The sequence below is a fragment of the Saccoglossus kowalevskii genome, chromosome 12 (assembly GCF_978046115.1).
Source record: "Saccoglossus kowalevskii chromosome 12, keSacKowa6.1, whole genome shotgun sequence".
In the NCBI taxonomy this organism is placed as follows: Eukaryota; Metazoa; Hemichordata; class Enteropneusta; family Harrimaniidae; genus Saccoglossus; species Saccoglossus kowalevskii.
Genome location: NC_140652.1, coordinates 9,991,616 through 10,052,563, shown reverse-complemented (window position 1 = coordinate 10,052,563; position 60,948 = coordinate 9,991,616). Strand labels below are relative to the sequence as shown.

The 60,948-nt window shown below is 35.5% G+C and overlaps 5 protein-coding genes and 1 long non-coding RNA gene across 6 annotated transcripts in view; all 6 read right to left on the bottom strand.

Annotated features, from left to right (window-relative positions):
- Window positions 1-3,405: 3,405 nt before the first annotated feature.
- On the bottom strand, window positions 3,406-5,819 carry LOC146735505 (uncharacterized). Its single transcript, XR_014931092.1, has 3 exons — window positions 5,797-5,819; window positions 3,774-3,821; window positions 3,406-3,443 (listed from the first exon to the last, which is right to left on the bottom strand). It is a non-coding gene; the product is annotated as an uncharacterized LOC146735505 (long non-coding RNA).
- A 7,083-nt stretch (window positions 5,820-12,902) lies between these two features.
- LOC102806050 (perlucin-like protein) lies at window positions 12,903-16,452 on the bottom strand. The gene is made up of 5 exons (XM_085506120.1): window positions 16,415-16,452; window positions 15,769-15,867; window positions 14,377-14,746; window positions 13,828-13,907; window positions 12,903-13,424 (listed from the first exon to the last, which is right to left on the bottom strand). The coding sequence occupies exons 2-5, from the start codon at window positions 15,839-15,841 to the stop codon at window positions 13,393-13,395; spliced, it is 555 nt and encodes a 184-aa protein (XP_085362246.1). The 5' UTR covers window positions 15,842-15,867; window positions 16,415-16,452; the 3' UTR covers window positions 12,903-13,392.
- Window positions 16,453-20,446: 3,994 nt separating this feature from the next.
- Window positions 20,447-22,964, bottom strand: LOC100378920 (perlucin-like protein). Its single transcript, XM_006819804.3, has 5 exons — window positions 22,859-22,964; window positions 21,968-22,053; window positions 21,296-21,665; window positions 20,966-21,045; window positions 20,447-20,704 (listed from the first exon to the last, which is right to left on the bottom strand). The coding sequence occupies exons 2-5, from the start codon at window positions 22,038-22,040 to the stop codon at window positions 20,673-20,675; spliced, it is 555 nt and encodes a 184-aa protein (XP_006819867.3). The 5' UTR covers window positions 22,041-22,053; window positions 22,859-22,964; the 3' UTR covers window positions 20,447-20,672.
- A 12,641-nt stretch (window positions 22,965-35,605) lies between these two features.
- Window positions 35,606-37,845, bottom strand: LOC144356976 (C-type lectin lectoxin-Thr1-like). The gene is made up of 5 exons (XM_085506119.1): window positions 37,814-37,845; window positions 37,109-37,201; window positions 36,528-36,897; window positions 36,081-36,160; window positions 35,606-35,849 (listed from the first exon to the last, which is right to left on the bottom strand). Exons 2-5 carry the CDS (start codon window positions 37,179-37,181, stop codon window positions 35,818-35,820), a joined length of 555 nt encoding a protein of 184 aa, XP_085362245.1. The 5' UTR covers window positions 37,182-37,201; window positions 37,814-37,845; the 3' UTR covers window positions 35,606-35,817.
- A 13,944-nt stretch (window positions 37,846-51,789) lies between these two features.
- On the bottom strand, window positions 51,790-56,429 carry LOC102808762 (C-type lectin lectoxin-Thr1-like). Its single transcript, XM_006819803.3, has 5 exons — window positions 56,385-56,429; window positions 55,654-55,746; window positions 55,068-55,437; window positions 52,357-52,436; window positions 51,790-52,077 (listed from the first exon to the last, which is right to left on the bottom strand). Exons 2-5 carry the CDS (start codon window positions 55,724-55,726, stop codon window positions 52,046-52,048), a joined length of 555 nt encoding a protein of 184 aa, XP_006819866.2. The 5' UTR covers window positions 55,727-55,746; window positions 56,385-56,429; the 3' UTR covers window positions 51,790-52,045.
- Window positions 56,430-59,417: 2,988 nt separating this feature from the next.
- Window positions 59,418-60,948, bottom strand: part of LOC100366468 (perlucin-like protein) — a 2,308-nt gene continuing 777 nt past the window's right edge. Inside the window, exons 3-5 of the mRNA XM_002737436.4 lie at window positions 60,533-60,902; window positions 59,963-60,042; window positions 59,418-59,695 (exon numbers count right to left, since the gene is read on the bottom strand). Coding sequence (XP_002737482.2) covers window positions 59,664-59,695; window positions 59,963-60,042; window positions 60,533-60,902 — 482 coding nt within the window. The 3' untranslated portion in view covers window positions 59,418-59,663. The remainder of the gene's footprint in view (window positions 59,696-59,962; window positions 60,043-60,532; window positions 60,903-60,948) is intronic.

Genomic DNA, 60,948 nt, shown 5'->3' with positions numbered 1-60,948 from the left:
TCTGCGAAAACAGCGCCATCGCCGACGTAGTAGGGGACCGTCTTCTGTTCGCTGATGCAATAACGTAACGACTACCTGTAAAATTATGGAAAACATTAAAGAACAATATTATTTTTTATCGCACTACGTATACTTTTTAAACTGTATATGAACTGATTAAACTTTTTAACTGTAACGCTTCTCAAGTTTTCTGAGCATCGATATATATCGTTTTTAACATATTTAAATAATAACGAAATACTTGCACATGGATGTATACAACATATATTTTTAAGCAGTAACAAATGCAAACTCTGAAATGTACAAAATTCTTTAACACTTGAGTAATAAAAATCAGAAATGAATGTATGTAACGTACTGCACACGCTGAAACGAGCTCCTGTTTTACTAGAGTTTTTCACCCGTTGACGAGCTTGCTGACTTGGATTCTACCTATTGACTGTTTTCTCTGGTTGATTTATTTTTGACTGAAGGCATAAATCTGCCGTATTTTAGTTCATTTTGTATTTTTATTTGAGCCCGTGCCGCCAGGCTTATTTCCAAGATGGCGGCCGCCACGGTGAATCAGAAACGTGTCGGATTGACAAGACAGAATGGGATTCAATGTGAATCCATTGATGGCGTAAGTATTGCTACCAATGTAGAGGTGATTGCAACAATCGTTGAGCCTAAAAGCATCGTTGCAGCCTCTCGCGTTAATGGTGCAGCTATTATTTTTGTTGATTCATTGAAGGCTGTTGACACAGTCACTGCATTGGGGCAGATAAAGATTGGTGACATTCCTGTACACATGAGCTCACTGGTGAAACCTGCAACTAGAATTGTGCTATCATGTGTTCCACCCTTTGTGCCAAACGATTTACTACAATATGAATTGTCTCGTTATGGTCGAATTGCCGGCGAAATCAAAACAATATCACTTGGATGTAAAAACCCTGCACTGAGACATGTTAACTCGTTCAGACGGCAATTATATATGCATACTGAAGATAAACTTATTGACACTTTCAACATTGAATCAACAACTATACAAGATCTATGTTACTACCAATGATGTTACATGCTATAAATGTCATCGTATTGGGCATATTCAGCGCAACTGCCCGATCAAGAAAACTAGTGATAATTTACATAATAATGACTTGACGCGTGCCGAAGTACAGCAGCACACGCCACTCGAACCGTTTTCTAATCGTGAACCTGATGACATTCAATTAATAACAGAGGACGCTGGACATGAACCAGTTGAACACTCTATTCAATCAGATGTTAATGAGGTTAAACATAGTATTAAAGGACGAAGACGAAAAGACGAAAAAGTGGATCGATCTACTGTCTCTCACGATAATGAACTCGATAACAAACCGGAAAAGCGTGCCATGATAGATCAGGAATACGACCCTTGTAAGCCGGTTACTGAAAACAATGGCTCGATTAAAGTTCAAGCAACAGGTGACGAGATTTCAACCATGAAAACTACTGTATCGACAGCTCCTGCTGAACCCGAACCCGACGTCCCCATAATGGAAACCCATGATGATCATAGTGTCACTATTGATATGGATCTAACTGTGTCAGAGGAGTCCACACAAGAGATCCGACATGCTATCGCTAACGATTATTATGTGCTTAGTGATGAAGTAATCAAAGAGTTTTTAAAAACCGCTGTTAAATCAAGGAAACTGATAGATTTTGCACATCGATTTTGTCCGAATATGAAACTGCTTGTCACCTCTATTAATTGTTATGCAAATTATCTTCCATCTGGTGAAGAAAGGCATACTGTCAAGCGCATATCGCGCACGTTAGTACAAGGAATGAATAGAGAACCAGACAAACCAGACGCATGTGACGAGATTGAAGGATCTGCACGAAATGACTTGTTAATGAAAAAGCGTGGAATTCCATCTTAACCTCCTCGTAAAACTCGAAACGAACTGGTATGAAAGATAACTTTGACCTGATCATGACTGTTATTGAGCTTAAACAATATTTATGTATTTAATCGATTTACATTATAATGATATTATTTAATAAGATAATTGTTTTACTTTTTTTTATACAGTTAATATAACTAGCTTCTTTTATTTATTTATTTATTTATTTATTTATTTATTTATTTATTTATTTATTTATTTATTTATTTATTTATTTATTTATTTATTTATTTATTTATTCGATGCTTTATCTACAAGACACTCGATACAAGTTAATTATATAATCAATATATATTTTATACTGTTAATGTAATCAGATTTTTTATAATCGAGAATAAACAAAAACCATGTATGTATGTATGTATGTATGTATGCGCTCTACTCCAGACGTACGTACATCGAGCTCCTGGAAAATCGCTGAAAACACCGTTTTTACAAATTCAGTGAGTTTTTATTTTTATATATAGTTATTTGTAAATATTTTGTTGTTACTTTGGTTATCGTTTTGGGCGTTTTAGGCATAAATCTGCCTCACACTTTGCGTTTTTCTTTTTTTTTGGTGCTGGTGTCGTGGTCTGCCACGTCAAAAAGCAAGATGGCTGCCCGCAGGGTAAAACCGCTTTTGAGTTTGACACGAAATCATGATGTAAAATGCGAGTCGGTGAGCGGGGTTCCAATTGAAACCTACGTTGACTCAATTTCCAAAATAGTAGGGGCAGAAACAATTCTTGCTGCCTCGAGAGCTAATGGTAATGTTATTGTTTTTTTGGATTATGTTCAAACAGTGGAACAGGTGTGTACAGGTATGTTTCTTGTTGTTCATAATGAACGGACCTATAGAATTTACCTTTCTACTGATGAGCCGATATGCCATAAATGCCTCCGTAAAGGACATATTCAGCGGAGCTGTCCAAACAATATTGACCGCACCACTATGCAAGAAAATCCACCATCTGTAAATCAAAATACAATCTCTGTAACACAAAAACGTTCTACAACAGGAACGCATTTAATTAATGAGACTGAAACAAATAATGTTAATGAAAACGATATGGAAATACAGATCACGGAATACGATGTACAAAATAAAATCGGTACAATAATTGGAATGACCACGGAATTGGAATTGGAATGAAAACGGTTATATAAATTCCGATGACGTACAAAATGGAATCGGTGATTCTAATGAAATAACAACTACTATAAACAGTAATCAAAAATCCGTTGAAGCAGCTGAACAGGCAACAACAAACAAAGAAACCGAAAACAATGGAAAGGTGAATGTCACAGACACCTCCTTACCTAAAGACAATGGCGCTGCTATGGAAACGCATTCAGGTCAACGCACTAGTGTTGAGTGCTCAACTCCTTTACTAGAAACTCAACCCATGTCTACATGTATTACTGGTGAGAAGGTGGTACGACCCCGCCCCTCAACCTCTTTTCCTTTTTCTTTCACGGAGGCTGTCTCACTTGACGTTTTTAATAAGGGTCATGCCTCTACAACTGAAACACAGGACGATACAGACGAAGTCGGATCAGTCTCCTCTGAAATGTCTGATCTGTCACAGTTGTTTGAGGGTGACGAAGACAGATTATTAGAGGACGATAAGATCACGTTCTTTCTAAAAGATTCATATAACTCAAAACGACTGGTGGAGGATGCTACAAAGTTCTGTCCTGATCTGCGCCTTCTAGTGCGCTCACTCAATCATTTCCGTAAAAACAAAGATATCCCTTCGAGGGAGAAAATACCTGTACAGCGAATTACGGCCAGGCTGTGGAAACATATTAAGGATGGTAACAAAAATTGTGAAAATAATGAAATTGACTCACCTGAAAGTGGAAGGACTAACGTAATAAATACGAAACGAGGTCTTTCCACTGCACGAGTTAAACACAATTAAACTATATATCATTGTCTCACTAATAAAATACATTGTAAATATATAATGGGTAGTATCTATGTGTGCATTATCCTACTATCTTTAATGGCTAATATCAAAGCAACTACCTGGAATATAAGAGGTTGTCGTGATGCGTACAAACGCTATCAAGTCTTTAACTTTCTTAAATTAAACCATCTAAGCAATGTCTACTTTCTACAGGAGACGCATACATTACCTTCCGATGACGGTAGGTGGTCTTCTGGTGTCGTAATCTTGATTAATCCAAGGTCAAAAGTCAATGTCTTCTCTGTGAATAATTTATTGGCTGGTCATTTGTTGCATGTTCATGCGGAGCTGGATGGTAATTCTGTTCACTTAATAAATATGTACGCACCAACTAGTGGGACTGAAAGGTTGGAATGTTTCCGGTTGCTCAAAACTGTATTAAATGGTTTGAACACGGACACTGTCATCATGGCAGGTGATTTTAACTGTACTGTGGATCCCACTATGGACAGGTGTAATAATCCAGAGCCACACCGACCTTTTTCAGAATTTCTCTGCAATGTTATAAAAATATTTAAACTGACTGATGCATGGAGGCACGCCAATACAGGTTCAAAACAATATACATGGAGCCGTAATGACACGCACTCCAGACTAGATATGTTTTTCGTGTCGAAATCAGTGGCGTCTAGAATAAGCCAAGCAACAATTCAGTCATATTACTAGTTTTCTGATCACTGTCCTCTGACTCTCACACTATCACTCAAAAACATATCAAACCGAAACCCAGTGTGGTCCTTCAATGTTAGTCTTCTGGACGATAAAGAATATTGTGATATACTCCAACAATACTGGCTGTCATGGCGTAAGCAAAAGTCTCGATTCCAGTCAATTCAGTTATGGTGGGATACAGGCAAACGTAACATTCAGCTACTTACAAAACAATACACTTCAAACCTTAGTTGTAATCACCGTACAGTTAAACATAACTTACTCAATGAAATTGCAGATCTGGAAAGAAACGCAAATAATAACCATGTACTTGAAAAGGCGTTAACAGAAAAGAAAGAATGGAAAATATGGTCCGTTATGAAACAAAAGAGGCGGCGATCAGAGCGCGCCATCAAGTGTTAAACGAAAATGACACTCCGTCGTCTTTTTTCTTTGACCTTGAAAAACATAAAGGCGGCAAAAAGATCATTTCCCAACTCCAAAGTCAAGATGGCACTGTCACTGATGAACCCCCAAAAAATGTGCAAAATTGCCAAACAATTCTATACAGATCTATTTTCACCAGACCCTGTTTCCACTCACTGTCAAAATATTATGTTAGAGGGGCTTCCGCAACTTTCCACTGAAAACAAAGACAAATGTGACTCACTACTAACCTATGATGAACTTACTAAAGGTGTAAAACTCCTGGCAAATGGTAAAACCCCGGGCATCGATGGCCTGCCAGGGGAGTTTTACAAACATTTCTAGCAAGTGTTAGGGCCTGACTTGTTTGAAGTTTTTAGTACCTCACTTGAAGAAGGCGTTCTTCCAACATCTTGTCGCAAAGCACAGATCACACTACTACCCAAAACTGGTAACAATAATTTGTTAAGCAACTGGAGGCCAGTCAGCCTTCTTTGTGCTGACTACAAGATACTTACAAAATCGTTATCTATTAGGCTCCGCTCTGTTCTCAGTGACATAATCCACGTGGACCAGTCCTATTGTGTTCCGGGAAGGCAAATACACGATAATATTAATTTGATACGCGATATCATTGATTATACAAAATTCAATAACATTCCGCTGGCGTTGGTTTCATTGGACCAGCGGAAGGCTTTTGACCGAGTCCACCACGACTATCTATTCAGGACCCTGGACGCTTTTGGCTTCGGTGAAACTTTTATTAATTACATCCGCCTCATATACTCAGGCACACAGAGCCTAATTCGAATAAACGCATCACTTACCAATCCAGTCGGCTTCTTACGTGATATACGACAGAGCTGTTGCCTCAGTGGGCAATTATATACCATTGTGATTGAAATTCTTTTGCATAAAATAAGAACACAGAGTGGGATACAAGGTATTAAAATATGTGAAAGGCAAGTTAACCTTTCAGCTTATGCAGATAATGTCAGCTTGTTTCTGACGGACAACCACGACTTTGACAAACTAGAATATTGGTTAAATATATACGAAAACGCAAGTAATGCATGTATTAATTTTACAAAATCACAAGGTCCGTGGCTTGGGAAATGGAGGTTCCGTGACGATAAGCCACTCAACATAAAATGGAACAGCGATGGCTTAAAGATCCTTGGTATATACTTTGGCAATACATCCGACTTTGAAAACAACAACTGGATAGGAATAACTGAAAAGGTGGAAGCCAAGCTTGAAAGGTACAATAAATACGCGCCATATATGTCTTATAGGGGGCGCACTTTAGTTGTTAATAATATAATCATGCCAAAGCTGTTATAAAAATTCGTATCATTGTGTCCGCCCAAATCATTGATACAAAAGCTACAAAACCTTTTTTTAAACTTTTTGTGGCAAGGTCGCCACTGGACAAAGAAAGAAACACTTTACTTACCTGCGAATGAAGGCGGGCAAGGACTGATAGACTTGTTAACACGTGTTTCCACTTTCCGGCTTCAATACATACAACGGTACCTGTATTCCAACTCTGATCATCCATCTTTTATTTTCACTGATTACTTCCTGCAGAAAATTCAAAAATTAAATTACAGTAAACAAATATTTGTAACAACATACCCACAAATCAACCGTAACACGCCTGTCTATTACCGAGAACTTCTCAACTATGGTTCTCACTTCCATGTAAGAGAAAGACAGGTCCGTCTAGTTATTGTGATATTCTTCAGGAACCTTTGTTTTTCAACCCACTTTTACAGCATTATCTGCGAAAACAACCATTAAACTTGCGCCACTTTATAGAGGCTGGCATAACTAAAGTTGGCCAACTGCTCAATAATGGTGTATGGCTAGACACTGATATCCTTCACAATAAAATATCTATTTACTCAAAGCGGGTGCTCAATTTATATGTAATAATGAAAGCCATTCCCACACAGTGGAAAAAAATAATTAAAAACAGTCAAGACCTGAGTACACCTGCCAGTACTGGTGACCCCGGGTATTCGTTCGACATTGTACATGAAGATAAGAAAACGACGTCCTCCTGAATTATCCTATGTACAAAATCGAAAACGGAACACTTTACAAATGTTTAGTTTTTTTTACAATATATCAAGCATCCAAATATACAGGTAACCACTGAGTGGCATGATGTCTTGTCCTTCCCGTCTGATACGAAATCCAACTTTGGAAACAGCTATTTGTCACCCACACTAAAGAAGGATGGGGATTTGCAGTGGCGGATAACGCGTGGTTGCTATCCTACTGGTGTATTTTTGCTACGGTCAGATATAAGGGACTCAAACAAGTGTCCATTCTGTGGCGAGGTCGATGACCTCTCCCATATATTTCTAGAATGCGACAGATTAGCTCCTCTACACGGTACCCTTAAGAATATCATAAACATATTACAAGACCACCAAAACGGTATACCTTATACGTGGTATTTATTTGGCCCGCCCACACCAAGACGAATAACCAACGAGCACAGATTGTTATGCTACCTATTTACAACGGCCAATGTTGCCATACACGTTACGCGCTATAACAAGCTTAAAGATCTTGACCAAACTGATGCACTACTGTGCTTTAAAACTAGGATTAGAAATCAGTTGAAAAATGAGTTTAACTACTATCTGCTCAGCAATTCCATTCAATTATTCACCGATCTATACTGCATCAACAATGCCATCGCCATAGTAACTGACTAACAGCTGGAAATAGCAGACGGAATCACCTGAAGATGGAACCCGTATACAGTGCTACAACTTACCGAGATGACCACACGCCAACCATATTACCATGGAAAAGACTACCTGAAATCGATAAAGAAGACCGTTATTATTTTCATATGAACTTTAGTTAACTCAATTATTAAACTCTATTATTACTATTTGTTAATTATTCATTTATACAACTCGTTATTTTGTCTACTCGTATTATGTTAATCCGTTACTAGTTGTGTTAATTTCAACTATTACTGTATAATCGTTACCTACCTTACCTTTTAATTCGTAATCGTTCGCTTATCTTCTTTATCGATTTTAGCTAATTTTCCACTCGCATTTTAGCGAGTTTTAATTTGTAATTTTTTTTTAATTTTTATTGAGGAGTAAAAATCAGAAATGTATGTATGTATGTATGTATGTATGTCATTTTTTTGTTCCACCGTTATCTCAAGAACCACTAATAACATTTTGGTGAAACTTGGTACATATATGCTCTGGGATAATGCGCAGAGTTGATTAGGTTTTGGTAAAAATCCATGAATATTAATTACCTAATTTGCATGATAATTAGCTGATTTTTAGCTGTTCCATGACTGTTCCACTGATATCTAAAGAACCACTCATTGGATTTTGATGAAACTTGGCACATGGATGCTCTAAACTAGTGTGTAGATTAATGAATGAATATTAATTACCTAATTTGCATGATAATTAACTGATTTTAAGCTGTTCCACTGATATTAGGAGAACCACCCATTGGATTTTGATGAAACATGGCATATGGATGCTCTAAACTAATGCGCAGCATTGATAAGTTTTGGGTAAAAATTTATGAATAATAATTACCTAATTTGCATGATAAATCAATATACACCATATTAGTTTTTGGTAAATATTTATGCTTCTTAATCACCTAATTAACATAACTAATTAATTAATACTGATATCTCAAGTATTGATCATCACATTTGAATAAAACTTGGTACATAAATGCTCATCTTCGACATGCGTTCGCAATTGTCTGTATCTGGGCATTTATTTTCCTATATTGTTACATCGATATGATCACATGCCCGAGAGCAAACGAATCGAACACAGGATGTTGTAGAACTATATAATTTTTGTGATACAACAAATATGCTAATAATTTATTATATGATGCAGTAGTTTGCCATTTCTGAAAAAATGGTGAAAGGCAATTAGCTCTGAAAACACTAGCACCTGCACCAAATTGCCATATTTCAGTATTGTTTAACTAGACATCAGTTGTTGTGAATTTCCGATAACTATTGGGTTATAAACATGTAATTGTACGGCAACATCTGTACTCATCAACTCTCGACTGTCGCTGGGCAACAATATTTCGATAGGCAAAGCAAACAAAAATACACGTAGAAAAGATGTGAACACATCAAGGAAGTTTATTTAACTGAAAACACTACTATAAAACCTAGGAGCCCTGGTACACAAAAAACTTTCTAAACTGGGATATACTGGACCCAAGTACCTCTATCAAATTGGAATTGCGCAGACTGGAAGCAGCAAGCAATATACAATCTGTCAATCAATCCATAAAACCCACAGCGAAATGTAAATAATTGGTGATATCAAGTTATATATTTAAAACTTACAGATAGGAATGCTTCCGCGAAAAGTTCAATAAACTCACATAAGGATGCGTCTTCAAATAGTGATATAAGCTCACGCAGTAATGAGTGTACGTATAGCGGAATGCGCTTACACAAGTAAATAGGAAAATGAACTCAAATGGAAATGCGTTCGCGAAATGCGAAATGAGCTCACATAGGGATGCTTCTACGAATAGTAAAAAGCGTTCACATAGTAATACATTTACAAATAGTGAAATGAGCTTACTTAAGAATACGTGTATGAATAGTTAACTTTACTCTCATAGGAATGCGTCTACAAATATTGAAATGAGCTCACGTGCATTTATGAAAAGAGATAGTAACTAACTTAGGAATGTGTCGACATACAGTGAAATATGCCCACACGGGATTGCGTTTACAAATACTGGAATGAGCTCACATAGAAATGTATGTGTGAATAGTGAAATGAGCTCACATAAAATGTATGTGTGAATAGTAGAATAAGCTCACATAGGAATGTATGTGTGAATAGTTAAATGAGCTCACATAGGAATCTATGTGTGAATATTGGAATGAGCTCACATAGGAATGTGTGTGTGAATAGTGAAATGAGCTCACAAAAGAGTGTATGTGCGAATAGTGAACTGAGCTCACAAAGGTATTCGTCTACAAATATTGAAATGAGCTCACATAGGAATGTGGGTACTAATAGTGAAATGAACTCACATAGGAATGTATGTGTGAATAGTGAAATGAGCTCACAAAGGAATGCGTCTACAAATATTGAAATGAGCTCACATAGGAATGTGTGTACTAATAGTGAAATGAGCTCACATAGGAATGTATGTGTGAATAGTGAAATGAGCTCACAAAGCAATGCGTCTACAAATATTGAAATGAGCTCACATAGGAATGTGTGTACTAATAGTGAAATGAGCTCACATAGGAATGTATGTGTGAATAGTGAAATGAGCTCACAAAGCAATGCGTCTACAAATATTGAAATGAGCTCATATAGGAATGTATGTGTGAATAGTGAAATGAGCTCACATAGGAATGTATGTACAAATAGTGAAATGCGCTCACATAGGAATGTATGTACAAATAGTGAAATGAGCTCACATAGAAATGTGTGTACTAATAGTGAAATGAGCTCACATAGGAATGTATGTGTGAATAGTGAAATGAGCTCACAAAGGAATGCGTCTACAAATATTGAAATGAGCTCACATAGAAATGTGTGTACTAATAGTGAAATGAGCTCACATAGGAATGTATGTACAAATAATGAAATGCGCTCACATAGGAATGTATGTACAAATAGTGAAATGAGCTCACATAGAAATGTGTGTACTAATAGTGAAATGAGCTCACAAAGGAATGTATATGTGAATAGTGAAATGAGCTCACAAAGGAATGCGTCTACAAATATTGAAATGAGCTCACATAGAAATGTGTGTACTAATAGTGAAATGAGCTCACATAGGAATGTATGTGTGAAAAGTGAAATGAGCTCACAAAGGAATGCGTCTACAAATATTGAAATGAGCTCACATAGGAATGTATATGTGAATAGTGAAATGAGCTCACATAGGAATGAGTGTACAAATAGTGAAATGAGCTCCCGTGGGAATGTATGTACAAATATTGAAATGAGCTCACATAGAAATGTGTGTACTAATAGTGAAATGAGCTCACATAGGAATGTATGTACAAATAGTGAAATGCGCTCACATAGGAATGTATGTACAAATAGTGAAATGAGCTCACATAGAAATGTGTGTACTAATAGTGAAATGAGCTCACATAGGAATGTATATGTGAATAGTGAAATGAGCTCACAAAGGAATGCGTCTACAAATATTGAAATGAGCTCACATAGAAATGTGTGTACTAATAGTGAAATGAGCTCACATAGGAATGTATGTGTGAAAAGTGAAATGAGCTCACAAAGGAATGCGTCTACAAATATTGAAATGAGCTTACATAGGAATGAGTGTACAAATAGTGAAATTATCTCGCATAGGAATGTGTGTACTAATAGTGAAATGCACTTATATAGGAATGCGTCTACAATGCGACACGCCAATTCAAGTTTACCCACAATAAATTGCAGCTAGTGATAACCGGAGCTACTAAAACAAGTTAAAATAATAAAATAAGTTTGCAGTGTATTGACCTCACCGAGTTTGGCGTACGGTTAAGGGTTGCGTAAAATGATGCCTCATGAATGTAGCTAGGTAAGTTGTAGCAGTACGCTGGCAATACATGTTTGCTTTAATCTACATAATATTTACCATACCGTACATTCGGTTTTATTTGGTTGCTTTAATTTTTAATATTTATACCAGTTTATTTATTGGTTTTCTCTCTTTATATTTATGTATATATAATGTACACAATGATTCTGTTTGTTTTGATCGAAATGATCACGTTTTGCATAAGAACATGAGAACATGAGAACATCTGAAGCAAAAATAGAAAGTCCTTGAACTATGTGTTTCGTGATCCAGCAAATATGTTAATACTTTATCGACGTCAACTGACATGACTCTTGACTTTGCATTTCTGGAAAAGTGAAACATGATTAATCAACAATCACTTGCACCTGCACCAAATTGCTATAATTTATAATGTTTAATTATTATATACGAACTCCGATAGAGGGTTATAACAATTTGATTGTATGGCGACATCTGTACTCCCAAGTTAATTAACGGTTTTGAATGAGAAGGAGAACGGTATAATTTTAAAGCATTAATGAAAAAAAAAACTGTTATTGTCGGCTACCGCACTCAGACTGTTGGGGGGGGGGGGGGCAAATGCAGAAACGTTTGCAGTACATACTTACATTCCTTACCGAACTACATGTACGTACTTTCCCTGGCGTGTTTGTTATAGACTAGCGGTAACAGCGAGGCCTAAGTAGAGTTTCATATTATAACGTATACGACTTTGAAGAGAACGTTTGTAAAATTGTCTGACTGTGCCTAATTAATATCATGATAGGGTACTGTATTGCCATTTGACAAGGCTACATAGTGACGTAGTTCCAAACATGATTTGTATGATATGAGCTAACATTCATATATAAACATTACGAGTGCGATGATAATGAATATATATTCATAACATTGCGTGATTGAGGTGTTTATTTACTGTAAAGATCTGTGTAATAAGAGGTAACTGGACCGTATTATGATGACGTTATATTTGATGAAGATTACAAAATGAGAACGGTAACGAGCTGCATGTTTTTCTGTTTTCTGATGTGAATAGTTGTTGATTTATTGAATCATTAGTACCATACTGGAAATTAGTGACGAAATTTGCATATTAATGTTCATAATTCCAAATAAACTAATTCCAAGAATCGATGAACATATCATATTTGTTTACTCAATAAAATGGCGTGTCAAGTGTAAATGATTATAAAGCAGTCTCTAACAAAAATAAATGTCTTGTTTGAATATCTAAGCACTATGATATTGTGCCCACACAAATGCAATAATTCTCGAATTGATGCGAGCAACACTGAAAGAAATATATATATAAATATCTAAGACATGAATATTCAAAGTCTAATTGTTTTTTCTATTTTATTCAAACCAACTCAAAATATATACAACAATATCATACATGTCAAAATAATCGTTGTAGTAATACAATTATGTTTGCACTATTCGCGTTTTTATACCTCAGTTTTACTGAGTTTACTTGCAGTCCGTCGAATTAGAATACATACATACCTATGTGAGCTCATATATATATATATATATATATATATATATATATATATATATATATATATATATATATATATATATATATATATATATATATATATATATATATGAGTACTACACAACACACATCGTCATAACATTGAATGAAACACGGTTTTCGCCTCATGCATCCGTATCCTCGTAATCATGTATCGTATCTTGGGCAAATGCTGTTTTATTTACCCCGTACTATTGGCATAGCCGTAACAGGTTAATGGGTTTGAGTTGGTCTGATTAAAAGCACGTCTATCGCAAGATTATTTTCCGCCGACCACGTCTTACTCCAAACCTTGATTGATACAAGGGCATACTGAAACACAAAAACGTTGCAGCGATTAACACGACTTTATCACAAGGATTCACAAGGTTTCTAGCATAATCTGATTCTTTGCTGAATGATATTTTTAACGAAAACATTCTGACTTACAGTTGGTTTACTGCCATTCGTATTTCTCGAACAAACAGTAACTGTGAAACCTCTGAATTAATGCACTTAAATAGAGCGTTATCACATTATCGCGTTATTTCGTTAAAATATAATGATATCCTCGTTGTCCGGAACGTTTATCTTAGATATGGTAAGACATGATAACCTAAACAAACGTGGCATCAATTATTTCAATGGGAAACGCCACGTTGCCAGTTTGTTTGGGTTGGTTGTCCGAGGTTACAATGCGTATAATTCAAGTCCAGTGGGACTTTATTTTGCTTACCTTCTTCAAACTGACAGACGTATCCTTTAGGTTCTCCACAGTATTCATCATCGAAGTTACCTTTTTTCGATGGTCTGTACCTGGTAAACGAAATATAATTGTTGATTTAGCGGAAATTTCAATTAATGTATATTTCGTGTTCAGTTTCGTAGATAGAATATGTTTCTTGTTTTTTAGAGCACATGCAACTGAAGCCGAAATACGTAACAGCGTACGAAATAGCAGTTAAAGTAAATTGTCTTCATATGTATTTCTTTCTGACATAACACACTGAAATTTAGTGTTAATTAATCGAATAACGCTCTAGACATATGTATAAAGACGCAATTTACAACTTCGAAATACACGTTTTAGAAAATGGTTTAAAATATACAGAATCGACACATTTCGGAAGTGCTGAAAATTTACGACAATTTACCGTTTGTTACAATGATTCCGTTATAACGACCAAAATGGCGGATATTTTCAAAATATGACTCAATATATTGCTTACCGTAAACTAGTGTATTCTCTATTAACTACCTATACTTCAATGGACGCTGTACTTACCACAACTGAACGCAATTCTGACCATTACTGTCCTGTTTATCGTTGTCATTGGGTTGATTTGTTTCCCAGACCTGGAAATCGTGGCACTGTTCGTGCACCCACGAAAACTTGTCAGGTTGGCCCTTATGTCTGGATGTTTTTGGATTACTAGCATCATGTAGACCAATCCAAAATCCGTAGTTATTGCAAACCTTATTGTCGGCTTGCGCACGGATTAGTTTTCGTATTTCTTGGTGAGTCTTTTTCTTGTCAACTGTCGCTAACCAACCACCCATGCTTTCACACTCATCCTTAGCCCACTGCCAGTCTGAATCCTCAGTTCTGCAGAATACTTCATATCTCCAACAGTAACAACTTGTATAGTCAAATACTGTAGAAATAATACAAGACTACATAATGAAGCGTGGTGTATTGGAATGTGATAAGATAATAATAAAATGAAGTATTATACACCTGTAACCGTAACGTCAGTAGTTACAACGTGGGGGTAATATTGTTGTATTGTACCGGGTATTTATGGAACGATTACGCGCGTAAGCGTCCTTTAATAATGAAAACAAACTTGGCGGCCCAAGGGTTTCGGACCAGGTCCACGCAAAGAAGTTCGCTAAATCTATTCTAAACTTTTTGGATTTCGGCATTTCCATGATGGATTATTGGGAGAAAAAGATATACAATAATAAGGTTATTGTGAGACTACCGCAAAGTATGCACCCAGACAGTGCGCTGTCGCATCGACCTGCATATTATTTTTCGGTATCCTCGTTATATGATTGAATTGGTTGAGTATTCCCAATCTACTAATGCCAATGTAATAATCAGAATGGTTTAAATAATAAATCATAAAAATAAAAATTCTTAATACACACACAAGCAAAGGGAAAATAAAAAAAAGCTATGCTGATTTAAAATTAGTTTTATTACCAGCAAAATTGAGTTGTGTGATTGACATGCGATCACGCAAAGTGCATACCTATTATAACCTCATCATAACATCTCGCATTTACGTCAATTTACGAAACAGACAACGTCCCCGACGAGTGGCAACGATGGATTCGTCGGGAACGTCACGTCTTCTGTTCGAACGTTAAGCTGCAATGAAATTGCAAGTTCCTTACAGAAAGGACTCTCACTAAATGCGCATTATAATGACTTTTTGGAAATAATAGTTGGTGTTAGTACTTATACCAGGTTTCCCTGTTTTGGTCAGTTGGTCAGTGTGGTCTCGATTCAGTCAGATATTTAAGCCAACTTAATATTCAACAGACAGACGGCATTACACGTCTTCTAGTGTCAGATAATAATACATTGCTTCAGCCAATCAAAGGGCTAGATTCAGCCTAACCATGTTATTAAATAAAATAACAATAAGAAAAATGTGGCAAGTCTCACGTTTGGGATTTCCGGAGGGATGTTCAGCATATGTGGCGCCGGCAAAGACGAGAAAAGTAACAAATAGCAGCATACTGTTGTGCTGGTTGATTTTGATTTCTGAAAGAAGATAAAATATGTGAATAATTAATACGACAAAGTTGTATAATTTGTTTTTGTTGTTGTTTTGGTGCCTATGAAATAATCATATCACGTACATAGAACGATGGAATGTGCAATTTCATAATTTAGTTAGTAAGTATATCAGCAACAATTTGATGAATTACAATGTGATTCACGACTGACTACAGTCTGTACACAGTTGCCGAGAAATGTATATACGTTTGAGATTAATCTGACGCCATTCGATGTATAAACACAAGTCTTCTGTTCATTTTGGCTGAAGTAAACTTTTATTTTAATCCAACGTGCCGGCGCTGTAACGGATTAAAGTTGAGTGATGTTAGTCTCAAATCTCAAGGCAGTTGGAATGTGATATCCCAGTAAATGTATTTATTGGCAAAAAACAACAACAAATAAATAAATAAAATAAAAAAAAAAAACATAACGAAATCCACTCGGTGTTCACTTCGAAAACTTACTATTGCACGTTACCGCAGGAGTAGGTACTCACGTGTAACATAGACACATAAAGTATAGAACTTACCGAATTGAACTACAGCTGAGAGGTTTTACCAGTGATATGAGTATTTCGGCTCTCTGATGGCCTTTCTTTTAATAAAACAGATATGCAACACCAATACAATACTGCGAATGTTTGGGCGTTGCTTATTCACCTCCTCATCAATCATTAGTCAATTTCAAGGCCATATTCACCAATGTCGTCATTTCCGGGATTCAGAATATTATTTTCAATGTATTGTTCTCTCTTAAAGAGGAATTTAAAGAGATTTTAATTACTAAGTAGTAGTGCAGTACAGTAGTTGCCACATTCAAAAACATATTTTTCACGACCACTGTCAAGTAACCATTCGTTTCATTTGCTTTACAAGATTGTAGTTGTATAAAAACAATCTTGTAGTGAACAATAACGCTTTCTAACTTTGATCGTCGCATTCGTTTCAACAGTACTCTTGCAGTATCTATTAATGAATTCATATAAATTGTGGGTAGTATGGACATCATTTTTCATTGGCAACAGGTTTGGGGGAAAATAAGCATTATTTTGTAAATGGTGACAAGATTTGATTATGACATTTAAATTCATAACAAAATGAAATGTATCGACAAAAAGAATTATCGCACAAATTAATCAATTAACTTTCGTATTCCTATTCGTAACTTGAGAACAAATACTCGAATACATTACATCTCATTATTATACATCTGTCACCGTGACACCATAAGTTTCAGCGTGCCGTAATTTTGTGGTATTTTACAGGGTAATTGGAAATGCGAATTCCAAATATAGAATGATTACGCGTGTAATAAAAACAAACATGGTTTGACCAGACTCCACACAAAGGAGTTCGCTGATTCTGTTCTAAACCCTTTGGATTTCGGCATTCCCATGATGTATTATTGGAAGGAAAATATGTATAATAATAAGATAATTACGAGAATATCGCAAAATATGCACTCAGACAGTATGCCGTCGCATCGACCTCCGCTGCGCATCGGTCGATACTCCCGCTGTACTGTGTTCGTGCATACTTTACGACATCCTCGTAATAACCTCCTATTCTACATACCTAACTTCAACATTTAATATTGTGAGTTTATTTGCTATTAATTTTTAGAAACTCATCACAATCATTTTGCTTCGCCTAAAAAAAATAGTCTAGTTTTTATTGAGGAGCATGCAGTACAAATATTTCTCCGAAATACGCAGATACTGTGTGAATACCATTGGCTTGGAAGGTACCATGTTCTCTTCGGAGCTCGTCGACTTCACTATTTGGCTTTCAATGAGGTCACCCGGGAACGACCTGTTTTCTGTTACAATACGAACAGATTCAACTAAAATTAATAGAAATTCGTTCAAAGCACATGGGACCGAGATTTGTATTTAGTGTCAGTATATCCAAGTCAACAAAATCGTTTTAATTATATTCACGGAGTTTGATCTCGATGGTTTGACGGAAAATTACTCAGGAAACTGTGTACCACAGATCCAAAGTTGCATAGTCTCGAAGTTATGAATAACGGCGTTATTTAATTCCATTGTTACTATAATTATAACTGTTAATATTTGTAAAATACTGACGTAATGGTATTTTTCATTGGAAACTGTGTACTGCCGATCCATCGTTTTATTAAAGTATCATAGTCACAGTGTTATGAATTACGGCGTATGAGTTTTTATTTCAATGCCATACGCTAAAGTTCGTTTTTATTGGTAAATAATTGTTTTTATTCAAATCAGAGAAAGATATTATAACGCGAGTAATCCGATGTTTTACGTCAACAATGCAATGATGATGTGACACAGCAAATATTTACGGCCCGTAAGTTTGTGAAATTTACGCATGGAGACAGTATTGTTGCGTGACTTGGGGGAAAGCGGCTGACACGTATTTGAAATTCAGGTTCAGAATTTGCAGGGACGCATAGTTCCGTTTTGTCGGCGAAGTACGAGTTTTATTTCAGTGCAATTCTCTTTATTATTAGGAAAACATTGTTTTTATAGTATAGTGCTAGCAACGTGACACTGCAAATATATACGACCAGTAATTGTGTTAAATCGTCTATTTACTCGAGAAATAAGTCAGCAAAAACCTTGCTAAAATGAACAAAAATATATAAACATTTAAATGTATTTACGTTTAAGTTATTTTATTTTTATACTGCAATTGATGTATTTTGAAGTTAAACCGATTTCTAAATTTTGTTTCCAGTCTGCTGGCGAAAACGAGGAGCCACATCGAAATTTCAGCATATAAATATCCTTGCTTAAATTTGTATAACACGCAGAGCTCCTCTGAAATGCGGGGAGCACCCCGGAGGACAATGAAGCTTCTTGGAGATCCTCGAAGCTGCGCGGATACTGCCAAAGTAACGTATTTGATAAACCGTAGTCCGTTTTGGTCTACAGTATTGAGTATCGAATAATAATACTGAAAACATATGTTCCCGTCAATAATGCATCCTTAATTATCATAAACACATGTTCGTCCAATAACAGTGAGCATTGCCCTGTTGTGATCGTTGGGGGGGGGCAGTGTTTCAATAATAGAAGCGCATTTTAACTTCAAACAACTTGTGTAAGTAAAATACATAACATTCCTGTGTACATTGTTTCAACACGGTTATTCGGGTAACAATACAAGTGAGTTTACCACCACCATGAGCTGCGCGGCATGTTCAGTTACGTATATAGCATATATTCGTACTGCTTAAGGGAGGTGATCAATAATATACTCCCCGGTGGCTCATAATGAACTAAAGCACACTTTGTACGACATATGGAGTGCAAAGTGTGCTTGAGTTATTATTTTGTTGCATTGGCAATACCAGTCAATTTTCAGACGTTAAAAGTAAGATAATTCGGAAGAAACGACCAAAAACATTCAACACAATCGCGTCTACATTATAAGGTCTTCTAATCTCTATACTATATATATCGTCAACGCGATTACGCAACGATTCCCATTCACATACACAGTGTGCAGCGGCCGGGCAGCGGTCATTTCAACATAACACGTATACAAAAAAAATAGACAAATTGGAACTACCCGTCCTACATTATGTTAATTGTGCGATGATCGGGAGGGGGGGGGGTGATGTGTAGATGGATTGAAACTCGTAATCCAGACAGCGACGGCTTGCTGTACTACACCCCATCTTGCTTGAAGCGTAAAATACCCGCAGCAAGAAGGCGAGCTCAACGACAGGAAGGTCTTCAAAATTGCTGGCGTAACACTTAATCCCCATTTAGTCAGCTTTGAAGTATTTTTTTTTAATTTCTTGCATTTTCGAGTCCATTTAACTGTGATTCGTCGTCATCGATAAAGCGGGTCATTGTTTTTGCCTTTGGTGAGCTACGTTTATTTACGCGTTGGACATCGGTACCACAGGCGCTTGTAACGTTTCTTAATCAGTTATCTGTATGTTTAAAAACGAGATTATATGATAATATAATCATATAATAATATATATAGACTATATTCATTATATGCGTGTACGTATATAATCTCAACTGATTAAGAAACGTGACAAGCGCCACCCTGTGGTCGGTACCGGGTGTTTCTCGCGAAGTTGGGATTGGCCTGACGACGATTTGTGTTTGTCACTATGGCGTGAATGACATTTTTCATGTAAACTAGGAACACATAATTATTTTTTATATAGCTCAGAGTTATTTTAATTGTTTATACCCCATAATATCTCTTATTAATGATTGCCCGTCTATTTATTTGTTTTCCGAGCTCAGCATTCTATTCCTGTGCATGGTATGGGGGATTGATTCTCAATAATGCAATACATTATCGCGAATAATCTGTGGCAATGACGTCATAAAATGCGCTGGTATTGACAATGCTATAATATAATGATATTTTAGGTGTCAATCAATATACCAGCCTTCATCTCAGAATTATATGTGTGCCATTTAATTATCTCATCTATATAATATTTGACGCATATACACACACCCCATATTTCTGTCAGCTTTCGAGTTGATGGAAGCAAAAATGAAAGAAGTATAAATATATGTATACAGAACTAAGTTACCAATATCCACGGTCTAATCTGTTTTATTCTTATTCAAAGCAACCCAAAATATTTGTAACATTACATTGATGTTGTGATACAGAATCGTACTTTCATTTCTAAGATATAAACTTATAATTATGCATCATATATTGGCAAGACGCCATATTTCATTTTTTTCTAACATTCTCACTATTGGCTTGGTGAATACAGCGAATGTGTTTGGCTTGTTCCGACTTATCACCAATTACGTCTTACTCCACGGCTTGATTAATACATGGACATTCTGCAATACAAAAAAAGTCGCGGTGATGTCAGTGTAGTACAAATCATTTCAAGGCTGCTACCAGCATTTGCCTATGTTCAACACAATATTATTGACGCAAAGTGTATGCCTTTCCATTAGGTAGTACCACCAGTACATCTCAAATAATTACTGCGAGATCTCGAAAGAACGATTGTTATTGAATGTAACTGCAAAATGCAATGAAATGACAAAGTGTAATGCGTTTGACTTCTTAGGCTATGAGTATCATTGCTTGCTTACCTTCTTCAAACTGACAGACGTATCCCTTCGGTTCACCACAGTATTCATCATCAAAGTTACCTTTTTTCGATGGTCTGTACCTAATACACGAAAAACAATTTTTTAAATACGAGTTAACAATTATCATTGAATGTACATAATCTTACGACCAATTGAGTGGATAGAATGGGTTGCTTGATTTAAATATAATACACCGTTGGAGTTGAGATACGTAATAGTGTAGGAAACAATTGAGCAGTTAAAGCAATTTTTTTATGATGTAAATTTCCTGACATTATTTTTTGACTTCCATAATTGTATGTATAGCAATTGTTCAACGGCTGTACTTACCACAACTGAACGCAATTCTGTCCATTACTGTCCTGTTTATTATTATCATTGGGTTCATTCTTTTCCCAGGCTTGGAAATCGTGGCACTGTTCGTGCACCCACGAAAACTTTTCAGGTTGCATTTTATGTCTGGATGTTTTTGGATCACTAGCATCATGTAGACCAATCCAGAATCCGTAGTTACTACAAGCTTTATTGTCGGCTTGCACACGGATTAGTTTTCGTATTTCTTGGTGAGTTTTCTTCTTGTCGATAGTCGCTAACCAACCACCCATGCTTTCACACTCGTCCTTAGCCCACTGCCAGTCTGAATCCTCAGTTCTGCAGAATACTTCATATCTCCAACAGTAACAACTTGTATAGTCAAATACTGTAGACAGGAAAAAAACATGACAATCACATCGTGAACATCACAGCGTGTTTTCTTGTTTTGTAATTCCAATACAAAAGCCAAAATGGCTGCATAACATGGTGCAAATAAATAAATAAATAAATAAATAAATAAATAAATAAATAAATAAATAAATAAATAAATAAATAAATAAATAAATAAATAAATAACGCGATGCTGTTTTTTAATTTGTTTAGTTTGCGGTGAAGATTATTTTAATATCTTTGCATGACATGTGACCATACACAGTAAATAATTAAAATACATATGACATTTCTCACCTTTGGGATTTCCGGAGGGATGTTGAGCATATGTTGCGCCGGCAAAAGCGAGCAAAGTAATAAATAACAGCATATTGTTGTGATTTCTGAAGGAAAATAACATATGTGAATGATAAGTGTGCCAATGTTGTAATATTTGTTTTTATCTTATTCCTTATAGAATAATCACATCACGTATATAGGAGGATGAATTCAGCAACAAGTTAATGAATTACAATGTGATTTACGACTGACTACTGTTAATCAAATAAAATATGTCTACTTTTTGCACACTATTGGAAAATAAAACAGCTAATAAAAAAAGCATGTACGTTTGAGATTAATCTGAACATCAATATATAAACACTTATTTGAGCGCAAATTTTTGCAAAACTTCTGTTCATGATGGCTGCAGAGAAAATTTATTTTGAACAAACAAGACGGGCTGTGGTGATAACCAGAATGGTTTGCATAATAAAACATGCAAAAATCTTTATTTTTGCTAAAATATTCAATAACTTGAAAATAATATACATGTTAAAAGATTAACATTTGATAAATAATTTGCTTGAATACATTTAGTATAAGTTGATTTGTTTCTTAATTCGGCGTAGTGCACTGTATGCAAAGATGCAAAATAAACTGACGCGAGCGATGAAAATTTACGAAGTGAAAGAGTTTTCATATATGACAATTTTCTGTATGATCGTGTATCGCTAATATCGTACATATGAATAAAGAAAAAAAAACTGAACTACGCTAGTCAAAGTGCAAAGGAAATATTGAGAGATGTTAGTCTCAAATTTAAATTAGTTGGACATCCCAGTAAACATTGACGCACGCGTTAGCGGCTTTGCAATATACATTATTGTATGTTACAAATAACAAAAATATGTAAAGCACAATACTTACCGATATGAACAGCAACCGAGAGCTTTTTCCAAAGGTATGAGAAGTTACACTCTCTGATGCCCTTTTTATACAGGAATCATCGATATACACAACAACAATTCAATGTAATGCATCGTATGTTTGGGGCGTTACTTATTCATTTTCACATTAATTATCGTCATACCAGTGCCATATTGACCAATATCATCATTTCCCAGAATCAAGGTTAATGTTGTCATTGTATTGGATTGTAGTTGTTTATTGTAGTTTTAGTGGACAATATGCTTTAACAACCTTGAACGCCATATGTTGTTCAACATATTGTACTTTTTGACGAATTCGTTCAAAATATTATGTGGCATGAACATCTTTTTCCATTAACTACAGGTCTTAGTCAACATTTCTGAAATTTAATATGACAAAATTCCGTGAAGATATTTCCTATATGATGAAAACATTTGACCATGGCGCCCAAATGCGCAGGAAATCAAATGTCGTTGAAATACGCAAAAGAGCATTTATTTTGCGGATATTGGTTTAAACATAAAGTTTGCGATAATGCCATATTGAATTGAAAATAAGATGATGTAGTAGAAAACTCACATGTCATAACTGTGTGGTTTAATGAGAAATACACATAACTCTCATGTGGTGACTTACACATATCTGCCCATAATTGATTTTAATGATTAAAAGAGTATTGCACTACCACCACCCTTACCCCATAGTATAGGCGACTATTTCTATTGTTTACATACCATTTATATAACACTCTCAACGCAGGCGCATGACGCAATATTTTACAATAGTCATGACTACAATTTGAAAGTACAAGTATTAGCTAGCAAAAGGAGAAAACGATAAAAAAGAACAATATTTTAAAAAATGAGAATATTAAACAGCATTACATATTTACAGCAGTTTATTTTGATTTGTCCCGGAAATCAAAATCGGTATTTCCACACCACATATGCAAATGAGGTCTGGGAGAATACAAAGTAGTCCCTTCTGAAGTATCATTTTTCAAAACATAGCAAAAATAAACAATATTTAGAAGTACGATATTTTCTCTTGGGGTACATCAATATACTTGCCGAGTGGAATGAAATCTGAATAACAGTAATGGTATTTTAGGCAGTCAATTATTTTGACAAACTAATTTGCATATCACCCATGTAATAATGTTTTCGGTATTTTCACGGTCGATATGCAAATGAAAATGGTATTTCCATTGGCAACCGAACTATTTTTATTTTGTAAAAAATATTGTCTGCTATTTTAATCCGGTTCAAATCGTTCAGCGAGATTGTTGGCATGTCAGGTGTACATCACTTAGAATGCTAAGATTGGGAAAACTAAAAGTTTGTTGACCTCCTGGAAACTGAGTTTTATAACCCTGAAGGGCACTCGGAAGATTCACCCGCAGTAAAATCAGCGATTGCTATGGAGCCGCAACCATCAACAACGAGGGTCCAGGAGATTTGTGCTGGCAATGTTGCAACGTTACTCAGTTCCAGATCGGGATTACCAATGCCAAATGAACAACATTTTAACCGGAAACCAAGACTCATTCAATCCAAGACCAGCACGCAACATCACAAACGCAGTTGTAGCGTGCAACTCAAAGACGACCGATATCGACGAAAGTCACCCAGTCAGTGGAGTACCGTTATGGTAGTTGCACGGCATGTTTACAAATGCACAATTCTGTGGAGGAACTTCTAACTTCAACATAAACTGTGTATCACAGTCGTCCAGTTCAAGATCTGGTTCTGGTTTTGTCGTGGCACCAACTCAACGTTCACGAGTTATTTATTCGGACAGTTCACACACGTTCTACACTGACGTGCGTTGCTTGGGCGTAACACTATTTTGGAACATATTAATGGGCAATGGGGTTCCTCGACCTAAATTATATCCAGGTTTTTGCACGTTCTTTCTTCAAACCGCGGGTTCGTATATATAAAAGGAAAGTTGGCCGTCACTTTTCATTATGCAAATAACACTCAAGCATAAAACATCGCTCCGAGGTGCTCCGCAAAATCGCTCATTTTGGCAATCCTAACGCCTGTGGTGCTTTATTTTCTTGTCGTACACAAATATGAATATATCTGCAATACAATTTCAATGTCAATTTACAAATTCGGAACGATGTCAGTGTGATTTCCGCGTAAAAGCTACGGGAAAACGTTTGTTTTGACTGCTCAAAATGACTGCCGGTTATGGGTTGATGCAAATGCAAAGTGTTAATCCCAATTTTTTTGTTTAATATCTAGGTATGTTTACATAAATACGGAGTTGATGATGTAAGTGATATCATGGCGCTAATAAGGAATCATATGCTGTGAGCTGTTTGTCCGGTCACTTTAGGGACGTCGTCGGCGCTCCACGAAGTGGTCCAGCCCGAGCGAGTGCGGATGGCACGAGCTGAGATGTGAACGAAAGGGAGGGACTGTGCGTAAACATTCCAATAACCTCCTTTGAGTATGTGCGCAAAAAAAGACGTTCGCGGTTACAGAACTTGTAAACTTGCTCGACTCTTATTTTGTCAAATACAAATGTGTCTCAAAATAAATAAATTGAAAGGTCCCGCAAAAAATGTTGCGTTCCTTGAACTATATATGAATATTGGCCGACAACCATGCATAACAAAAAGGTATATATTCGTGTATATTTGGCGTCGGGCAACTGGATATGCCCGTGCCACACAGCCGTATCACGAAGTTTTTTTTTTTTTTTTAATTTGTTGGAGTCTTTTTCCACATTGCATAGCGTCATTATTGCCTAGCCGACAAGATACGTTATGGCACACGTTGTACTGTGCGATACTATACAATGTGTATGTCATTCAAACAAACCACAATTTTCGTTGCAAGTACGGAACTAAATAAGGAGCTCTATGATGCAATCATGGCGGTAAATGACAGATGCAAGTAAGACAAATGCTTTAAAAAGAGTGCGAGGGTCCCATGAGCGTTGAACGAAATTGAATAAGTCCTTTCAAATCGGATATTAGCGTAATGCATGATGCTTAATGAATTAACACTTTTGGTTCAAATGATAACAGCTGTGTGTCAATCAACAACTGAGTGGCCATGCAAAGTACATACGCCATGACGCACAGGTACAATCCCTGGGATTGCGGAGCCGCGCTTTAACATGAATTAATGAAATATGGAACTTATGTAATAATAACTGAACCCCACACCCTTCCCGTGGCATTCGTTGCGTATGGAAGTTATTTTCACGAGTGCTGCGGTGTATCCTGCGGCCGTACTTTCACGAGCGAAGCGATCATACTATATTTACTGTGTGTGATGCAAATGCAAATTATGCAAATTTCGGTTTATTTCCATAAACCAATGCCAACTATTGACAAAAAAATGTACATGTGCATATCAGGTTGCGTGTCCTATTGAAAACAACGGAATAATTTGCATACTGATTTGTTGGCCGCCCAGCTTTATTATATTCTATGTATTAATATGACCATTGTGCGATCGCATTCGAAGCACAAATGAACATTTGCACTGCAGTATCTAGCTTGTATGTCTTATTTAAATTGGCGTGGTTCATTACTGAAATGTTTTTCTGTTATTATCAGTGTGTGTTCATTTCCCTCAGACTACGGGTATTGCGGGAATGTCCGTAATATAATCCCCCTGAACAAATATTAACACGAACAATACAAGAATGTATTTCCTTTATTGCAGCTTTCAGTATATAAAAAGGGTAAAATAATTTCTAATAAGAATTAAACTATTACTCGTTTCCCCCTCTCACAACGTTAAAAGAGCCACGAGGCTTCAACTTAATCAAAGGCGTTGCCTCCAGTAACATAACATAACATCAAAGTCCGCAATGCAGCAATCGGTCAAAAATGGCTTTGCGAGAACAACAAATGGACCTTCTTTCGAATATATAATACGCTCAGACGGAGATGTTCGTTTAACCCTATCATTTAATGCACAAAACCCCATAATTGGCCATTTCTCACAGAATGGTGAACAGTACGTCATTCTTTAAGTCTTAAAGTTGTGATAAAAATGAACGAGCACATTTTACTATTGTTACTACAAATGTAGTGCTGCTTGCCAAAGCAATGTATTTGATAAACCATAGTCCGTTTTGGTCTACCGTATTGAGTATCGAACAATAATACTGAAAACATGTTTCCGTCAATATTCCTTCTTAATTAGCTTATACATATACTCGTTCAATAACAGTGAGCATTGCCATGTTGTGATCGTTGGGGCGCAGTGTTTCAATAATGGGAAGCCCATGGTATTTTAACTTCGAACAACTTGTGTAAGTAAAATACATAACATTCTTGTGCACATTGTTTCAACACAGTTATTCGGGTAACAATACAAGAGAGTTTTCCACCACCATGAGCTGCGCTCAATGTTCAATTACGTATAGCATATAGTCGTACTGCTTAAGAGAGGTGATCAAAATCAAACCAGTGGTTTCCGGCCCAGTATCCAAGTAATGATTATGCAAATTAATCATTCTCGAAACATGTGTTGTGTAGTAAGTTTGAGAATTGCAAACTTTAAGTTGAGTTACTTCTAGGCGGTTGAATTGTTTTCTGTAAAATTTCGCACTATTTTTCTGTCATGTTTATCTGCAAATAAGAGTATGTATTTTGCGATTTCTTGTAGCAATGTGTCTCAAGTACGTAACATTTCTGTCATTATTGCTTTAGAAAAAATATGCAAAATTTACTTGCATTGTCACCTTAAATATTATTTTGTAAGGAGCAAGGAGAATACGAAAGCAAAACTTTCGACATGAGTTATCACATTAAGATAATAGAATTGTGTTATATTTTGGTGATGTTAACATATTGTGTTTAATATTTCCAAAAAACAATATAAAATAGACATATTGCACTTGCTCACACGGTATAATTAAACAATAATGTACTCCCCGGCGGCTCATAATGAACGAAAGCACACTTTGTACGACATGATGTGTGAGGCGTTACATTGGCAATGCCAGTGAATTTTCACACATTCAAAGTAAGATAAAGTAAGAAACGACGTCTACAATACATGGGCTTGTAATCTGTATACTGTATATAACGTCAAGGCGTCCACGCAACGATTCCCATTCACACACACACACACACACACACACACACACACACACACACACACACACACACACACACACACACACACACACACACACACACACAACCACAATACAGTGTGTAGCGATCACTTCAATATAACACGTATACAAAAAAATAGACAAACTTGGAACTGCCTATCCTACATGATGTTAATTTTGCGATGATCGGGAGGGGGCAGTGATGTGTAGTTGGATTGAAACTCGTAATCCAGACAGCGACGACTTGCTGTACTACACCCCATCTTGCTTGAAGCGTCAAATACCCGCAGCAAGAAGGCGAGCTCAAAGACAGGAAGGTCTTCAAAAGTGATTCCGGAACACGTACTCCCCATTTAGTCAGCTGTGAAGTATTTTTTTTTAATTTCTTGCATTTTTGAGTTCATTTAACTGGGATTCGTCGTCATCGATAAAACGGGCCATTGTGTTAGTCTTTGGTGAGCTACGTTTATTTACGCGTTAGTCATCGGTACCACGTGCGCTTGTCACGTTTCTTAATCAGTTGTCTGTATGTGTAAGAACGAGATTATACACGTACACGCATATAATAATATATATAGACTATATTCATTATTTGCGTGTAAGTATATAATCTTGTTCTTAGACATACAGACAATTGATTAATAAACGTGACAAGCGCCCGCCCTGTGGTCGGGACGATTTGTGTTTGTCGTTATGGCGGGAATAACATTTCTCATGTAAAGTAAGAACAAATAATTATTTTTCCTATAGCTCAGAGTTATTCATTTTCAGTTTTGACTTTAGTTTTCACTCCATAATTTCCGTTACAAATGCCCGTCTCTTTATTTATTCCGAACTCAACTTTCTATTATTATACATAGTATATAGTATACGCGAATAATCTGTGGCAATGACGTCATAAAATTCGCTGATATTGACAATGCTATAATATAATGATATTTTATGTGCCAATCAATATACCAGCTTTCATCTCAGTTTGCAGTATCAGAAATATGTGTGTTATTAGATTGTTTCATCTATATAATATTTGACGCATATACGCACACCTCATATTTCTGTCAGCTTTCGAGTTGATGTGAGCAACACTGAAAGAAGCATAAGTATATGTAGAGAGAACTCAGTTACCAACATTCACGGTCTAATCTCTTTTATTGTTACTCAAAGCAAACCATCATATTTATTACATTGTAATATGTCAATCGGCTCTATATTGTTATACAGAATATAATTATCTTTTCAAAGATATAATAATAATAATCATGCATCATATATTGGTCGGAGGCCATTTTCTTTTTTGAGGACGATTGGCATGGTGAATACAGCGAAAGTGTATGTGTTGCTCTCGATTTATTAACGCGTCATCCGTCATTTCTACCAATAATGTCTTACTCCACGTCTTGATTGATACATGGACATTCTGCAACACACAAAAGTAGCGTAGATGTGAGTGTAGCACAAATCTTTTCAATGTTACTACCAGCATTTGACTATGTGCAACAAAATATTATTGACGAAAGTGTATGACTTCCAATTATTATTACCACCAGTATATACCAAATAATTACTGCGAGATCTCGAAAGAACGATTGTTATTGAATGTAACTGCAAAATGCAATGAAATGACAAAGTGTTGCTTACCGTCTTCAAACTGACAGACGTATCCCTTCGGTTCACCACAATATTCATCATCAAAGTTACCTTTTTTCGATGGTCTGTACCTAATACACGAAAAACAATTTTTTGAAATACGAGTTAGCAATTATCATTTAATGTACATAATCTTACGACCAATTGAGTGGACAGAATAAGTTGCTTGATTTAAATAAAATACACCGTTGGAGTTGAAATACGTAATAGTGTAGGAAACAATTGAGCAGTTAAAGCAAATTTTTTTATGATGTAAATTTCCTGACATTATTTTTTGACTTCCATAATTTTATGTATATCAATTGTTCAACGGCTGTACTTACCACAACTGAACGCAACTCTGTCCATTGCTGTCCTGTTTATTATTATCAATGGGTTCATTTTTTTCCCAGGCTTGGAAATCGTGGCACTGTTCGTGCACCCACGACAAATTTCAGGTTGTATTTTATGTCTGGATGTTTTGGGATCACTAGCATCATGTAGACCAATCCAGAATCCGTTGTTATTACAAACGCTATCGTCGGCTTGCGCACGGATCAATTTTCGTATTTCTTAGTGAGTTTTCTTCTTGTCAAGGTTATTGTTGTCAATATATTGGATTATATTTGTTTATTGTAGTTGTAGTTGACAATAAGGTTTTAAAAACCTTGAACGCCATATTTTTACAACATATTGTACTTTTTGATGATTTCGTTTTAATTTTTGGCTCGCATGAAAATAATTTTCCATTAGCTGCTGGTCCACAATTCTGAAATTTAATATTGGAAAATTCCGTGAAGTTATTTTCTATATGGTGAAAAAAAATCTTCTATGCCGTCCACATGCATAGGAAATCAAATGTATCATAAAAAACATATTTCGTATTTCTATTCGTAACTTAAAATCGAATACATAATACCTCGTTCTACAAACCTAAATTAAACTTTTTCAGTGTACTTGTAAATCATTTTCAGACTAAACAATATAACAGAAAGCCATTTGTTCCTTACTTTTGTAGGAACAAGTAATACACATATTTCGTTGAATTACGCAGATAGTATTGGCTTAAACAGAAAGTTGTTCATGCCATACAGAATTGAAAATAGCTAGCTGAAGAGTAGTTTTCATGTAATAATGTTCACCGCAAAAATATGTATGTTACCCGCACATCCGAAATATATTTAAGATAGCTAAGGATGCAATGTTAACGGAATAATACATATTTTCAGCATTATTGTTCGATACTGTATTTTCCACGCGCTTTTAATTATTGCGCCCTCAATAATGATAACCAGGCATTGATCGATGTTATTAAAGGAACATATGTTTAAGACAGTTAAGGATGCATTATGAACGAAAACATACGTGTTTTAAACATTATTCTTCGGTCATCCGTACTGTAGACCAGCACGGACTATGACAATATCAAAACTAATACTTTTCTATTTGCATGCGGCACATTAGTATTTGTTACATGGAAAATCTAGTGTGTGTACCAAAATAACAATGGTATTAGAGAATTGTTATTGATTCAAACTCAGATATGTACTAGAACAGCGTTTTTTAGTCAGAATAAATCAGTACAATGTTTTTATCAATATGCTGTATCAAATAATACTAACATGACATGTACTCCTACATGAATTCAGACCATCTCACCGAATAATCTATAATCTTTCGTCTATCAATTTGTAGCAAATAAAAAACAATGAATTAAATACATAATGTCTCGTTTGATAAACCTAACATCAACAATCAATTTTATGAGTTTACTTTTTTTAGTAGTCAAAACACTATAAAGGAACTCGTCAGAATCATTGTATTACTTTATAAATTTACTTGACAGGTGTGTTTTTTTGCAAGTAAAACTAGTGTTTACAGAAGTGCTTGTAGTATTCAACAACTAGTCTCTCTCAGAAATTGCGTGGTCGCCTGTGACGCAAGGGTGCAGTGTAATGCAAGACTCCATTCCTAGCTAGTCAAAACATTTTAATCTGTTCTTGGTATAGGATTGCAACAATAAAAATGTGGCTTCTCCGACCAACGCATCCACACGGCCTGGTCCTGTAGTTAAAGCTTGGGGGTTGTCACCTGCGCACGCTCGGGAGTCCCAAGCGATGATAATAACACACTTTAAAAACGCAAAGGCTCATGGTTAGACTATTGTTTGTAAACAATGACACGCTATGGCCATCTGATGCATGCCCAGGTGACGACTCCTCCGCTTTAACAGTTGAAATAGAACGAAGGTTTTGTGGAAACCGTTCCACGTATTTAGAACAACAATGTGATAGTAGTACAGATGGTACAGCGGAAGTATCGACCGACGCGCAGCCATGTTTGTTTTTATTATAAGAGGATGCTTACTCGCGTAATCATTCTATATTTGGAATTCGCATTTCCTAATATGGTAGGTGAATATACCCTGTAAAATACCGCTTAATTACGGCGCGCACTGAAACTAATGGCGTTACGGTGACATATGTATATTAATATAATTCATGCGTGTTCTGCTTTTTTCACCTACGTTACGTTTACTTAATTAGAATATGCATTATATCTAAGCAATACATATATATTTTTAGTCACGCGTGACTCCGAGAAAAAAATTAATCGTTTGATTTAGATTTTATAAACAGGTGGAATTATAGCGATTGGAACTTTGACACTTTTCATAAACCGTTAATATGTTTGTTTACGTGAGCGTTATAATTTCGGTCAAATATAGTAGTCGGAATGTAATTATGATGTTACAGCCGGTAAATATAATTTTAATGTCGTAAAATCGGTTCGAAAGTAGACCAGGTACATATATACAACCTGATGTCAGTTGGAAAATATATGGTTAAATACCTACATAAAACACAATTATGTCATATGCATAGATCACGACATTGAAGAAAAAACACGAATTTTGGCAACTATCAATGTGTTCTTAGTCATACGATTAACACGATCAGGTTCGAGACTACATTAAACAAATGACTGCCAAATTTTCATTCTTCACTCTGATGTGGAAATAACTATTTACAAAATCTTATTGATATTTATACAATTTCAACTCATTTAACTTTACCTTAAGTGTTAACACGAAGTAAAAGAAAGGAAAAATATATATGTATGTGTCGCCATAGGTTTATTACAACACAACTTCATTTTATTTAAAAGCTTGTTATCAGACGGGCAGGTATTACCTCTCGCAGCCGTTTGAGATTCGGCAGTACATGAAGGGCATTGGTTCAAATCAAACGCCATTTGTCTCATTGCATTCTGGGAAGAATGATAAAACACGAGAAGTGTAGATGTTGTCGGGTGTGACAGTCGTGGATGTTTTTGTCACACAGTCGAGAAATTCCATACTGAACATTTGTGAACGCAACTGCACACATATTTTATGCTAATATGGGATGCGTCGGAGCGTGTTGAGTGTGTGGTGGGTTAACTCATACCATTTATCCAGGTTAAGTGTGACTGTCAACCCTAAGCAACAAGTAAACACATGAGGTCGACTGACGTGTGTGTATATCAATATGAAAAAGTAAGAATGCACATTGATACAAAAGATACTACACACATCGTTGTTTGTTAACTAATATAATAAATCTATTTGACTAATGTACTGATTTACAATGGCAGCTTACAAGTTATGTACCTTCATATAGCATAGTCAGTTCACAAAGTTATGTACTGTTACTATAGCGATTACATTCTGCATATGAATAAAATCATAACAATTTACACTCTGCATAATTACAAACATACATATGTTGATTAAATTTACTGATTTAATAAGCGTATACTTAAGCAATAACCTCCCGCCGAAGGCTGGTATACCACGAGATATTGCACAATTCACGACATATATTCACGAGCTGAACGCGAGTGCATATATGGTGTCAATTGTACAATATCAAGTATATTGAAAATTCCAGTATATTGACAATTCGATAAATCCAGTAAAAAACATGAATTTACTTGCATCTACTATAAGATCATGATTATGGCCCTTGAACATGAATATTTATAAGAATAGTATGTATTTTCACACTTAATGCATACAAACATTACATACACAACAGAGTTAAAATTGAATACAAACTAATTTTTATTCTGAAACGTATCAACAGTGAAAAGAGCAGTGCAAACACAAAATAGCATAACAAAAGATGGCCTTTCTGACCTTTTATTGACTGCGTCAACGCTATTTGAACTACAGGGTCGAGTACAGTTCATTAAACAACGCATTTTCCACGTTTTAATTTCGGTTTTTGTGACTCATCATACTAACTATGGATATTTGACGTTCAGCGGTACTTGGCTCGACGGAAATTTGAGACGAGGCGGTAAGCGGTCTGGTGGTGTATCTTGTCCCGACTTTGTTATAACCAAAGTTTTGTGACAGTATGACTGACAAGTTTTGTCGTTGTTCTGGGGTAAGTTTGTTGGTGTAAGATCGGATTCTCGCATCATCGTTTTTGTGACATGTACATGATATGCCATTTCTCAACCCACGCCGAGAGAAAGACTGTCGTTGGCGTCGCTCTAATACAGTGGTTGGTGTACCCTCGGCACAAATCTGTATCTTTCGAAATTACCTTTATCATCTCCTGTAATTTATTTACCCATAGTGGAGAATCACAATATCATATATCGTCGTCGAATTCTGCATTGTCCCGTGTTCTTTGAAACTGATGGCAATAATTCTGGTGCAATTTCACTGCAATTTTGTCAGCTAGAATTCGAACGCCGCTACGTGACACCGGTTGTTATTGGTGGCATACATTTTTGCCTGTGACTCGTAGTATTTTTGAATTTGTCTGTGTCCTTCAATCCCTCAATCTCATCTAGTTGGTCACCAGTTAAACTTAAAAATCATGTTTTCATTGTTGGAGGTTTGCAATCATTTCAAATTCACAACACGGAGAACACGCGTTCTGGCGATCGTCTAGGTACCTCACGATGTTGAGGGACAGTGGTTTAGTTTTGTGTGGCGAACGACAATCACCCAACGACCAACGCTCACAACTTGGATCCCGCCATTAACAAAAGAAATATTATGGTTATATATTTTTTCAAATGTTTTTAATTCGGTGTTTTTCAATATTTTTTTTCAAAATTCAATCACTATATTTCCCTAAAAATCAAATAATACCGGTTTTATGTATTTCCGTATTAAACCTGTAGTCAATTCATGTTCCAGGGCCACTTGGTTCAGCCGTGCATTATCAGCCAGTATACCAATAATTGCATATGCAAATATTGTTTTTAGAGCAATCAAATCAATAGATTAACACCATTAATATAATTTGTAATAGTACAAATTTGGCCATTTGTACGTGATTTGACTATTTGACTATGGAAGGTGATTATAGCATCTAGATTTAATTTACATCCACCAATATGCGAGTTGTATACATTTTATTATGGGTAGTTATAAAATGACCACTGAATAAAGATTATGCAAATAAGTCATTCTTAGAACTTGTGTATTGTACTTAGTCTGGGGAGTTTAAATTATATAGCTTCTAGAGATGTTAAGTTTTCAGTGCAACGTTATTTCTTTGGGTGTATGGTCTTGCTGATAGTGTAGTTTGTTTTCTTGTAACAATGCGTCAAACACAATGTTCGCCTACTCAACTATATTACACTCTCGAAATGATTGCCTGAGAACAGACCGCAATATACAAAAAAAAATGATCGTTCGTGCGGAATATCCTTACAACAACACAATGTACACTCAGCATACCTACAATATATTATCACGTTTTTTATCATACGCGAAACCAGTACCAGTAAGAGCGATTTTTGACGGTTATTCAGATGTTTTTCACTCGGCTGCCACTTATCAAATACAGGCTGATTGTAATTTTCTTATTTTCTAAAAAGTTCCGTGGTGCGGCTGTCGTTTAACATCACTCGTGATATTAACTAGGCGAGTTCGTAGCATCTTTTTAAATTCTACCCACAAGCCCCAGGTATAATTGTGTTACACCGTATTTGAAGAATCTATATACATTTCAAACATCAATTTTCACATTATATTCTTTATTCTCATTCAAAGCAAACCAAAACATGTATAACTATATAATATACAACGAATCGTATAGGTATACAGATTGAAGATTCCATTTGCAAAAACGTCGAACGTCGTGTCGCTTACTTTGGGGAATCCATCTAAAGAGTTTGAGTTGGTTGACACGTTTATTGCGATATTTCCATCCGCATTTTTTCATGTCTTACTCCACGGCTTGATTGATACAAGGACATTCTGCAATACAAAACATCGCAGTGATTAACAAGACTTTAGCACAAAGCTTGGCAAGATCGATGCGATTGCCTATGATAAAAGCTATGGATGACACAAACTGTCATATTTTTATTTGATTCAAACAAACAGTTGCTGGGAGACTTTTGAATTAATGCATTTATTGGATGTATTTGAACAAATGGCCTCTTGGTCGAATACGGAATGTGATGTCTGTGACATAATTTTGCCTACCTTCTTTAAACTGACAGACGTATCCCTTAGGCTCTCCACAATATTCATCGTCATAGTTACCTTTTTTCGTTGGTCTGTACCTAGAATACAAAACAACGTACATGCAAATATAAGAATGATTTCCTGAATAGAAATAGATTAATGTTTTATACAATGTTACGATTATGACTAAGGGTAATAATGAAGTAGTTAAAGTAAATTGTCTTCTAATGTATTTCTATTTGACATAACATGAAATGAAATGAAGAGCAAAGATACATAGATATTTAGAAACATTTTTTGACTTGAAAACTCGCTCAAAATGATAAACACATATCGATACGCGTAATATTAAGTTGAACATTACTTTCTGAGCCTCAGTGGTGTAATGTATATTAAACATTATTCCACTAGAGTGTGTAGAGAGAGTGTATTATCTATTGACTACATATACTTCAATGTACTTACCACAACTGAACGCAATTCTCTCCATGACTGTCCTGTGAAATGTTATCATTAGGTTGATTCTTCTCCCACACCTGAAAATCGTGGCACTGTTCGTGCACCCACGAAAACTTTTCAGGTTGCATTTTATGTCTGGATGTTTTTGGATCCCTAGCATCATGTAGACCAATCCAAAATCCGTAGTTACTGCAAGTCACATTGTCAGCGTGCGCACGGATTAGTTTTCGTATTTCTTGGTGAGTCTTCTTCTTGTCGATTGTCGCCAACCAACCACCCATGCTTTCACACTCATCCTTAGCCCACTGCCAGTCTGAATCCTTAGTTCTGCAGAATACTTCATATCTCCAACAGTAACAACTTGTATAGTCAAATACTGTAGAAATGAAAATGACACATGACTACCTGGTGGTATATGGACGATAACTATGTTATAATAATTTAATAAATTATATAAGGTTGTTGATTTATCTAGTATTGTCAATTTCATTGGTTTAAATAATAAAAGATTATTATTTCCAACACTATTGTGTTGCTTAATTGACATGCGACCATGCGTAGTATGGGAACTAGATGAAAATTCTCACCTTCTGAATTTCCGGACGGGTGTTGAGCATATGTAGCACCGGCAAAGGCGAGAAACGTAACAAATAACAGCATATTGTCGTGCTGGGTGGTTTCTGAAGGAAGATATAATAGACGTGAATGAAAAGTATCATACAGTGGTATGGTATCTCATGTCATGTACATAGAACGATGAAAACTTATAAGGTTGAGTAAGAATTTGAATATCAGCAACAAGTTGACGAACTACAATATGGTTCATGGCTGACTTTAGTTACACACGTAATATGTAATATCGAGTGAAACAGTTGTTAAGAAATGTATGTACTTATGTATTTATAACATCAATATATAAAAACTTCTCTTTTCAGTAATAAGTAAAAAATGGTAAAGCGATGCGAATATTTTATTGTAATAACAGTATTCAATACCACAATAAGAATATACAAGTTCAACTTATAATTAATATAAATAAACGCTTTGTGTATATTTATTAAAGCTTTATTTATGTCCTAATGCAGGCACTTTATTGGTACACATATATGCAAAACAAACTGATGCGGGCGATGAAAAAAAGCGATTTTTTTCCCTAAGTGAATTTGCAGATTTTAGATATTGTAGTTTTATGGATTAATACTACACATTTTTGTATAATACTGTATGTAAATAAATTAACGGGCAGGCGTAGCTACATACAAAGTTTTACAAACACAAATTATAGTTCTTACCGGAGTGAACTGCAGCTGAGCTGTGTTGCCAATGGTATGAGTATTTCCACACTCTGATGGCCTTTTTATACAGAAATAACCGTGCTACGCAACATCGATACAATACAATACAGCGAATATTCGGGGCGTTGCTTATCCACTTTCTCATCACATGAGAGTGCCATATTGACCAGTGTTTCCGGGATTCATGGTTATTGTTTCAAGTGTATTTTGTTCTCTCGTACTCAAACATCCGACAGCGGTCGTCACATTTCACTTTGAAACCATATTGCATTTGACTTCACGGTCGTCTACTTTCACAAAACCAATCGTTTCATTTGTTTCAGATTTCTCCTTTTAGATTTTATTTGTTTAACAACTTTCATGTAGTAGACAACATCACTTCAAAACCTTGAACACCATATTTCCCACAGTTTGCACATATTGATTTTTAAAGAATACGTTCAACTCTTTGCGTCGCGTAAAAATAATTTCCTATCAGCTACAGGTCTGCATCAACATTCTTGAATAGCTAATATGGGAACAATTACTGTCACAATTATAAATGAAAGTGATGAGTCGGGTGTGTATTGTTCGCTGTGTGGTCAGGATAGCGGGAGTAGGATTCTTCAAGTCGGGGAAACTCACTTAGCAGCGGAGGTACAGTGATAGTTGATGTAAACCCATTCAATTACATTTATGTGCAGAGACAGGAAACACACCAAGATTTAAAGGTTGCTTGAAGGTTTTTTTTTAGTATATAATCTCACCAAGCTAGTTTGTCCCTACTAAAATTACTACGAGGAATCACAAAACTTGGGGTGTAGGCTCTCGGCAATCAGGCAGGTGATTCTCTCGCAAGCAGACAGGAGTCTTCCTTTCGTAGCAACCGGGTGTCGCCTTATATCAGCAGACAGACACCTCCTCACAAAAAGGGCCGTTGACACTTTCCCAGTTTTTCCATGGAGTGCGAATACAGGTCACAGCTTGGGTAATAAAGTCACAGCTTGTCCGGTAATAACATTTCAAGAATTTATGAAACATCTGCAAACTAGTGTAATTCTAATTCTAAGTCAAATTGAAATACGTATATATTTTATCATTTGTGTGTTAACAGCAACCCATAAATGATTTGGAATGTATTTTAGCTATGTGACCATACGTGAAAATATTTTGTAAATGGTGAAAAATTCGGATATGGCGTACAAATGGCTAAGAAATCTTATGTATTTGCAAAACAAACAAAAACTTTTGGAACTTAAAATACAAAGCATCGAATACATAGTATCTCCTTCTACAATCTTGCTATTAACATTTGATTTCGAGGAAATTGAATATATATATAATCATCAGAATCATATCGTCCTTCATACAAAAATACTGTACAAACAAAATTTAACAATGATTTGTTAAGGAATAAACCTAGTTTTATTGAGGTGCATCTAATTTCAAATATATGAATTACGCATATATACGCATTGTGTTCGAATATTGTTTCGCTTGAGTATGAATTATGCAGTTCATGGTAGTATAAAAATTCACTTTATGTCTATCGTAAGAATCGTGTTGCAGGAATTGCACGAAAATGTTATGTATTTTATAACAACTGTTTTTAATACCACTTCTTTCGATTATAGAAACAGTGCGCCATCATCAATGATACCCGGAGATGCTCATATGAACAAATATATCTGTGCTCTATTATCACGTATCCTTAAATATAGTCATTACAATTTATTAGTTTATGCGGTACAACGTCGTCTGCCTGCTTTAAAATTGTAGCTTGAATCGTATATTGTATGGTCACTTGTGTGGCAACGGGAAGGAGACATATGTGTAAGCCAGCCGCACACTTCCCGTCTAGACACGCCCGAGATCCGTAGCACTGTGCATGGTTCTACGACTAGGGAACAGTTTTTATTGGAGAGTTCTTCAGATTAAAGTAAAAACAGATCAAAACATTTTTAAAACGTTCGTCTTTCATAGGATTGTAGCGCTAAAGCATCCTTTAAGAAAACAAGTTCATCGATTTGTTCGCGTCTTTCAACTACGGTTGTTTACATAATACCCAGACAAAACTGACATCTAAGCAATAAATTTATATTCTTGATCACGGGTACGTGTACTTGTACTGCAGAAAACGCCAGAACATGGTTTTTGAAACACAAGAACATGATCAGGTTCAAAACTACAGGAACACCAATGGGTGCCCCACCTTCACCTTCCACTCTGATGCGGGCAAAAACGAATAACACAATTATATCGATTCTTATACCATTTCAAATGATTTAAAGGGGGAACCGCTCAATCCCATAGATTGCACCAAGTGTTCACAGGTAATTAACTCCGCCTCTGTCCACTAAGTAAATGAATGCTTATCTTTCTCCCTGTCCGCTAATACCACAAACTGATATAAACATCCTTTGAACGGATTACGATTACTTGTTTAAATATAACATAACAATTGAATTTCAAACCAAGTACATATTAGGCAGTTCGGTCATTTGCGACAAACACAGAGCTATATGCCATGATTTGAAACATCGCGCGCTCCGTAATATATACATCGACGGGCAAATATGCTGCGGAACTAACCAAATTCAAGTTGATGACGGCCCATAAGTAAAGACAGCAGTCAACCGGATATTGAACACAAAACCAGATTGTTGCTAAACGGCCACGAAAAAAATCGGCCGACTTGTCTGTTTCCGTTGCGTCAGTCTATTGACAGTATTGATCTCGTATACAGTGAAACTGAGAACAAACATTCCTATGCACATTCCGTATACGTATACTCCTCCGGCCTGCTAATATAACAAGTTGGTAAATAGCTCTGGTCAAGGACTTCGGTTCTCATAATTCAGTCGCAAATCGATAAACAAAACGTGAATTTACTATTGCCCTCAAATTTCCATAAATTTCCATAAAATCCACAAATTGGTATAGGAGTTACTACATGGAATTTCCGAGTGGTGAAATAACAAAAGCATAAGTAACAAGCCATGCATGGCACAGTCCCCGTTAGTTATCGAATTTAAGATACATAGTTTTGTTTATAGTAATATAGCTGGAATATAACCATGTCAGGAATATGATTATTTAGATTTTTTTAACATTAAAGTGATTGTATCTGATCGTCAAACAATTACTTGTCCATATTGAGAGATATTGCTCTGGAACAGCATTCAAAGTCAGCCATTTATATAAATATAATTATATATATATATATATATATATATATATATATATATATATATATATATATATATATATATATATATATATAATTTAAACATAATCAGTCAAAGCATGTCAGAGATATGGCTCTAGAAGCCCGATCATTAAAATAAAATGGCCACCCGTCAGTCATTTTGAATCCGATCTGAAAAATAAAATGATGTGCATCAGGAACTCGTAATGTCTAATATATGTACCAAGTCGAACGAAATCCATTCATAAATGCCATAAATGCTTGATATTTGATGATTTTTAGCACAAAAATGGCCACCATTCGCCCATTTTGAATAGGATCGTCACACCAATATATCTGTATATCTATGACATGATGTATAATGAATATTTAAAATTTGAACATAATCAGTGAAAGCAAGTCAGAGATATGGCACGAGAACCACATTCATTAAAACAAAATGGCCACCAGTCGGCGATTTTGAATCTTATCTGTTAATCAAAATTATTTGCATCAAGGTCTATAATGTCTAATGTATATACCAAGTTTGAACGAGAAATGCTTGATTTTGATGATAGTTTAGCACAAAAATGACCGCCATTCGGCCATCTTTAAGCAAATCGTAAACAAATTGATGTGCATATGTATAATGTCATGTATGATGTATGTGTAAAGTTTGATTATGATTGGCCCAGGCATTTCTAAGATACAGGTCCGGACGGAAGCACGGACGCGCAAGGGTCAGAATATAAGTCCCCGTTTTTGGACTGCGTCCGAACGGGGACTAATAAAAAGGCGCCGCTACATCACGGGCTCATCTTGTCTGTGTCTGGAAAATCAAAATGTACAGCCTTTTCTTCCGTGAAGGCTAGCACGTATGTGCAAGGCTGGTACGGGCTTGTATCTCGTGTAAGATTTGAGTTCTTGTGGTCTAGCGGGTGAACGTGGGGTTGACTTTATAGTCAAAATCAAATGAGCGGCGAGAAAGAGAAGAGCGTTCTCTCAAAACTATTTTACCGTAGACTCAAATTTAACGCCCAATCTACTGCGTTGTAATTATAACAAAATCGACGTTGTTTCAATATATGGCGCGACTACGTCTACTGGTCATGCTAGGCAAAACAAATGGACACTTCTTGTTGAGTCGTTTACAAACTTTTATCGATTGTGCACATAAGTTGAACCCCCTTCGCCAACTTTATTTACAGGCCAGTACTGATTTCTATGAATTTCATGCTGGCTTACGAAACACGGGGCCTATTGTTTGCTGGCAAGTAAAAACAACTAAAATGAAAGTGAATTAAAAAAATCATTTTCTTTCGGGCTCTCGATTTTGTTGTTTATTATCATTGCACGTTATGTTACTTATTATATTAAAAGAAACGATATTACATCTTTGTGTAACTTATTCAAATGAATAGTAATTTTAGGTAGCATATAGTTAGTTGAGTTACGAGTCTGGCCCAAACCCCCTCTCTCCACTGACTGGTCTTTGGTTTCAAACATCGCTTTCTCGATCGTCTTCTCGATGATGTGGCTTTTGAGTGTTGCTTTGACTTGGGTATTGTGTTTTACATTCCAACAAGAAATTTTCGCGTGTTTTTAATTTCGCGCATTTGGACTAACCGCGAAATTAAAACGACGCGAATAATTTCTACTTCTACAGTTATTGCAATGGATATCTGAAAGCCCGTGACCTAATGTTATTGACATGTTCCCAGTGTTACCGATGGTTTAGACCATAGACAAACTACGTAACAACAATGCTGTTTGTTAACCAACAAGTTTTATATATTGAATAAACATCTAGGGGATTTACATTTTGCATACATTAGCCGCTATTTTAAAATCGTGATTTTTACTTGTCGCGGCACGTTTCGACTGAAAACAACAACAATTATACATCAAAAGCCCAACCAGATCAGTGTTATCGCTAGCGTACATATTCATGCCCCCGTAAATATGTATTTGGAATCACAGCTTGATCCCCAAACATCGCAAATGGCACATTTCACGGAGCTCCCGCCACGATGTGAGCGACTTGGTTCGGATTAGCATACTAATACGGTGGCCATCTTGCTTCTTATTTATAGTACCGGTTCCTCTTTAACTTTAAACGAATGTGTTACCACGAAGTAAGAGAAAGGTGAATATATATATTTTTCGTGTCACACGCGTATTACAAAACCTACATTTTGTTTTAAAACAATTTATTTCAACACGCTCTTCGAAGGCGTTTTAATGGAATTTAGAACACCGAAAATGAAGAAAATTGGTCTTAAGTAAACGCTATTTGTTATGTTGCATTCTGGGCGATATGATGATAAGGCGAGCATGTTGAATGCAAGTCAGATGTGGTCAAATGTGTTCAGTCGTAGCAGTGTGCGGCACAAAGTCGTGAAAGATAGACTGTAATAAAGACTGATCTAATATGTATGCAACTGGGCGAAGATTTTGTGCATCCCTTGATGGAATACGTTGGAAAAGGTATAGCTGGGCAGTGTACAGGGGCTTAACTCATCGCATGAGTTAGGTTTGATTTTATACAACGCAGTTGTGATAAGCATCACGTGAATGCATGAGGTAGAATGTCGGTTGTGTATAAAAGTATGTTCATAATTGTAAAGCACATTAAGGATATTGTACTCTCTGTCGTTTTCTCATTAATAAATGATCATAATGAACCTAATTGGCCTGTACATCTAACAGTCTTAATCTGCTAATTCGTTAAAGTGGTTTTATTCTGCGCATAATTACAGTTGTAGCTTTTACACTATGTATATGAATACTATAATAGCGCTTTGCAGACATATGTTGATTTAGTTTACTCATTCAATAGTCGTTTTTTATGAATTTTTGACGAACCCCATCATGAAAAAACAGGTATTGGGTTTATGTGTCAAAACATTTTGTTACTGAAGAAAAGAACCATAAATCCCGAGTTGGTCGGTAAGGAAGTGAGTTGAAGACGGATAAATAGTCGCAGTAATTAAATATCGCTTTGTGGTATTTGTGGCGAACGCAGACACGGGTTATTTCGTGGTTCCAAGTGTGCGTGCATTTGTTCCGACAATACATTGTTTACATTGTGTCGCAATTCATCAATGTGGATATTCACGTACTGTGTCGTCGTGTTGATTATTTATGATCGTGTGCCGTCTCCATTGTTTACCTGCTTTCGCGTGTATTGGGTGCTGATCGGTCATTCCGCGTTGATGCTTACTGCTCCGTGTATCGGGAGACAAGTTCGCTGACTATAATAAAAGACACGCATCACCAAGAACTCCAGATGAGTGTAGCGTTTTATTGTTAAATCTTTTAGTTCTTTAACCATTGTAAGAATTCATAAGCCCACCAAGGTTTTAAACTATTGCTTGGAAATATATGTACATTTTGTTCTTTTTATGTTCATGTTGATGATGCTTGGAGATAAATATAGTCTGTGCAGTTTGCCTTGAACTGCACTTGCCATTTTGTTATTTGTTTGTGAACAAAGTGGCGACCGTTGTTGTGTTTCTACAAACGAGAGTATGGGATTTTTGATAGTGTAGTTTGTTCTCTAGTAGCAATGTGTCACACACGCTGTTTGTCTACTCGACTATGTTACAATCCGGCATTATTGCCTCAGAACAGAATGCAATATACATAAACAAGAACAAAAAATGGGCGATCGTGACGTATGCGAAACACCACCTGCATCTATATGATAACTTTTATTTTGTAAATAAATCAAACTCTGTAATATTTTGGTGATGTGTATATATTAGTCTTCATATTTCCAACAACTAATTTTGAAAAATGAACACATTCCATATAATTTGTCTACAAGTGTAAATCAATATATGAGCTTTTAGCTCAGTTAGGGTTGTCATATATATACACTTCTTGTTATATTATCTGATCTATATGATATTAGCAAATTCATACGTCATATCTTTGTCAGGTTTCAAGTTTATATTGATATATATATATATATATATATATATATATATATATATATATATATATATATATATATATATATATATATACATCTGAGACATAAATATTCACAGTATATTTACTATTACTATTCCAACCAACCCAAAACATTATAATTAACAGAATTAAAGTCTAGTAGTCAATAGTATAATATTGTTACAGAATCAAATTTCCCTTTACGAAAATATACCCCTAATCATGCATTATATATTATATGAACGCTGTGACACTTCTTCCGTCCTATTGCCATGGGGAAACATCGAATAGGTTTGAGTTGTTCATTGCAAGATCTTCTTCTTTCGGCCACGCCTTACTCCGCGGCTTGATTGATACATGGGCATTCTGCAATGCAAAACATCGCAGTGATTAAATATTCGGACGGCTCCTACCATCGTCTGTGTTAAATGTTATTATTAAAACAAACTGTCTAATTTTCAGTTGATTTCCTAACACCACTATATCTAGTATAACAAATAGTTACTGCGAGATATTTCGAATAATGCATTTAAGGAGAACAAGGTTCATGTAATGGAAAAATTGTATCTAATGGCAAAGTGTTGTTATGTTTTATTGCGTTTGACTTCTTAGGCCATGTGTGACATTATGTTTCTTACCTTCTTCAAACTAACAGACGTATCCCTTAGGTTTATCAAAATACTCATCGTCATAGTTACCTTTTTTCGATGGTCTGTGCCTAAAATACGAAATAAAATAGGGAGTAATAAGATTGATCTCTAACAGTTTGATGTTTTATAAAAAAAAACGCTGTTGTCGCCGTGAAAGTACAATAGTGAAGGAAATGATTAAGCAGTTTGAGTACATTTTCTTCATAATAATAAATACGCTACACGAGGCCTCCGCGCCCTTCCAAGAAGTATGCAAATTTATTTAAAAATATTCATGAGCAGACAGTTCAGTGCGACGTCTTCTTTTCGCGAGCGGTCTGGAAAAAATCGGTTAACCATTATTTAAATACAAAACAAAATTAATTATAATATAAAAAACATGAAAAATCAATAACGAAATCATGAATGCTCGTAAGTATTAAGGTAGTATAAAGGTTTTTGCTGACTTATTTCATCGTCGTGTAAATATCGTGATTGCTTATTTATCAAAGCATCGATATCATAAAATTGATGGCCGTTGCTTTACCGCTGACCCAGCGGACCACTTGCGTTATACCTAGCACTGTTTTTAATGTAAAGAATGTAAATGTAAGAAATATTTAAAGAAAAAATACGTCGGCGATTGTCTGTTAAATTCAAGTAATAATACTGTAGCCATGAATGCATTTGCGTAGATTTCACAAAAAATACGGGCCGTAAATATTTGCTATGTCACGCAAAACAAGACTTTTATTATATCTTGCTCTGATTTGAATGAAATCAATATTTCCAAATTAAAAAGAACTGAAATAAAAACTCACACTTTGACGACAAAACGGAACTGTGTGTTCGTGCTAAATCTAGTTCAGAACTTTAAATACCTGTCAACGACTGTCTACAGGTCGCGTAATAATGATCACATTTCTATGACCATATTTGCCGATTTCAAAACATTACAGGATGAGCAGGTTCGTTATACATACACATATGAAAAACACAGACAACTAGAAATTGTTTGCATAGATAATTTTGTTTATGTGTTCAAAATGTATGCGATGTGGCGACTGATATAACCACAACCCCTCTATCCCTGGTCTGGAAACGCTTGACAATCTTTTGTCCTTGGGCGGAGTGCGGGTAAATTAACCGTTCACACCTCGGACAATTAGCCAGGAAGCTGACCGTACACTAACATAAGCGCTGCAATCACAAACTGCAAACAGAACATATTACCGCGATTTAAACGAACATCCGAGAGAAAAAATAACCCCATCACCAAAAACTAAATGACCTTATTTATTCACATGAATAACAAATATTATGGTTGAATGTTGTTTTATTACTATAAAAGGGGCCAACCCGCCGACAACGTGTCGAGTAAGTTCAGTAAATCGAAAACAAAATGGTGCCGTAAATAAATTCTCATCGGAACAATAATAGAGACATGATGTCACCAGCATGGTAAACTACATTCCATGCATATGTTAGAAAACAAAATAATGACATGAAAGGCCATCTTTATTTTGGACGAAAATAGTAAATACCTAAATATGATACGTATACTGTATATAATATAATAAAACAAGCACAATCAACCGACCCACAAACTAAAACTAAGTTTAAGATTGACAATAAATGAAAAAAAAAACATTGATCTTTCTAAAACACATGATGAATAGAAGGGGTCAACCGATCAAGGTCGTTAGAAGTGATCCAAGTTGCGACGATTCATTTTTCTGGAGATACCCGTCAAATCATCGAGGTCTAACTGCGTGAGTATAACTAAAACGCTTTCGTTGACTTGGACGCACTAACACTAAACAGAACAAGAATTTTGGCTCCCTGAACTGTGAATCGATTTTTTTTTTATTTTTCAAACACAGACGTTTAGCAGTTACATTTTCTAGTTGAACCTGCTCGTATTTGGACATAATTTCTGGGTGACCTAATTAAAATATGAAGCTAATTAGTGAAATCGGTGGGGCATCCCGGAGCTACCCGCGAGTACCGGACCGGAAACCGCTGGTTTGATTATGACCACCTCCCAAAACTGATGAGGACGAAGACGAGAAGCAAATCATTATTGTCCTTAAGTGAATTGTCAGTTTTTAAATTATTGCAGTTTCCTGGAATATTATAAGCGTTGTCATTGGCAATGTCACATTCATCGCTAATATTGTACACAATACGCATTATTTTACGTTACCGTATGTATGCTGACACATGAGTAGGTATTTACGAGTCAAATAACAAAGATGTAAAGTATAGTACTTACCGAAGTGAATCACAGCTGTGTTGCCAATGGTATAAGTATTTCCCGCTCTAATGGCCTTTTGGTATAGAAATCACTGAGCTACACATCACCAATACAATGCTGCGAATGTTCGGGGCGTTGCTTATTCACTTCTTCATCAATCATCAAATAATACTGTCATATCGACTAATGTTTCCGGAATTCAAGGTTATTGTTTCAAGTGTTTTTTTTTTGTTCTCTCGTACTTAAGTTTGCCACATTTCAACTTTGAAAACGTATTTTATTTAACTTCAATTTTCCACATTTCAACTTTGAAAACATATTTTATTTAACTGCAATGTCTTCTCTGTGATTCTACTCTCATGTAACCAATCGTTTCATTTGTTTCAGATTCTCGTCTGATATTGTAGTTGTTTAACAACATTCTTGAACTGTACAAGTTTGGAAATGTTATTATGTATTTTTTAATGAATTCGCTCAACATTTTCGGTCGTAAATATATATTATCATCATAATCATTACGTTCCTTCTACGTAATTTTATTTGGCAAACGCTGTTTTTAAGAATGAAGATAGTTTTATTGAAGAGCATCTAATTTTTCATATGTCTGCGAATTACGCATACAAAGGCTTTGTGTGTCAATGTTGTTTCGCTTAAGTAAGTAAGTTGACTATATACCCTACGTAATTGAATATCACGTGCAGCTAATGGTAGTATAACACTCAATTATGTTTTTGTATTTTAAATACAACTGTTGTTGTAGAAACAGTACAACCTCAAAAATGATACCCAGGGAATTTTCTATGTTATTGAACAAGCATATCTTTAAGACATCTAAGAATGACATGTTTCCAGAATTATTGTTCGACTAAGATATATCCATGTTTGAAGACCACACATTAGTATTTGTTGCATGAATACACATGTATGCAGTGATTGCTATTTTACATACTAAAACAACTTAGTGTACAGCATATTATTTTGTCATCGAACGAAAACTCGATTTGTGTAAGAACAGCGTTTCGAGTTGTGATAAATCATAGTCCATATTGCATTTTTAAGGTCTAAAAATATTGCATTTGTCACCATTATGTGATGCAGTAAAACGATTATATAAATGTTGAAACAAAGCCTGAATCGGATATCGTATGTGGCAACGGAAAGGAAACATATGTGTAAATACAGCCGCACACTGCTCGCCGAGACATGCTCGAGATTTGACCCATCCCAACTCAATTGAACAGTCCAGTCTTTGTGATTCTTAGCACAAGTTCACCAATTACTTTGCGTCTTTCAACTACGTTTGTTTACATAACATCCAGTCAAAACTAAAAATCGAAGCAATAAATATATATTTTTGGTCACGGGAACGTGTACTTGTACTGCAGAAAGAACCCAGAACATGGTTCTTGAAACACAATAACATGACCAGGTTCAAAACTACTGGAACACCAATGAGTGCCCCACCATCATTCTCCACTCTGATGCGGAAAAATCTAATAATAAAATGATATCGATATTTTTACCATTTCAACTGATTTAACTTTGAACGAAAGTGTTACCACGAAGTAAGAGAAAGGTGAATATATACATATTATATCGTGTCATAGGCGTACTAAAAAACCTACATTTTGTTTTAAAACAATTTATTTCAATTAACTCTTCGCAGCCGTTTAAATGGCATTTACAACACAGAAAATGTAGCAGATTGGCCCTAAGTTGACGCCATTAGTTATGTTTCATCCTGGGTGAAATGATGATAAGACAAGCATGTTGAATGCAAGTCAGCTGTGGTCAGTCAGTCGTAGCAGTGTGTGGCACAAAGTCGTGAAAGTTAGACTTAAATAAAGACTGAGCTAATCTGTATGCAACTGGGCGACGATTTTGTGCATACTTTGATGGGATACGTTGGAGCATGTAGAGCCGAACAGTGTACAGGGGCTTAACTCATCGCATGAGTTAGGTCTGATTTCGTACACCTAAGTTGTGATAAGCAACTCATAAATGCACGAGGTAGAATGTCGGCTGTGTGTAATAGTATGTTCACAATTGTAAAGCACAGTACGAAGGGTTTTGTATTTTCTGCCATTTGCTCATTGATAACTGAACATAATAAATCTATTTGGCCTGTTATAGACAATATTAGACTTTAGTTAAAGAGGATAAAACATGTTAAGCCATAGGCGTATCTCACACATGGTCCTAAAAAGTTAGTACTATATACAGAAATTAATAATACATTTTTAAATAAGGAAGTACAACTAATTTTTTGACGTGAACCATTTGGAATAGGTATCACGAATTGCTATAGGAATTTTATTCCAAAATTCAGCAGCCGAGAATTGGAAGGTATCTGAATATAATTTATAAATTTTACCAGCTGCCAAGTATAACTTGAATCTGTCTGAATTGCTGGTAGTCCTAGTGCTGACTTTGAGCATTTGTCTCGTATAAGTTGGAGCCAGATTATTTAATGGTTTATATACCATAACACAGCGCCGGTAATCAACCAATCCATCACAGTCATCCATCTCATTTTTTGAAATAGAGGTTTAGTAGGAGTTCAAAAAGGATGATCAAAAATCATCCTAGTTGATCTTTTCTGTAGTTTATATAGTCTGTTTGACTGGGCTGATCCCCATACTGTGCTACAGTACTCCGAATGGGGAAAAATAAAAGCATGACAATATTTGATACGGATAGCTGTGTGTGGGAAGATACGGTTTTATACCCCTGAATTGGGCTACTAGACGCATACTCACTACTCTATGAACTTTATTAATATGATCGTTCAATGTTAGACCGTTCAATGTTGGTACCGCTTGTATCGGTTTATGTATTTGTCATCTTTATTGACTTATAGTATGAGTATTTTTAAGAGTGCTTATGAAGTAGGTCTTTTGTTTTTTTTACAATTTGAGATACAAAAAGTATGATTAACCGCTGATTGATCAAATAAAAGACATATAAGTGTTTGTTATCCCTGTAACTGTATTTCAACATAGAATTTTAAATAGACTAATTGTTCCTGTGTGTAAACTATTGAGTTAAGATTGATTCTAGAAATCAGTGGATATTACATTTGCTCGTTCGTGTTGCACTTACTATATGTATTATTGGCTTCAGAATATCACACTTTTGGAACTCTACCACAAATGGAATATAATCAATAAGTGCTACAATTACCACGAAAAGCACAAAAATACTGTGGCTCTTGTAGGTGATTCTAGAATCTCTATTCAATTTGTTATAAATAGCTCTAAGCAAAACATTCATCAGTTTTCTAACGTGTGAGTTATATACACTTAATTATGTGCAGTTATAACATGAGCCCACGATGAATGATTATGAAAATTATACTCATCAAATAGTGTATTGTACTTAGTCCGCAGAGTTCAAAGATTCTAGGGATGTATTGTTTTCTGCATAATATTATTTGTTGTTATTCTACAAAAGAGAGTATGGGATTTTTGATAGTGTAGTTTGTTTTTTAGTAGCAATGCGTCAAACACGATTTTCGCCTCCTCAACTATGTTACACTCTCGAAGTTATTGCCGAGAACAGAATGCAATATACATAAAAAACATGGACGATCGTGACGTATAAAAAACATCACCTGCATCTATGCATCTAACTTGTATTTTCTAAGGAACATTGAAAATAATGTAGCATAACTTTCAACAGGCTGCATCATATTGCGATGATGGAAATTCTGTAATATTTTAGTATTTTTTACATATTTGTCCTCATATTTTCTACAACTAATTTTGAAAAATAAACACATTGCATTTAATTTTTCCACAAGTGTAAATCAATATATGAACTTCAGTTCAGTTAGCGTTGTCAGAAATGTATACAGTTCTTGTTATATTATCTGATCTATATGATATTAGCACATTCATACGTCATATCTCTGTCAGTTTTCCAGTTGATATATATATATATATATACATCTGAGACATAAATATTCACAGTATATTTTTTTATTACTATTCCAACCAACCTAAAAACATGTGCAATAGTTTTATATATCGATAGTATTATAATATATTAGTCAATAGTATAATTGTCCCAGAATCAAGTTTCCCTTTACGAAAATATATCCCAAATCATGCATTATATATTAGATGAACGCTGTGATACTTCTTTCGCCCTATTGGCATGGGGAAACATCGAATGGGTTTGGGTTGTTCATCGCAAGATCTACTTCTGTCGACCACGCCTTACTCCACGGCTTGATTGATACATGGGCATTCTGCAATACAAAAAAACCCACAGTGATTAAATATTCAGACGGCTCCTACCATCGTCTGTGTTTAATTTTATTATTAAAGCAAACTGTCCGACTTTCAGTTGATTTACTAACACCACTATATCTAGTATAACAAATAGTTAATGTGATATCTGTCGAATAATGCCTTTAAGGAGAACAAGGTTCATCGGATGTAATGGAAAAATTGTATCTAATGACAAAGTGTTGTTATGTTTTAATGCGTTTGACTTCTTAGGCCATGTGTGACATTATTTGTCTTACCTTCTTCAAACTGACAGATGTATCCCTTAGTTTTACCACAATACTCATCGTCATAGTTACCTTTTTTACCTGGTCTGTGCCTAAAATACGAAATAATGTACATTAAAAAATAGCTAGAGTAATAAGACTGATCTCTAAGATAGAAACACTTTGATGTTTTATTAAACGATACGCTGTTGTCGCCGTGAAAAGACAATAGTGAAGGAAATAATTGAGGAGTTTGAGTACATTTTCTTTAATGTTGATCTTTCTGACGAAGCTCATTGAAACGTAATGATTTCCATCAGTGCGCAGATATATACATATTAATAAACACGCTATTAATTAATACTTGTAAACATTTGTTGTTTAGAATATAGACGTTGATTTTTTATTCACAAAGAGTCATGTATAAGGGAGGTGCGACGCCTACTCTCCGCGAGCGGACTATTGTTTAACTCCAAAACAACATTAATTGCTGTATAAAAAAACAGGAAAAATAATCAAAAAAAATCATGAACGCTAAGTGTAAAGGTAGTATAAAAGTTTCTGCTGACCTATTTCTTAACGTCGTGTAAATAGTGTGTTTGCTTATTTATCGAAGCGTCGATTTCACAAAATTGCTGGCAGTAAATAGTTGCTGTGTCACGTTGCTTTACCGCTAACCCACCGGACGACTTGCGTTATACCTAGCACTGTTTTTAATGTAAACAAATATTTCCCAATAATAAAAAGGATTATAGTGGATCACACTGAAATAAAAACGCATGTTTCGCCGACAAAGCGGAACTACGCGTCCATTGAAAATCGGGATCATGAGTCACAATACATGTCAGCGATTTCCTGTTAAATTCAAGTAATAATACTGTCGCCATAAACGCATTTGCGTAGATTTCACAAAAACACGCGCCGTAAATATTTGCTATGTCACGTAAAACCTCGAGACTTTTATTATAATATCTTGCTCTGATTTGAATAAAATGAATATTTTCAAATTAAAACGAACTTTAGTGGATCGCACTGAAATAAAAAACGACAAAACGGAACTATGCGTTCCTACTAAATCTAGTACAGAACTTTAAATACCTGTCAACAATACCTGTCTCCAAGTGACGTAATAATGACCACATTTGTCGATTTCAAAACATTACCGGATGTACAAGTTAATTTTACATGACAGGACATAATACCGCGATTTATCAAAATCCGAACATTCGAGAGAAAATACCAATCCCATCACCAAAAACTAAATGCACTTATCTATTCACATGAATAACAAATATTATGGTTGAATGCTGTTTTCTTCCTATAAAAGGGGCCAACCCGTAGACAACGTGTCGAGTAAGTTCAGCAACCGAAAACAAAATGGCGCCCGTAAATAAATTTTCATCGGAACAATAAAAAATCTGCCTACTCAGTTCCTGACAGTGCTAAAGAATTGATACTGCAGGATTTTATTCTTAGAGATCAGCCTTGTAAAAACTACATTCCAATTATATGCTTGAAAACAAAAATAATGGCATGAAAAATCGAATGGAACTGAATCGGCGAGAAGCCTTTTTTATTTTGAACGGATATAGTGAATGCCTAAATATGATCCGTAAACTGTATAAAATATAATAAAACAGGCACAAAGAACCGATCCATCAACTACAACTAGGTTTACGATTTCAAATAAATGAAAAAAATTATCCCAAATGTAGGTGCGATATTCATGAATAATAATGTCAATATGCTACTATAGAAAGACTTGCCGTCTGAAGAATTGTGTTGAGCTTCTAAATTTATATAAAATATCAAAATATATGTGTGTTTTTTCACACTTTTGACAATAACCGTTTTTTTTTTCTACCGGGGATGGAGGGGCTGTGATATCAGTAATTTTTCACTAATAGCAAGTCCAATATTTCTCAATATTTACTGAGATTTCGTTCATATTAAACTAATTTTTTATATACACACTTCAGCAGACTTACAAACATTAACCGAAATAATAAAATGTAGATTAAGGGTCTTTATTATTCATAACATCGTAACTACGCAACTTTGATAAAACGCTGAATCGGCGGTACACAGTTTCCATATATTCACAGCTATAATTATAGTAACAATATGATTATATAACGCCGTAATTCAGAAAATCGTAACTGCGCAACTTTGGAAGATTGATAAAACGCTGGATCAGCGGTACATAGTTTCCAAATTATAAAATATACCATTACGCCAGCATTCTGCAAATATTCACATAATAATTAAGACTAATTAAATAAGGCTCTAAAACCAAATTGGCATTCTCTAACAGAACAGGAATTTTGGCTCCCTGAACTCTGAATCAATTTTTATTAGTTTTCATTTTACATTTTCTAGTTGAACCTGCTCGTAATGGAACAGAAAAAACATTTCCGGATTATCTAATTAAAAGGTAATTAATGAAATAATCGGAGTTCCTTGGAGCTACGCGGAGCACCCCGGAGCTCCGTGGGTACCGGACAGGAAACCGCTGGTTTGATTATGATTACCTTCCTAACAAAAGTTATGCCAACAGACGGTTTAGTTCGCATTACTGAATACGACTATTTACCAGCAAAATCTGTTGTTACCATGATTCATAACGAATAATGTGGCGGATATATCCAGAATGTGACTAGAACGAAACACAAATGTAAATATGTTACCACAAAAGTGTGTATTATCTATTGACTACCTATACTTCAATGTACGGCTGTACTTACCACAACTGAACGCAATTCTGTCCATTACTGTCTTTTTTATTGTTATCATTGGGTTGATTACTTTCCCAGACCTGAAAATCGTGGCACTGTTCGTGCACCCACGAGAACTTCTCAGGTTGGCCTTGATGTCTTGATGTTTTTGGATCACTAGCATCATGTAGACCAATCCAAAATCCGTAGTTATTGCAAACCCTACTGTCGGCTTGTGCACGGATCAGTTTTCGTATTTCTTGGTGAGTCGTCTTCTTGTCGATAGTTGCTAACCAACCGCCCATGCTTTCACACTCATCCTTAGCCCATTGCCAGTCTGAATCCTCAGTTTTGCAGAATACCTCATATCTCCAACAGTAACAACTTGTATAGTCAAATACTGTAGAAATAAAAAGAATGATTAGTAAGAGGTTCACGGACGAAATTACCATTTTATTATAATAATTCAATAAAGTTCGTTGAGTTTCTCATATCTAATAATTTCAATGCAATAATTAGAGTGATTTAAATAATAAATGATGAGTGTATATAACTGAAAACACACAAGAAAACAATTAAACGTAGAAATAATTAGGAAGTATATAGGATTTCTCACCTTTGGGATTTCCGGAGGGATGTTGAGCATATGTGGCGCCGGCAAAGGCGAGAAAAGTAACAAATATCAGCATATTGTCGTGCTTGGTAATTTCTGAAGCAAAATACAATAAACGTGAATGAGTATAACACCATAGTATAATTTGTCTTTAATTCACATTATGTGCATAGAACGATAAAATGCACAAATTACGATGTTTCATGGCTGACTTTAGTTACATACGTGATATATGTCTTCGCGAACTTTTTGCGAGTCAAACAGTTGCTGCGAAATATATGTACTTTTGAGATTAATCTGAACATCGATGCTTAATAACTTGCATGTTGGATGTTCTTAAAAACATTTACATTATTCAAAATTGTGTTTTGGGTTTTCTTCTCATTGCAATGAACATTTAAAACTGATGAGGTGATGAATTATTTTATTGTACTAACATTATTCAATACCAGAATAAGAATATGCGTCTTCAATGTTTAACAAATAATTAATGCCGTATTGTGTACAATTTTTAAAGTTTGATTTGTAGCCCAATTTTTTGCATTCAATTGGACAGGTACGCAAAGTTGCAAAACAACCATAATTTGTTACCTTAAGTGAATTGGAAGATCATAAGCGTTGTAATTGGCAATGACACATTGATCGCCAATATTGTACACAATACACACCGTATGTATGCTAACACACGAGCAGCCACGAGTCAAATAACAAAGAGGTAAAAATATAGTACTTACCAAAGTGAATCACAGCTGAGCGGTGTTACCAATGGTATGAGTATTTCCCCTCTCCAATGGCCTTTTTATACAAAAATCACCGAGCTACATAACCTTCGATACAATACAGCGAATGTTCGGGGCGTTGCCTATATACTTCCTCATCAATCATCATATAAAAGTGTCATATTGACCAATGTTTCCGGAATTCAAGTTTATTGTTCCCAGTATTGTTTTGTTCTCTCGTACTTGAACAGACTTGAATTACTAGGATCTAGAGAATGTGCCACATTTCAACTTTGAACACATATTTTATTAAATTCAACGTCGTCTTTGTGATTCTACTCTCACGTAACCAATCGTTTCATTTGTTTCCGATTCTCGTCTGGTATTGGAATTGTTTAACAACATTCTTTTAAAACACTGAACTCCGTATTTGCTGCAACTGGTTGGACATTTTTTATATATTTTTTTAATGAATTCGCTCAACATCATTACGTTCCTTCTACGTAATTTTATTTGAAAAACAGTGTTTTTAAGAATGAAGATGAAGTTTTATTGAGGAGCATATAATTTCTTATACGTTTCTGAATTACGCATATAAAGGCATTATGTGCGCATGGTGTTTCGTTTAAGTACGAAGTTGACTATATGCCATATGAAATTGAATGTCACATGCTGCTAATGGTAGTAGAAACTTATTATACAACTGTTGTTCAAAATTATAATACCACTTGTTCCGATTATAGAAACAGTGCGCCCTCAAAAATCATACCCGGGGAATGTTCTACGTTATACGAGCATATATTTAAGATAGCTAAGGATGAAATATGGACATCTTTTCACGATTATTGTTCGACTATGATTTATCCATGTTTGAAGACCACACATTAGTATTTGTTGAATGAATACACACGTGCAGTGATTGTTATTTTACATACTAAGATAATCAGTGTACATACATTTATTATTTCATCAAGCGAAAACTCAGGTGTTTGTAAGAACAGCGTTTCGAGTTGTGATAAATCATAGTTCATATTACATTTGTTAGGCCTAATAATAATGCATTTGTCACTATTCTGTGATTAAAGATAATTACGTAGTCTAAGATGTGCTCATTAAAGCGCAAGTCACTGGGACACATTACAACTGAACATCTCGGTTTGTGCCCTGTTATCACGTATTACATGCAGTCATTATACAATTTATCAGTTTATTATGCAGTAAAATGATTATATAAATGTTTAAACAAAGTCTGAATCGGATATTGTATGTTGGCTAGGGGAAGGGGACATATGTGTAAAGCCAGCCGCACACTGCTCGCCGAGACGTGCTTGAGATTTGACCCATCCTCAACTCAACTGTTCAGTCCTTGCGATTCGTAGCGCTGTGCATGAATCTAGGAATGCGCAGTTTGTAGTTGAGATTTCTTCAGATCAAGGATTACAAATTTCAAAATGTCTGAAGGAATGGTTATAATTTGATGTGGCGAGCTGTTTAACCTGTTCAATAGTTAAGTCCCGGCAATTTATCCAATGAGGTACCAAGATGACAGACTGGTCAAAACAGCTTAAAACTCTTCTTCTTTCCTGGGATTGAAGCGCTGAAGCATGCTTTAACAAAAACGAGTTCATATTACCCAGACAAAACTTAAATCTAATAAATACATGTATATTCTTGATTACGGGTACGTGTACTTGTACTGCAAAAACAACGCAGAACATAGTTTTTGAAATACAAAAACATGATCACGTTCAAAATGACTTGAACACAATGAGTGCCCACCCTCACCTTCCACTCTGGTGTGGGAAAAACAAATAACACAATGATATCGATATGTATACCATTTCAACTGATTTAACTGTAAACGAAAGTGTTACCATGAAGTAAGTGAATGCTGAAATATATATTATATTGTGCTATATGCGTGATAAAAAAAAACAGAAATTCGATTTTTGTAGCCAGGGGTTTCGTTACTGAAGGAAAGAACATTCATTTCGCTAGGCAGTGGTACCTCTTGTATCGGTTTATGTATTTGTCTTCTTTATTAATTTATAGCATGAGTATTTTCAGGATATTTGAAGTAGGTCTTTTTTTACAATTTGATGTGAAAAGGTATTATACACCACTGATTGATCAAGTAAAATACATATACGCGTTTGTTATCACTGTAACTGTATTTCAACATAGAATTTTAAATAGACTAATTGTTTCTGTGTCTAAACTCCTGAGTTATGATTGATTTCAGAAATCAGCGGAGATTAGATTTTACATTTCGTGTTGCCTTTACTATATGTATTATTTGCTTCAGAATATCAAAATTTTAGAATATATTCAACAACTGCCATAATTACCACGAAAAGCGCAATCAAACATTGGCTGTTGTAGGTGTATCTAGAATGCCTACGCAAATCATTCATCGGTTTTCTAACGTGTGAGTTATATATACTTAATTATGTGCAGTTATAAAATGAGCCCACGATGAATGATTATGATAAATAGACATACTCCCAACTTGTGTATTGTACTTTGTCCGCAGAGTTCGAAGATAAATGGCTTCTATGGGTGTATTGTTTTCTGCATAATATTATTTGTTGTTATTCTACAAAGGAGAGTATGAGATTTTTGATAGCGTAGTTTGTTTTCTAGTAGCAATGCGTCAAACACGATGTTCGCCTACTCAACGATGTTGAACTTCTAAAGTTATTGCCTGAGAACAGAATGCAATATGGGTGACCAAATTAGGCGATCGTGACGTATGCAAAACATCATCGTCATCTATATCTGCATCAATGAGCTGCTTCATATTGCGATGATTTAGAAATTAAATTCTGTACCATGTTGGTGATATTTGTCTTCATATTTACACATGAACACATTAAGTTTAATTTACTACGAGTGCAAATCAATATATGAGCTTTCAGCTCAGTTAGGGTTGTCATATATATACACTTCTTGTTATATTAACTGATCCTTATGATATTAGCACATTCATACATCATATTTCTGCAAGGTTTCAAGTTTATGTAGATATATATACATCTGAGACATAAATATTCACAATATATTTTTATTACTAATACAACCAACCCATATGTTCCATATGTCAATAGTATTATAGTATATCAGTCAATAGTATAATATTGTTACAGAATCAAGGTTCCCTTCACGAGAATGAATCCCTAATCATGCATTATATATTAGATGAACTAGGTGATACTTCTTTCGTCCTATTGGCAAGGAGAAACATCGAATGGGTTTGAGTTGTTCATCGCAATATATACTTCTGTCGGCCACGCCTTACTCCACGGCTTGATTGATACATGGGCATTCTGAAATACAGAACATCACAGTGATTAAATATTCAGACGGATCCTACCGTCGTCTGTGTTAAATGTTATGATTAAAGCAAACTGTCCGACTTTCAGTTGATTTACTAACATCACTTTATCTAGTATAACAAATAGTTACTGTGATATCTGTCGAATAATGCATTGAAGGAGAACAAGGTTCATGTAATGGACAAATTGTATCTAATGGCAAAGTGTTTTTTTAATGCGTTTGACTTCTTAGACAATGTGTGACAGTATTTTTCTTACCTTCTTTGAACTGACAGACGTATCCCTTAGGTTCACCACAATATTCATCATCAAAGTTACCTTTTTTCGATGGTCTGTGCCTAAAATACGAAATAATGCATTGAGACCGATCTCTAAGATAGAAACTGTTAGATTGGTTATATAAAGTTACGCTGTTGTCGCCGTGAAAAGACAATAAGAAGGAAATAATCAAGCAGTTACAGTACATTTTCTTGTAATGTGAATCCTTCTGATGAAGCACATTGAAACTAATGTGTCAGAGCACAGATATATACATATTAATAAACACGCTACTTAATAAGTGTAAACGTTTGTTTTTTCAAAGGAGACGTTGTTTTTATTTCTTCACTCAGAATCATGTAAAACAATAGTTATGCCAATGGACGGTTTAGTTCGCATAGCTGAATACAAATATTTACCAGGAAAATCTGTTGTTACCATGATTTATAATGAACAATATGGCGGATATATCCAGAATGCAACTGGAACGAAACACAGATGTAAACAGGGTACCACACAAGTGTGTATTATCTATTAACTACCTATACTTCAATGTACGGCTGTACTTACCACAACTGAACGCAATTCTGTCCATTACTGTCCTGTTTATTGTTATCATTGGGTTGATTTTTTTCCCAGACCTGGAAATCGTGGCACTGTTCGTGCACCCACGAAAAATTGTCAGGTTGGCCTTTATGTCTTGATGTTTTTGGATCACTAGCATCATGTAGACCAATCCAAAATCCGTAGTTATTGCAAACCCTACTGTCGGCTTGCGCACGGATTAGTTTTCGTATTTCTTGGTGAGTCGTCTTCTTGTCGATAGTTGCTAACCAACCACCCATGCTTTCACACTCGTCCTTAGCCCACTGCCAGTCTGAATCCTCAGTTCTGCAGAATACTTCATATCTCCAACAGTAACAACTTGTATAGTCAAATACTGTAGAAACAAACACATGGCTAGATAGAGGCTCACGGACGATTAT

Coding starts and splice junctions, on each gene's coding strand:
- LOC144356976 (XM_085506119.1), bottom strand. CDS start 37,181: ATGCTGTTATTTGTTACGTTTCTCGCCTTTGCCGGTGCTACATATGCT. Junction 36,161..36,527: donor GAGAATTGCGTTCAGTTGTG/GTAAGTACATTG, acceptor TTTGTATTCTAG/GTACAGACCAACGAAAAAAG. Junction 35,850..36,080: donor CGTCTGTCAGTTTAAAGAAG/GTAGGCAAAATT, acceptor TTTGTATTGCAG/AATGTCCTTGTATCAATCAA.
- LOC100378920 (XM_006819804.3), bottom strand. CDS start 22,040: ATGCTGTTATTTATTACTTTGCTCGCTTTTGCCGGCGCAACATATGCT. Junction 21,666..21,967: donor TCCCTCCGGAAATCCCAAAG/GTGAGAAATGTC, acceptor TCCTGTCTACAG/TATTTGACTATACAAGTTGT. Junction 20,705..20,965: donor CGTCTGTCAGTTTGAAGAAG/GTAAGCAAGCAA, acceptor TTTGTATTGCAG/AATGTCCATGTATTAATCAA.
- LOC102806050 (XM_085506120.1), bottom strand. CDS start 15,841: ATGCTGCTATTTGTTACTTTTCTCGTCTTTGCCGGCGCCACATATGCT. Junction 14,747..15,768: donor TCCCTCCGGAAATCCCAAAC/GTGAGACTTGCC, acceptor TTATTTCTACAG/TATTTGACTATACAAGTTGT. Junction 13,908..14,376: donor CAGAATTGCGTTCAGTTGTG/GTAAGTACAGCG, acceptor TTCGTTTACCAG/GTACAGACCATCGAAAAAAG.
- LOC102808762 (XM_006819803.3), bottom strand. CDS start 55,726: ATGCTGATATTTGTTACTTTTCTCGCCTTTGCCGGCGCCACATATGCT. Junction 52,437..55,067: donor CAGAATTGCGTTCAGTTGTG/GTAAGTACAGCC, acceptor TTCGTATTTTAG/GCACAGACCAGGTAAAAAAG. Junction 52,078..52,356: donor CATCTGTCAGTTTGAAGAAG/GTAAGACAAATA, acceptor TTTGTATTGCAG/AATGCCCATGTATCAATCAA.